This window comes from Pogona vitticeps, chromosome 1 (assembly GCF_051106095.1).
Source record: "Pogona vitticeps strain Pit_001003342236 chromosome 1, PviZW2.1, whole genome shotgun sequence".
Taxonomy (NCBI): domain Eukaryota; kingdom Metazoa; phylum Chordata; class Lepidosauria; order Squamata; family Agamidae; genus Pogona; species Pogona vitticeps.
The window spans coordinates 248,908,489-248,977,940 of NC_135783.1; the positions used below are offsets into that span (position 1 = coordinate 248,908,489).

General features: G+C 43.1%; 3 protein-coding genes across 5 annotated transcripts; 1 reads left to right on the forward strand and 2 right to left on the reverse strand.

Moving 5' to 3' along the window:
• Positions 1-3,569: 3,569 nt before the first annotated feature.
• On the reverse strand, positions 3,570-8,288 carry TMEM258 (transmembrane protein 258). Its single transcript, XM_020806965.3, has 4 exons — positions 8,121-8,288; positions 7,547-7,656; positions 6,331-6,459; positions 3,570-3,714 (listed from the first exon to the last, which is right to left on the reverse strand). The coding sequence occupies exons 1-3, from the start codon at positions 8,271-8,273 to the stop codon at positions 6,333-6,335; spliced, it is 390 nt and encodes a 129-aa protein (XP_020662624.3). The 5' UTR covers positions 8,274-8,288; the 3' UTR covers positions 3,570-3,714; positions 6,331-6,332.
• A 64-nt stretch (positions 8,289-8,352) lies between these two features.
• FEN1 (flap structure-specific endonuclease 1) lies at positions 8,353-12,829 on the forward strand. The gene is made up of 2 exons (XM_020806964.3): positions 8,353-8,508; positions 10,520-12,829. Exon 2 carries the CDS (start codon positions 10,578-10,580, stop codon positions 11,724-11,726), a length of 1,149 nt encoding a protein of 382 aa, XP_020662623.2. The 5' UTR covers positions 8,353-8,508; positions 10,520-10,577; the 3' UTR covers positions 11,727-12,829.
• A 2,389-nt stretch (positions 12,830-15,218) lies between these two features.
• On the reverse strand, positions 15,219-57,201 carry LOC110086173 (acyl-CoA (8-3)-desaturase). 3 transcript variants are annotated; one of them, XM_072985536.2, is made up of 12 exons: positions 56,852-57,201; positions 27,518-27,628; positions 26,446-26,643; positions 25,775-25,876; positions 25,040-25,168; positions 23,013-23,073; positions 21,297-21,373; positions 19,103-19,200; positions 17,228-17,324; positions 16,187-16,266; positions 15,868-15,993; positions 15,219-15,375 (listed from the first exon to the last, which is right to left on the reverse strand). In XM_072985536.2, exons 1-12 carry the CDS (start codon positions 57,074-57,076, stop codon positions 15,324-15,326), a joined length of 1,356 nt encoding a protein of 451 aa, XP_072841637.2. In that variant the 5' UTR covers positions 57,077-57,201; the 3' UTR covers positions 15,219-15,323. The 3 variants fall into 3 exon arrangements, with proteins under 3 accessions (XP_072841637.2, XP_078239709.1, XP_072841638.2); XM_078383583.1 differs by lacking the exon at positions 25,775-25,876; XM_072985537.2 differs by lacking the exons at positions 15,868-15,993; positions 16,187-16,266.
• Positions 57,202-69,452: the final 12,251 nt, after the last annotated feature.

A 69,452-nucleotide genomic window follows, 5' to 3' on the forward strand; every position in this document is an offset into this window, starting at 1 on the left:
AACCCCTGATTGGGAGACAGAATGCGGCGGAACCCTCACCCTGAACAAGGGGGTAGATACCCGAGACCTAGAGGAGGCTGTGAAAGGGTTAAAATTCACCCGCGAACCGGGGCAGGTTCAGGCGGGAAAAAGAGGGGAGGAGATAGAGGCAGGGATGGGGGATATAAGAGGGAGGGCCAGGGATATTCCAGGCGGTTGGGAGTGGGTTTGGATGGAAGATCCCTGGACCCACAAATGGGAGCAAGTCCGGATCCCTCATGAAGAGGCCGAGAAGCGTCGGCAGCTGGGGTTGAAGCCTCGCCCTTCCTATTGGGGGGAAACGGAGGCTAAAGAGTGGCGAAGGAAGCTGAGGGAGGAACGAGAGGCGGTAGCCCGGGAATTAGAGCGCAAACGGCAATGGCATATCGCCGAGTTGAAGAAGCTGGGGGGTTACCCGGCCCATGGGGCGTCGACGGAGGAGAAGGATCCTCCTGGGACGGATGGAGCGGCGATGAGGAGACACTACCGTTGATCTCACTGGAGGAAGAGTTGAACCCTGGACTAGGACCTGTGCCGCCTTCAACAGGTCCTTGGAATCCAGAGAACACCAACCCCTTTGTACATAGTTTGTGGACTCCCTCCAAGCCTAACCTTGGTCTCCAGACCTCCCTTAACCCTTTCATGGGGGTAGTTCCTGATGATGTTAATGTCGAAATAAATACTGTTCCGTTTGATGTTACTTCTGCGCCTCGCCTGTTTATTGAAGAGAAGACAGCTCACACCAGCGAACCCTCACAGAATCCTTCTTGTGAAGTGTTCTTGTACTTCACAGGTCTTTTTATCTAGCTTAAGGGTAGACTTGCAAACTACAGTGGTGCCTCACTTAACGATTGCCTCGTTTAGCGATGAAGTCGCATAACGATGTGTTTTTTTAGAAAATAATATGCCCCGTATAACGATGTTTCCTATGGGCGATTTTCGCTTAGCGAAGTTTGGGACCATGCTTCGCATAACGAATGCGATTTTAGGTCCCCTGCTTCACTTAACGATGTTTCTTTTTTCATTTAAAAAAGTGTCTTAGAAGGGTCAAAAATGGTTCTAAATGCTTGGATTCGTTAGAGGACCCCCTAAGCCATGTGCAAACCTGATTTGGCTTTGATCTGACTTTTCGTTAATTTATGGTTAATTTTTTTTTTCCGGCCCATAGGAATCAATGGACCTGTCAAAATCTGACAGCTCCATGTTTTCCTATGGGGGAGAAAACAATTCGCCATAAATTAACGAAAGTTCAGATCAAAGCCAAATCAGGTTTGCACATGACTTAGGGGGTCCTCTAACGAATCCAAGCATTTAGAACAGTTGCTGAGTCTTCATTAATTTTTTGTGAATTTTTTCTTCCCCCATAGGAAATAATGGAGCTGTCAGATTTTGACAGCTGTCAAAAGTTGGGGGGAAAAATTCACCATTAATTAACGAAAAGTCAGATCAAAGCCAAATTAACTTTTGCATCCGTTTTAGAGGGTGCAGAAGCTAATCCAAGCATTTAAAACCATTTTTTATCCTTTTATGACACACTTAATTTTGCAAAAATTGACTTCGCAAAGCCATTGGAATGTATTGAGTCAGCTACAATACATTCCAATGGAGGAAACATTGTATCATATAACGATGTTTCCTATGGGTTTTTTCGCTTAAGGACGGCAATCCGTGCCTATTGGAACGGATTAACCGGTTTCCAATGCATTCCTATGGAAAATGGCGTTTTGCATAACGATGTTTCGCATAACGTTTTTTTTGAACCAATTAAAATCGTTATGCGAGGCACCACTGTACACCTTTGTTGCATATTTAAATTTCTGCTTCAAATTACTACTGCAGGAAAAGATCAAACGTGCAATAAATACCAGATGTGTGCACAGATCATAGACTTGAGGATGAGGATGATGATTTGGCTTATTTCAAAATATATTTCGACGTGGCAGTGATTTCATTCTGGTCACATTCCATGCTGCCTTGCCTTGGCCAATCCAACTTATGCTGGTGTTTCCTACCTAGTAGATTTCTCCACAAACTACCTTGTGCAGAAAGACTTTTACTAACAGTTATTACAGTTGACCAGGAGAGAATATACACGTGGACTGCTCCTTATATTACACTTCTGGTATAACTTTTTAAAATGTAAAAATTAAAATTAAAAAAAAAAGAGTATGGCAAGAACCATAACCAAAGGCCTCACTATGGTGCACCAGACTTTCAAGTACACTTCAAGAATCTGTGAAGATTCTCAGTCATCCAGGTGATGTTATCTGGAAGTTGACTCCTGGCAACCACTGTAGACTTCTTCCTTATTAAGTTGAAACGTTTCGCTACTTGTCCAAGTAACTTCAGTCTAGTTTATGTTGCAATGGGTGATGAGAGTCAAACAGCATTGCAACACAAACTAGGGGTCATCAGGACCCTAAACCACAGAGAAAGAAACATCCTCACCTCCACAAAATCCAAGAAGAAGGAAGATGGACATCTGAAGACAGCCCTGAAGGTCTATGGATATCCAAAATGCGCCTTTAACAAAGCAATGTCCCAACCCAGGAGGACAGTGGAACAGTCTGAGACCCAGAGCTGATGGAAGAATCTAATCATTCGTTACATGGTGGGTTTGTCTGAAAAGCTCAAAAGGGATTTTGGTAAACACCACATACCCATGCACTTCAAACCCACAAACACACCAAGGCAGAGAGTCATCAACCCAAAAGACTGGACACCAAAACACAGCAGGAGCAATATACCATATACGATCCAATGCAAAGAGGAGTGTTCTACATTGGAGTAACCAGCCACTAAACAGGAGAATGGCCCAACACAGGAGGAGCAATGGCTCAGGACCACAATCAGCATTGTTCCTTCATTTGAAGGACAAAGGACACTCATTGGATGACCAAGATGTACTCATTTTGGATCGAGAAGATAGGTAGTTAGAGAGAGGGGTCAGGGAGGCCATACATGTGCATATAGAAAATCCCTCACTCAACAGGTGGAGAAGGACTGCAGAGGTGGGAATTTCACTCACACCCCCATCCACTGTCCATCTACCAAGCCTATTCAGACCAGGGGGAAGTGAAACCAATGGGGAGGATCTATCAGGAGTCTCCTACCAACTTACTGAGACTGAAGAAGATACTTGGATGAATAGCGAAACATTTTCAACCTAACAAGAAAGAAGACCAGTTGCCATGACTCAACTTCCAGATACATTTCAAGAACATCTGTAGTCTTTTAAAACAATGTCAATGAGAAATTTATATGAATCTCTTTGCTCTACACATAATTCCAGAACAACTGTACAGAATGAACTGTTTCAGAAGGAGACTAAGGAATCAAAATCTCTGAGATTCTTTTGTAATAGTTTGTAGCATAATGCCAGGCATACATTTTGGGATAACAAATATAGTAATGTCCATTTAAATTTCTATTGTATTCTGTCCTTTTATAATGGAGTATAGGCACACCCCAGAGGCAGTAATAATAAATAGGTTTGTAGGAGGAGAGTTGGCAATGTGTGGCAAAAAGAGAACACAAAGAACAGCATAAGCTTAGTTCATCACAGACTCAGATTTATTGATCTGATGTTATTGTACCCTGGGCTACCAGAATGTTAGGATTTGCTCAGTCTTCAAACATGATGAACCGTATTAAGTACAAAAATAAAAAAAGGTGCTTGAGCAAGTCTTCTGGAATCTGCAAGGAAGAAAAAATGGGTTATAGCTTTCAATGTTATGGCTGCAAATGGGCAAGAACATGGAGTAAAAGTCCGACAATGGTTTGACAAACACTGCAAGCAACAATAAAGAGGTTTCAAGATTTGGCACAACTGTGCCAAGCTTCCCTAATACCCACACATTCTCCTCTTCACTTTTCTATTTAGATATATGCAGCCTCACCCTCTGGTTTAGGACAGGAGACAACAACTGAATGTTCCCATCTTCCTAATCCAGAATGTCAAACTCTGCTCAAGCCCAACCTGGCAGTCATAGTTGTGCATAATAATAAATCCCACCACTAGAGAAAGGGGGAAATTTTGATGAATGAGAATGTGAACTGAGTCCTTTCACAATAACCAATAACTGAGTCCTTTCACAATAACCAATACCAGCAACCTCCATTTTGTCAAAACAATCTCTTTTTTAATTTTTGTTTTAATATTGGAAGCTACATATTGCAATTTACTATGCTAATCCTGTTGTTTAGTGCAATAAATTGCACTAGAATAAGCCCACTGAATCAACTGGATTTAGTGAGTCAACTCCTCTGTAAGTTCCACTGATTCAAATGGGCCTATTCTTAACTGTGACATATTATGGCAAAGTATGTCATAGTTAAGAGGAGACCCATTTGAATCAACAGAGCTTATGGAGGAATTGACCATGCAAATCCCCATGGATTCAACAGGCCCACTCTAGTGTGTTTTACTACAATAAGCAAAAGAATTTCAGGCAATTACAGCTTTACCATTTCATCTCTCAGTGGAGATGCTAACTAGCACATATATGCTCATATGATGTCACACTGATTCAAGTAATACTTGGCAGCTAACTAGAAATTCTTGGGTTAGGAATATAGTGCTTTTGTTCTGAAGTATTTATCTGAATGACATAAATGGGCCAAGAGCAGAGAATCAAGACTGAGCAAGCTCAACACAATGGAAAAGCGGTTTCTACACTTGGAAGTTTCTCCTGGCACTTAAAATATGCTCAGTCTTCCTTTTGAAATGGGGTGAGGTTTGGAAATTGATAGTTAGTGATTCAGTCAGAAGACAGCATGTCAGTGGAATAGTTCTTTCCAGAAAAGAAGGGTCCATAATTGTCTAATGGGCTCAAAAATGGGAGCTTTTGATATTACGCAAACACATCCAGACCCTTTGATGGGCAGATCTGCAAGCTTCTGAACAAAAGTATGCCACTTACACCATTCTCTTTATTGATGCAAGTCTTTGTACTGTCCATAGTCATATTCACATGTAAAATATGAAGGGGGCCAATGTGCAGGGAGAAGCATCTGTCTATAGACATCAGTTGATAAGCAAATGCTTTTCTCAAAGCTATTAAATACATATCAAACAGTTTCAATCATACATCATGCTCAATAATGGAGGGGGAGCATTTTTTTCTGTAGTTGACTGCTAATTTTTCCATAATAATTTTCCATTTTGAAAATCCAGTTGTTTCACATGATTAGTACCAGGATGGATGCAATACCAATCTGAGGCAGTATTTTAACAACTGTAAGTATGTTTTTCAGGAGACTATTGCTGGGATGTTGCATACAGTGGTGCCTCACTTGACGAGGATAATCTGTTCCAGCGAAATCGCTGTAGAGCGAAATCCTCGTCAAGCAAAATAAAAAAGCCCATTGAAATGCACTGAAAACCGTTCAATGCGTTCCAATGGGCGAAATACCTACTCGTCCAGCAAAGATGCTCCATAGGGCAGCCACTTTTGGGTGCCTGTGCAGCGAAAAATGCCTCCTAAAAAAAGCAGGGAGCCATTTTGAGCAGCTGGCGGCCATTTTGAAAACTCGACGATCAACTGTTTTGATCGTCGTAATGTGAAGAATCGGTTCCCGAAGCAGGGAACCAATCGTCGGGAAGTGAAAAAAGCCCTTTAAAACATTGTTTTGCGATCGCAATTGCAATTGCAAAAACATCACTGTGGACCGGATTCGTCATCAAGCAGGGTAATCATTAAGGGGGGCACCACTGTATATAAAACAAATCCATAAGAGCTCTTCAGGTATGCTAGAATGTTAATGTTAGCAGTATTTGTTTTAATTTTCCCCTCAAAATTAAATAATGAAAGGAAGTGTGTGATGTTGTTACATATTAAAATGTTTAAATAAAGTTAATTTCCAATTACACATTTGAATTTATATTAATATAAAATTAAAATCACATAATCACTACAATTCTATGTACATCTATTTAAAAGAACAATGGAACATATTCCTAGGTAAGCACATTCAGTATTGCATTAGCATGATTGCACATCTATGGATCACAGTGGGACTTAAACTTTTTCGCAAACATGTCCAGGATCGCATTGCACTTAAGGATCCTCCCCCCAAATATTGTCCTGCCCCCAAATATTTCATTACAAATACCTGCAGCTACTAGAGATGTTTAAATTTCCAAGGTTAACATACCAGATTGTTCAGTATTGTTTTCAAAATATGTCCAATATGCTAAATCAGATCCTATCAATACGGCACCTCAGAATTTTTTGTGGACATTTTCCCATTCCAAACAGTCCCACCATGAACCTGAATTAAAGGTACTCCCTGAAACTACCCATGGCTTACCGTCACACATAGATTCCAACCCACAGCAGTAAGAACAGCACTCCAAAGCCCATAAAGAGTGAAGCCACCAGGGAGATTAGCAGTTCCTTGTAAATATCCCGAGTATACTTGGTAGAGGTTACTTCATAGCTAACATATAAATTAAAGATATAACCAGACAGAGAAGACTGTAGAAGGTCAACGCACAGTGAAAAACTGATACTAGTAAAATACCATGATGTTCTTCCTCAATAGTATTAACACCCTCTATATTACTTCCCTTCCTTTACTTCTCTTTTTAGCTTCTGTGCTTTTTACAGCAGCCTGACATCCACAACTTCAGGAGGGGAAGCTTTTCCCAACAAAAATAGTAGAAATCCTCAAATTTTAATTTCTGTGTAATAGAATGGGGTTCAGAAGCATAAAAGGAATGTAAAGATCCAGGGTAGCTCTAAAAGCAGGAAGTAACTGTTTCTCAGTACCAAATTATCAATAATACATCCGAAGCAACACTTGTAGACTATAAACATGAACAAAGTTTAAAAAAATTATCTCAAAATTTCTAACTATGTGTAAGTAAGACCATTTTACAGAAGCTGCACAGAGAAGGGGCAGGTAGGTGATCACTCAGTAATATTTTATATTGTCAAAATTAAAACGGGAAAAAGCAGGGGAGAGGGTGAAATCCCATTGTGCAATTACACAAATGGCATAGCTTTTAGGCATGACTTGCCCTAAGTAAATAGATCTCCATAAACTCTGGCCAGCATCTCGTGTGCGTCACTGTAACTAATGTGAAGTTATGGTAAATGTGCCAGGCATTACTCCTGGCAAAAAAAGGAATTGTGCAATTGGTCACATGTCCCCTGCATGACCAACTGCTCGATATGCCAGCAGAAGCGCTTTAGGAATAGCACTTCCACCTCGATTATAGGTCAACTACTGCATGTGCATCCTTAAGTTGAGCATAATAGGATTTTCACCATCATGTTCTATATGGAGTTGTGCCACTCAGTGTGTTACAGATAATGCATAAAAAGATTTCTTAACTTACAACAATTTGCATCTAAAAGTCAGCTGTTTGCTCGACTGTGCAACAGGATTCCAGCTATTGTGGCACTTTGGTGACTAACAGATTTGCTTCAGAACAAGCAAGCGTCTATGGATAAAAACCCACATGCATCTGGGATTGCCCTCTTGTCACTCGATGGGGCTCCTTTTGGCAGAAAGAGGATACACGAAGAACCAGGCGGTGAAGAACATGCCGATGGCAAGCAACACCACCGTCAGGTGCGGAAAGACGGCCGGGTTCACTGGGCTGGTATATCTGCTCATCGTCTCAAGCTCCTGAAGTTGGGGAAGAAGAAGTGAAAAAGGGTCCACTGAACATTCAAACTTTTTTTTAAAGTCTCAGTCGCCGAATACCCAGTATGGTGCGGTGGGCAGAACGACACACGAGGGCTCAAGGGACCTGGATTCGAATCCCCCACTTGGCCATGGAAACTCAGGCGGGGGGGGGTGGTACTGGTAAAGCCACTCCTTCACTATCTCACTGAAAACCCCATCTGGGTCTCTCTAAGTCGGTTCCGTCTTCAGGGCAGAGAACACCCCCCCCCCCGATTCAGAGAGTGGCGAAGGGAGGACCAACATCTCCCCCCCTCCGTCCCCCCCAACCTGGCCAATAAAAGGCAATCCGGGTCCTCGAACTGCGAAAGTTCGCTTGCACTAGCCTCCCCCACCCCACCCCACCCAAAAGGGAACTGGGTATCGGGACAAACGAGTGCAACGGCTAAACGGCACACGTCGCTCACCATGACGCCCTCCCTGGTCGCTTCTTGCGGCTTCAGCTGCTTCGGCTCTGGCTCATTCCCCGCCCTTCCCCCTCCTGACAGGTACCGGAAGGACACGTACTTCCCTCGGACGCACGTTCCGCTCTTGGGGCGCCGGAAGTCCGTCCGTCCCATTTCTCCCCTCCGACAGGGCGTTCTCTCAAACCCTGCTGGGAAATGTAGTCCATTCCAGCCGTCTTGGCGGCAAGCAGGCGGAAACCGTGAGGGTGAGCGAACTACACCTCCCAGGCAATATATATCCCCCGCGCCCGCGTTCCTCCTCCCTGAGCGCGGGATTTAGAAGGCGCCAACGGGAAGGTGGGAGGCCGTGGACGAGGGCTCGGGTGAGTTCGGTGGACGGAGGGAGAAGGTAAGCTGAGTCCTGCGGGGACCGGGGGAGGAGGTGGATTCAGGCCGAAGGCGGGAAGTTAGAGCTCGCAAGTCGCCGCTTCTTCAAGGCTGAGGCGCGAAAGGAAAGTAGCCCCGGTGGCGCCTCGGCCCTGAAGGTGCTGCTGAGGTGGGTTGGCAGCTTTTAAGAGCTCGAACAGTAGGGGTTAATGTCGGTCGTACCGGTTTATTAAAACTTTCAGCGTAGGGTCCTCATAAATTACAGACGTACGATAAAACAGGTGCTCAGTCTTGGCTAAGCGGAGGCCACGAAGTGTAGTTGTTTATGGCCGTTCCCGCCCCCCAGCTCTATACAGTACTGTGTCCTGAGGACGTGTTAAACTGCACAGAGGTGGTGGCTGCCATGCTGACCCGTTACATCCCAAGGACACACACACACACACACACACACACACACACACACACACACACACACACACACACACACACACACACACACACACACACACACACACACACACACACACACACACACACACACACACACACACACACACACACACACACACACACACACCAGTTACATCCCAAGGAGGGAGACAGACACACACACGCGCGCGCTGGGGACGACTGACGAAGTATCACAGAAAATACTCCAAACACAGGTATCAAATACAGGTTTGCTCCGCGATATAATCCCCTCTGATATATATATAGGAAAAAAGGAGAGCTGGATCCTGGTGGCAGCTCTCAACGCACTTTTCTACCTCTGGCAGAAATTACTTTTCTATCCTACCTCTGATCAAATTTCATAGCACACCAAGGATCACTGGGTTGCTATTGCCCATTCACATTATTTCAAATTTACTATTTAAGACAACCACTTTGTACTGTCTCACAGTAGGAGTGGCCATTTTGTTCCCAAGATTTCCCCATGTTTAGTTTCTACCTAGGAACATACTTGCCTTGGAAATTAACTCCTTTCAATTGGGAGTATGATTCCTTCTGACTGGCTGTGCTCAGAACTCAATGGCTTCTTTCACAAGCCGTTCAGCTGTTGATTGGCTGCAGTTAGGAAAGGAGCAATACTCAAAAGTATTGGTTTCTGACTAGAAATAGGGGTATTCATATTTGTATAGGAACATGAATACCCACACACAGCTGGAGGTAATGAGGGTCTGGCCCCCTGGAAGGAGGGAAGGCCAGTCTCCTTGCCAGGCGGACCAGGAGCTCTGAAGCGATGGGAAGGGAGAGTGGAGCTGCTGGTGGTGGCAGACCCTTGTTACCTCCAGCTGTGCAGGGGTATTCATATACAAATAGGAATTCCCCCATCTCTATTTCTGACAGATTACCATTCCTGTATTGCCAAGAAGCAAGAATAAGCAGAATCTGGGTCTCATTTTTTTGTGGTGGACTACGGCCCCATCAAATAAGGCAGTTGAGAATCGTAGCCCGACAAATCTAGAAGACAGTAGATTGTAGAAGACTGCTTTTGAAATATTTCATGCATTTAGTAAGAGTTATGTACAAATCCATTGTAAATATGGGCATTTAATGCTCATCAGTTGGTTTTAGTCTTTCTCCAAACTAATGCTCAGTTACATTGGAAAGAAGGCAGAGAGAATTCCATAATGGATATGGATGAAATGATGAGGAAATGAACTGCCTTTCTATTATGCCTTCCCTTTTGGATGACATCTTCTTATAATGAAATTATAAGGTATTTCATAATCAAAAGTCATTAAACTATGTTATAAATTTGAATGCTGGCAATATTCAACTATCTGGTAATCTAAGTAGGTTATAGGTGCTTTTGTCATTCTACCTGTCTCGTGAGCATCTGTATTTTCTTGGAAGAGAAATTTTCTACAGTACTGTGTTTTTTCCTTCCATTTCTTTAGAACTCATTTAATCTAATTTTTATTAATTAATTGATTTAATTGAACAAAGGTCATTAATTTTCTGATATAATGGTTTACTTACTTGCTGGTTATTGTTAACCTTTCATTCATACCTGTGATTTTGCTTCCTAGGTTTCTCCTGTGTTGTATCACCTCAGAATTAGATTTCGACTTTGTTTTTGTTACAAAGATGGGAATCCATGGTTTGGCCAAGCTGATTGCTGATTTAGCTCCTGCTGCTATTCGCGAAAATGACATTAAGAGTTACTTTGGTCGGAAGGTGGCCATTGATGCATCTATGAGCATTTACCAGTTCCTGATTGCTGTACGGCAGGGAACTGATATGTTGCAAAATGAAGAAGGTGAGATCACAAGTCATTTGATGGGCATGTTTTACCGCACTATCCGCATGGTGGAAAATGGCATCAAGCCTGTCTATGTATTTGATGGCAAACCACCACAGTTGAAATCAGGTGAATTGGCTAAGCGTGTTGAGCGTAGAACTGAAGCAGAGAGGCAGCTGCAAGAAGCCAAAGAAGCAGGGGAGGAGGAAAATGTAGAAAAATTCAGCAAGAGGTTGGTTAAGGTGACCAAGCAGCACAATGATGAGTGCAAGAAACTTCTGGCCTTGATGGGCATTCCTTATGTTGATGCACCTGGTGAGGCTGAAGCTAGCTGTGCTGCGCTGGTGAAAGCTAACAAAGTTTATGCAGCTGCTACAGAGGATATGGACTGCTTGACTTTTGGTAGCCCTGTGCTTATGCGACATCTTACAGCCAGTGAGGCAAAGAAACTGCCCATTCAGGAATTCCATCTGAACCGTATCCTTCAGGATTTGAGCCTAACTCAGAAGGAGTTTGTAGATCTCTGCATATTGCTTGGTTGTGACTACTGTGAGAGTATCCGTGGTATTGGGCCCAAGCGTGCTGTGGAGCTCATCAAACAGTACAAGAGCATAGAAAAGATAGTCCAGCAAATAGATGCCAAGAAGTATACCGTGCCTGAGAACTGGCTGCACAAAGAGGCCCAGGGGCTCTTCTTGGAGCCTGAAGTTGTAGATCCAGAGGCTGTGGAGCTGAAGTGGAGTGAGCCAGATGAAGAAGAACTTGTTGCTTTTTTGTGTGGGGAAAAGCAGTTCAATGAAGAAAGAATCCGGAATGGGATCAAAAGGCTAAATAAAAGTCGTCACGGTAGCACTCAGGGCCGGCTAGATGATTTTTTTAAGGTCACTGGCTCCATCACTTCAGCCAAGCGGAAAGAGCCAGAACCCAAGGGATCTGCTAAGAAGAAAACAAAAGGCAGTGGTGCAGCTACATCAAAGTTCAAACGAGGAAAATAAAAATTATCCCCTGCCACTTGAGATCCTCTACGAATACAGTTGTAGGATTCAGCTGTAGCATTCTATAGTTCTGTGATATTCAAAAAAGCATCATCGCTATTGCCTGGCCTTCTGCTTAGCTGAAACAAAAGTGTGTGAGATTAAATGTTTGGACACTGCTAATTAATAGCTGGAGAACCAACCAGGCGAAGACAGATAATAGTGCTGCTGGAACTATCTGAAGTGCAACACAGAGTGTTAAAAGAAATGCAATGAACAAACAAGAACATCTGAGCAAAATGTATTACAATCATCAACCTATACTTTTTAGAGGCATCTGCAGATAGTTGTGCACATAGCTTCCTACTATGGTTTTGTTATCTGGTGGCCAAAATCCTGTTGTATAACTTATACCTGGGAAATGATGATGTCACCAGCAGAATTTTTTGTGATAAAAGATTTCCTCCTCCTGTTCCTCAGATTGTCCAACTTGTAAATAATCCATTTCATTGTGTGGAAGCGGTGGGAGTTATGGGATGGGAAGGGAAGTCTTTAATTACCAAAAGTGTCCTGCTGATAGTCATCCAGTGGTGGAGATTTTTTAATTATTTCTCCCTTCAGTTTCATGGCTCATATAGCTTCTGTGCAATGAAACAGATTACTTGTGAGTCCAGACAAGTCGTACCACAGAAGAAGGAAGCCTTAACTTAATTAAATTCTCCCCTTGCCAGTGACATCATCACCCTTTTACAGGCATAACATATGTTGAGAGGATTCTGGCTAGTATGTCATGCCAACTAAAAAGTTACTTTGTACAGTGATCACTTTGGCTAAAATATTGTTGTGTTCATTGTGTGAATAAAAAAAACAAGAATAGAAGCAGTTTTAATGTGGACCTGTGCAAGAAATTAAGTTTTGGATTTCTTATTTTGATGGGTACTATATATGCTTGGTTTACATAAGAAATTCACATTTTGATCTTGTGGCATTTCTATTTGACCTTTAGAAATAAGGAAACAAGACTGTAGATTTCAGTTGCAGAAACTCCTATCCTATCCTTTCCCCTCATTTCTGTTTTTGTTTTGTTTTAACTATTGTAATATAATAAAGCCCCTTTTCAATTATCGTGTCTTCTTTTATATCACACAATATAAAGTAAATGTTTATAATATCAGGGTTAAACTAACTGAGCCAAAATCTTGAAACACATAACCAGGTTCTATAACTTTGTAAAAGTACTGATGCCTTTGTAAACACGACTAATTATTTCACAGCATCACTGTAGAGCAGTGGTTCCCAATCTTGAGTAATCAGATATTTTTGGACTACATCTCCCAGAAATTCTGGCCACCACAGTTAGTGAGTTCTAGGAGTTTTAATCCAAAAGACCTGAGGACCAAAGCTTAGGTACCACTGTTGTAGAGGAAGAGAAAGTGGGAACTCTTCATTAACTGTGCTATGGATCTTTAGCTTGTGATTTAAGTATTGTGTAGTCTGGTCACCTATAAAAAGCAGTTTTATCAGAATAAGCTAATTATATGTGCAAAAGGTATACCTCTAGAATGGTGAATTAAGAGTACTGTAGTATTTCTGTTTCAGATGGTGTTTGTGCGCCATCCTCTTAATGTGAAAACCCAACTTTTGCTTGCAATCTAGGGCTAATTATTACTGAGGTGGTAAAAGTTATTTATAGCCTCTATCACTTCCAAGCTATGACTGGGAATTTGCATGACTGAGTGATCCTTACTGTGAAAGATTCCTCACAGAAAATAAGATTTTGGGATTGACACCAAGGTGGAGACTGAAATTATAGTTCAGTCACAGATTTTCCATCCCCAAAGACCTGTTTCCCTTAAGAATCAATGTTCCTGTAATGAAAGTCTCCTCTTGCTCTAGCAGCTGCTAGAGGCAAGCACAGTTGGAGAACACACCTGAAGATGAGCTTCCCTCTTGTTCCAGCTTGACGGAGTTTCTTTATTGGCCAGTGGCATCTTTCCATCCTTGCAGAAACTAGTACATATTCAAATAATAGAAAAAAGGTCTGTTCTTTTCTGAAAGCTAAAAAACTGCTGGTGTAGTATACTTGCAGGAAGATAATTCCACCAGCATGGAGAGATTTTTTGTGATAAAATATTCCCACTTCTTTTCTATGCCTTTTTTGACTTACAAATGATCCCTTTCACTGCATGGAAGCCATGGGAGGAAAGGAGGAAGTCTTTCATTAATGAAAACCACTACTGCTGCATTATATTACTAGTGGAGAAGACTTTTGGTAATGAAAGACTTCCTCCCATCGTACTGCTTCCACACAAAGGGTTTATTTGTAAGTCAGAAAAACCATGGGAGAGAAGGGAGATGTCTTTCATCACTAAAAATGTTCCCTCGGTGCTGTCATCTTTTCACAAGTGTAAGTGTGCCAACAGCATTTCATCCAGTAAGGACAAATTCCTAATCATATAGGTAGGTGTTTTTTTTTTAAACTGGAGAAATGTTACTTTTTAATACATTTTTGCAGTCAAGAGATATGTTTCTGTGTCTTGAAGTCAAGACAAATGTTCAATAAATATATAAAATGGATGAGGTGAGGGCTTGAACTGCTGGATAGCTCAGTTTACATGTCTTGCTGCGGAGCTAGAGGCTGGGACTTTGATTCCCCACTGTGCCTTGTCATGGGGCTGGACTTGATGATCCATAGCGTCCCTTCCAGCTCTGCAGTTTTAAGATACCGAGAAATTAGCTTTTATATGCTAACTGAAAGCCTTTCCAGTTTAGTGAGGACAAGAATTGCTGTCTATTTTTTCACCTGTCATCATCTCCCCACACTGATGAATTAGATTTATTTTTTATGTTTTATTCTTAAAATGTCAATAGAGAAGGATTACATTTTAAGAACAGGATTGAAGCAGATTTCGTTTTGTGGTGAAACATTTGTTTTTTTATAGTCTGGGCTTTGTCATGGATGTGTGACTTTGCTAATGATTGCATTGCATCCTTGTTTTGTATCCTAAACGCTTCTGTTGCTATTAAATGAAGCCCTAACCAGCTTGACCTGGCTAGATCTTAACTGCCAGGTGGGTTCATATGGAAGGAGGCGGTCCTTCAGGTTTCCAGGGCCCAAGCCGTTTAGGGCTTTATATGTCAAAACAAGTACTTTGAATTGGGCCTGGGCAGCAACTGGTAACCAATGTAACTTAAACAGAATCATCTTGATGTGTTCCTTAGCGGCCCCACCACTCACCAGCCGCGCAGCTCGATTCTGGACCAGTTGCAACTGCTGGACCGTCTTCAAAGGCAGCCCCACGTAGAGCGCATTGCAGTAATCTATGTGGGATGTTACCAGTGCGTGTGTAACTGAGTAGATATGAAGGTGCTGGGCATTTTCAATCTAATGACAGTAACCATGTTTTTTTCCAAAGCAAAAAAAAAAAAAAAATGCCTGGGTGCTGATTTAAGTCATCTGAAAATCTTGACTGCTAGGATCAGTGGATCATAAAAAATGAGAAACAAAAGATGTACAAGGAAATAGTTTATTATATAAACAGAAGAATTCAGGCATCAAGGAAATGGTAAAAGCCCTCAGTTTCTCAGTGGGCCTGTTCTCTGAAAAGTCAATACTGCTTATTTATGCAGATAGGCATCCAACCAGAGTTCTCCTGAGTCCTTCAGGGAGCTGCAATAACCAAGAGGAGGGGGAAGGAAAATTAAATACATCCTAGGAAAAAAGAATCAGAAGTAATCCTATGAAGTCAAATTAGAGAAATAAGTCTGCTCAGCATCAAGAAAACAGACACCTGTTTTGTAAGTGGGGAACCTCCAATCTACAGGTGTTTCCCATCAGTCCTAGAGCTGCGTCTACTATCTCCGATTAGTGATGCATATAAATAAGAGGCTTATATAAACTTGAAATACATTCCGTAGAAATGAGCTGCACTTTGCAGCCAGAGGAGTTGTTGCATTGCAGTTTTAAGGACACATGCACAGCCTTGAGCTGCGTTTGGTCCACATGGGAAAGGAAAACATTTAATCCCCTGCCAGAATCCAGTCCTCATATCATTTCCAAATTGGAGTTCGTCCTCAAGCTCAAAAAGGTTCCTGCCCACTAGCAGTCTAATCTGTATCTGCTTCATTATCCTTATGCTTGATTGTTCTCTTTGGTACGTACTGTATAATATCTGCCAAAGCTCTCAGCAGAGGCTTGCATTGGTACTCGATACCGTATTTTGCACAGAAAGATTTCACCAGAGGGGCTGCCTTCCACAAGTTGTGACGTGGCATCCGGGGGAAAAGACTAAACAAATAAAATAACAATCTCTGTTCAGCAATGGTATTCATAGGTATTTTGTATAGATAGTGTGGAAATTAAGTAACCTGTGCCCAGACAGCTGATGCTGTAATAGGTACTACAAATGTAAGTTCCTTTTTTTCTTACAAAAGAAACCTCAGTGCAGAAGAGTAAACACTGCCTTGAGCTCCATACTTACTGATGTTCAATCTGAAAATTCAAGTGCCCAGAAAACCAGTCATTGAACAAAGACTGCTCAACATTACAAGTTGCCTGGAGCTGAAAGAAAAAGTAGGGTTGGCATTTCAGAACTGAAATAGTTGTCTTTACTCCTAGATCAGAACTGTGTTTGCATGAAGTCCTGTCTCTCCTGCATCTTTCACACACACCCCCACCCCAGGTCCTTTTTCCTTATTCTTCTGCCAGATCCTGATGAAAATCCAGGGGAGGGAGACAAGCAATCAGACCCTACTCTGGCCTATATAAGTGCGGCTCTTGGGGCAAAAGTGTTTGCTAACCACTGCCTCCTGCTGAGCACTTGATGGCCTCGCCTGCTCCCCACTCCCCATTTACAAATTTGCTCCCTCTCTAATCCTTGGGATTCTTGGGCCCATTGAGTCCTCATGGTCTAAAGCAAATCTCTTCCTTTTCTTCCTGTTCAAATATTTTAATCATATATACAGTGGTGCCTCGCATCACGACGTTAATTCGTTCCAGCGAAATCGCTGTAGAACGAAAATGTCGTTATGCGATTTTTAAAAGCCCATATAAACACATTAAAACCAGATTAATGTGTTCCTAGGGGCTTCAAACTCACCATCCAGCAAAGATCCTCCATAGCGCAGCCATTTTTGCTGCCTGTGCAGCGAGGAATTTGTGCGAAAACACAATGGGTGGCCATTTTGTTTACCCGGTGGCCATTTTGAAACAGCTGATCAGCTGTTAAAAAATCATTGCTTTGCAATGATAGATTCCCGAAGCAGGGAACCGATCATCGCAAAGCGAAATTCTCCCATAGGGAACATCGTTTTGCGATCGCTTTTGCAATTGCAAAAAGTTTGTCATGATGCGATTTCGTCATCGAACGGAGCGCCCGTCTTGCGGGGCACCACTGTACAATCAAATCAGCCTCTCATTCTGTTTCAGCCTGAGCTAACTCCAGAATGCTAATAAACTCCTAGATGGATAGTAAAGTCCTATTGTACATAGTTATACAGTTGCCAGATACGAAAGACCTCACCTGTGTAGAGACCCAGTCCAAGTTCTCATCATAATCAACTTTCATGGGTATATGGTTCATCTGGGACACCCAGACAAACCATGAGCTCTCCATCATCCTACACAAGTAAAGACAAGTATTTACTTTCAGAAAGCACAAGCATAGCCATTAGTGCAGCCATTCTAGACCACAGATCTGTGGCCAAGTTTCTTGCATTAACAGTGCACAAGCATCTATGGGTAATGTGGTATCTTGTAAACACTTAAAATCTCTAAAAGCTTCAAACGTTCTCCAAATGTTCAAATTTCTGTATAGGCTGAAAAACAAGTCTATCTCAAAAAAAGTAGCTTGCACTTGTTTTATTCACATATCAACAAGCTGCAACCACGAAAAATGAGCTGGAAGTTCTATAGCCTAGTCCTGTATAGATTCCCCAAAACAAGCCCCTGCGCCCTAATATGCTTTCAGTAGCCAGCTCAGAATTCTCCACACCCATTCTACTCAAGTCTTAAGCTGAACTTCTCTCTCTTTCCTTCCTGTTAGTCTAATTAAAAGATAAAACCTGAGAAAATAAAGCAGTTAGTACAACCCATAAAGCACAGTAAAGAACCATTAGCAGTAGAACAAGATTCAGTCAGCAAACAGTAAAGGAAATGCAACCTACTGCTCAGACTCCTCTAAATGTCCCCTGTGAGGCTGCTTGTATGCATTTTGGGTCCCAAAGTTGCACCTATGAGCCCACAGACCAGTTCTTTCTCATGTGTTAAAAGCTCCTGAGTTGCTGCCACGTGTGAATGAAGACAGATATTACAGCACTATTGCAAGGGATTCCATCATGACTGAGCACAACATTCCCTCTAATTTTCATTCCCGCTATGTGGGAGCCTCAACCCGTCCGTGCATGGAGAGGCAAACAATTAATCTGAAACGGGAAGTAAACTGGCTGCCTGTGAGCAGTCCCAATGGAGCTCTGTGCATATGCATACCTTAGAGGGAACACTGACTAAGAGCAATCCCAATAACGCACTGTAGTAAAGGACTCTGATTTGTATATTTGATTAAGTGTCACAGGAGACAATCCATCTAACATTAGGAATTTGATATGCACATACAGTGGTGCCTTGCATAGCGATCGCTCTGTATAGCGACGAAATCGCTTTGCGATGGACTTTTTGCCATTGCAAAAGTGATCGCTTTGCGATGGTCTCTATGGGGGAAATTCGCTTTGCAATGATTGCAGGGAAGCGATCATCGCAAAGCCCCCATTTTTGGCCAGCTGATCAGCAGTTTCAAAATGGCTGCCTGCTGTTTTCAGGCTCAGATACCTCGCTTCAGAGGCACTGAAAATGGCGGCGCTGTGGAGGATCTTCGCTTAAAGATGAGTTTTTAGCCCATAGGAATGCATTAACCGCGTTTTAATGCGTTTCTATGGGTTTTTTATTTTTGCTTAGCGATGTTATCGCTTAGCAGCGATTTTTTCTGCACGGATTAACATCGCCAAGCAAGGCACCACTGTATTGCTATTTGGGAAGAATCATTGTTACAACAATGCATTTATGAATATAATGTGGATGAAGAAATAGTATTTGGTATAATTGATTATTTTAAAAATTGTACACATTCCGAAAAGCACAAGTGATAATGCAGACCTTGTTTTATCCTACAAAGGTTGTATTGTTGCTGTAATACTCTGATAAAATATAATTAGAAAGAAGTAGCATGGGATTTGGAGAAAGAGATGGCACCATATGATTGACATCAGCTGATGTTTGCCATGGCTAAGTTCCAAATGAAACGAATCGGCCAATGTTAGCGACTACTTACTTGACAGCCAATACTTTCAGTGAAACAGCCATGACTAACATTAGCTCCATCAGAATCTGTGTTGTGTAGTACCTGAATAAAAAGTAGTATAGCAGAAAAGCCTTTGGTCCTAGTATGTATGCTTGGACCAAGAATAACCGGGCAAAATGGGAGAACTGCCAGATCAGATCCTAGGAAAAGGGAACAAAACTCAGAAAGAAGCTTGAAGCAGGTACATTAGACATTTCCCTCATACATTTATTGTGAAGCAAGCCCCCGCTAAAATAGCATCCCTCGGTATATTCTCCTATTGTTATCCAAAACTGAATGGCTATCCACATTCCAGGGTAGAAATGACAAGCCCAGGAAGGTAGGTGGCAAAGGCAGCAAGATCTGCTCTTCATTCTGGTTCGCTGGGCCTCCCCTGACAGGAACTGTATGGAGGACTGCAGGTGTCCCCACTTTGGTCAAGATCCTTTACAATGTTCGACCTTGTCCCACAATAGGTGGGACCTATTGCAATAGGGATACCCACTGCTCTTAAGGCCACAGGCCATGATACCAATGGGCATCCTCTCAAGTCCGCTCCTTGTGGAATTCTTTCCCAGGGGAGGCCCACTAGCCTAGTTCACTGAGAAGGTTTCTGAAGGTCGCAAGGCCTTTCTCCCAACACAGTGACACTTCCCTGCTGGTGGTTTAATTTAATCATAAGTCTTTTCTGCTGTCCTGATAGTGGGCTTTTGCTTTGTTTGAATTTAGAGAACTTTTTTAACCTTGAGACCCTTTTAAAGGATAAAAGATAATACAGTGGTGCCTCGCAAGACGATGTTAATTCGTTCAGCGAAAAACGCTGTCTTGTGAAAACATCGTCTTGCAAAATGCGGTTCCCCATTGGAATGCACTGAAATCTATTTAATGCGTTCCAATGGAAAAATTGTCATTTTGTGAAAATCGTCCATAGAAAACATTGTCTTGCGGAACGCGGTTCCCCATTGGAATGCACTGAAATCTATTTAATGCATTCTAATGGGGAAAAATCATTGTCTTGCAAAAATCGTCCATAGAAAACATCATATTGCGAAGCGCAACAGCGATCGCAAAAAACAATCGTCTTGCGGATTAATCGTCCTGTGAGGCAATCGTCTTGTGAGGCACCACTGTAATGTGAACAAGAGTGTTTCCTAATGTAACATTTTAAAGTTTGTGTCAAGAAATGTATCTACACTACACAGGAGTTTGATAACACAAAAGTTTCATGATTTTCTAATTTTAATAGGGTCCTTAATGGCTCTCTGTGACAGAGCTTTAGCGTCCTCCTGTGAACTACAGGGGACACTTCTAGGTACTTGACTAAACTATGAACCCCAGGATTGCGGAAGATGGAATTACAGGGATATGAAGTTACAATAGGATCTCTGTATCCATGGGGGATCAGTTCCAAGTCCCCCTCCACAGATGCCCAAAACAACAGATAATAGCAAACCCAATACATCAGTGGGTCTCAACCTTTTTGACACCAGGGACTGGTTTAGTTGAATACCCAAGGAACGGGGTGTGTGTGTGTGTGTGTGTGTGAGTGTCCATGTGGGCATGGGGTGTGGGGGCATCTGCATGCGTGCGGGGGACTGCGTGCATGCATGTGAGAGGCCGGTGAGGTGTGTGTGCATGCAAGAGGCAAGGAGGCATCCGTGCATGGGTGTGTGTGTGTGTGCTGGAGCATGTGTGGGCGGGAGTGTGTATAAGCACATGTTCCTTCAGCCCTCGAAAATCTGTCTCAGTGGCTGGGTCCTTCCAAGGCCATGGACTGGTACCGGTCTGTGGCCTGGGGGTTGGGGAACCCTGTGATACATAGCATGGTATCTTGCCCCCTCTAGTGGCCAGTTCTGGTATCTTCATTTTGGAAATGTGTATAATGGTTGTTGTGGGTTTTTCGGGCTCTTAGGCTGTGTTCTGAAGGTTGTTCTTCCTAATGTTTCACCAGTCTCTGTGGCCGGCATCTTCAGAGGACAGCACTCTGTGCTCTGGTGCAGTTTGTTTGGGAGTTGAGTATTTATGGCTGTGAGATCAGCTTTTGTCCTTTTCAGGAGATGGGTAATTATGGTGATCAGTGTGTTTTTGTTGTGGGTGTATTGTTGTGATAAGGAGGACAGATAATCTGTGAAGCTTGCTCAAGGCCATGCAGGGTGGCTCTTTTGGAATGCACAGTGGGGAATCGAACTCTTGGCCTCTAGCTCTGCATCCAGAAATCTAACTCTTTGAGCTATCCGGCCAGCAAGGCAATACTTACCGCCCAGAATTTCTTCTTGAAAGCAACATAGAAGGTGTGATAGTGGAAGAAGACAGGAAACAGCAGTGGTGGCATAGCTTACAGGGACCATAAAAGAAAGAGGTCATTTTCAGCCAGAGTAAATGTATTTACCACACACGGAAGTAATGTTAGCTGTTATCAGGGAGGTCAGTGATACTAGCTGATGGTTTAGGTGGCACATGAAAGAGACACTGACAGTGAATAATGGGCAGAAGGTTTCAGCAAAGTGAAATGTAAGAATGCTCAGGAAGTCTATAAAGATCACTGCATTCAGAGCTGCAGTTCCAACAGTTGGAGAAAGGGTGGAACCCTTTCCCTTGCCCTAGCATAGCGAGTCAAAGGGTGCTTTGCTGGTCCCTGTTCCAAGCCTACCCCTCTGTGGCCCAATTGTGGGTTTTCAGGAGTGGGGCTGCCAGAATCTCCACGGAAAGCATCCAAATGCATATTCAGGGATCCTTAATTCCATGGCAACGAGGCACCATTGTTCTAGCAAGAAATTCAGGTTGCCTCCAGCGATGTCTTGCTTCCCAAGAACCACAACACTTCAACCATGTGTTGGAGGTCCAGTTTCATCCCTGCTCAAGTGCCAAATCTATTCCTTTGGATTTTGCTTATGCTAGCACACCATAAGCCTGTTGCACAAGCTTTTCACACCTTGTCACTGCATTATGCTAGGCTGTATTATGCTTAGTACCAGCTTCATTACGCTAAGGTAAAGGTAAAGGTTCCCCTTGACAATTTTTTTGTCCAGTTGTGTTCAACTCTAGGGGGCGGTGCTCATCCCCGTTTCCAAGATGTAGAGCCAGCGTTTGTCCGAAGACAATCTTTCTGTGGTCACATGGCCAGTGCGACTTAAGACATGGAACGCTGTTACCTTCCCACCGAGGTGGTCCCTATTTATCTACTCGCATTTGCATGCTTTTGAACCGCTAGGTTGGCGGGAGCTGGGACAAGCGACGGGCGCTCACTCTGTCGCGTGGATTCGATCTTATGACTGCTGGTCTTCTGACCCTGCAGCACAGGCTTCTGCGGTTTAGCCCGCAGCGCCACCACGTCCCAGGTTCATTACGCTAAGAGGGTCCAGCAATTTTTGTGGTTCCAGGAGCCCCTGCAACAGTTTTTAAAAAAATAAGTTTCATGACAGAACTAGAAACATGATTCTCCTCTACAACAAGGTGAACCTTGTGAAAAGAGAAAATGCTTGGGAAACTGGAAGTGGACTATTATCTACTTCCAGTTGCCACCCTGCCACAGTATTTTGGTGGCACGTGGCAGTAACACCAAAGGGCTGAAAGTGGCTCCTGGACCCACTGAGATTTCCCATCCCAGCACTAAATGTTGCTTCTGATAGCTTTGATGGTAATTCCGCTGTCCCTTGCCCAACTGCTAACAGAAAAAGTAACTATGAAGGGAACACCAGCTCCTCATCCTATTAGCATTACAATGTGTCTACTCCCAATTGGGAACTGGGGGCGGGGAGAGGTGCAAAGGGTTGTGTACAGTCAGATGTCAATGAACAATGAACTTGAAGCCCTGTTCACCTGGCTGACAAACAGCATTGTTTGGGCTGCTACATTGTCAGGTCTCCTTGACCACACTATGGCCAGCTGAAATGGTAGGATAGGAATTCCCTATACTGTATAGCATGTGATTCCACTAACTCTTGTGTTCTTTCAGGAGACTGGAGATACTTACTGAAGAAGAAATATTTTTGTTGATGATTGTAAGGCATATACTTTATTTTCTTCCGCCCCAGCTGTGAAATGAAAACAGACCACTCTTTCTTGAATATGGCTAAAGAGTCAACAATGAAATCATACTGCATAATTTTTCTACCACATGATGGACATCAGGCTCTTTTCCACACCACTGCAGTACGCAATGGTCTAGCACATTCTCTCAGGTACATTAAGTGCCCTTCTAATAAAAATTTTAGAGATTAAGCGCTGATGAGCTCCTTCTCATTTGGCAGCATTTAGCTCTGATTGGGACCTGCAACTTAGTGGATACAAAATGATCATTCACAGTTTGGTGTTCCCCAGAGGTAAATACTGTGCTTCCATCTCAAATGCAACACGCCTTCTGCCCCAGGAAATCTATGAGCTGTGGCAGACAATAAGAAAACTCTTGCTTTGTCCACACCCACTCCTGAGAAGAAATCTAAGATAAAAATCAAAACCTTCTGAGGTTAAAGAGGATTTACAATAAATGAAGAAGGCACTAAGTGCTTCATGTTCTCTCAGAGGCTTTTATGACTTACATAAGAGGTCAATGGGATAACTTGTTGCATTACTCGGCCTGTATCCTGTTACAGTATACCTGCTTGCATACACAATTATAAATGTCTGACAATCAGTTCCAAGTGTTCAGAAACTTCAGCTGGTTCAGGATGCTGCAGCCAAACTGCTGAGCAGTGTGGGTTACAGGGAGCATGTAACTCCCTTATTACGACAGACTGCCGATCTGTTTCTGGGCCCAGTTCACAGTGCTGGGTATTACCTATAAAGCCGTATATGTCTTGGTTCCAGACTATTTAGAGGATTGTTTCATTCCATATAAGCCTATTTGGCTTTTAAGATCTTCTGGGGAGGCCCTTCTCTCAGTTCCAACACCTTCCCAAGCTCATGAGGACACAAGAGAGGGCCTTCTCGGTGGCTGCTCCCAGCCTTTAGAACACATTGCCCTGAGAGGCCAGATTAGCTCCCTCCTATGTCCTTCCTTTTCAGGCAGGCTTTTAAGCAAAATGTGTTTAGGGAACACCATTTAAAAAATATTTATATAGTTTAAATTTTTTTTTAAAAAAAAGTTAATTTTTTAAAATATTCTAAAACATTTTTTTAAATTGTTTTTAATCCTGGCCAACGTTTAATATATAGTTTTGTATGGTATTTTAAACTTGTTATTATTGTGTGATTTTAATTGTTGTGAGCCACCTTGGGTCCCCTGTGGGGAGAAAGGCGGCATATATAACTGAGGAGAGTTATATTCCTTTTGACCAACCAGAAGTACATTACTAGGAAAACTATCATCATTTTCACATCCTATGAGCAAGCACTGTTCAGGAGGAATAGCAACATAGCAAAGTGTAGCCAGATCTGAAGGTGCTTTCTAGAATCTTGCCCTACTGAAGGCCATTCCAGGTCCAGACTACAACAGCTACTATAGGTGAGAGTGCGGGGGAAGTGAGTGAATATTGCAGGGAACAAAAAAAAAAATGCCACAGGTGGTTGGATGGTGTCATTTATGTCATCATTGTGACATGCTTGAATAAAAATGCAACCTTGGGTCCTTTTTAAGGAGAAAGGTGGGGTAAAAATATTTTAAGTAAATAATAAACAAAAGTAAAACTGTTTCACATACTAAGCCCCTTCTTTACCAGTCTCCTCTTTAACAACTATGGCAGTATTCACCACTATGAAATGTGGGGGTGGGGGAAGAATATTACAATTAAGTCCGCTCTCCTGTAATGATTAAAAACGAGACTGGACAGAACTGGCACTTTTTAAGGAGTGTGCCACCTCAAGCTACTGCTTCACGGTCTTTCAAGCTGACCCAAAATTTACTTTGAGAGTATCCAGTTTACAAGTGAACCCACATGTCTAATCAGCCACAGAATTATGCCAGGGTGCACAGATAGTACTTAAGAAATATGACTAAGCAAAGTACAGGGGGAAATACAAAGCTTTCATTATAAAAGGGCACGTGAGCAACTTGACACTCACTTCCACAGAGAGGGACTTCCCCAGTGTAAACAAGAAAGGGTGAATGTCCACATCTGGATCCTTGGAGAAGCAATTGGGCTTTGCATGATGTTGAGAATGCAGAAGGTTCCACCACTTGGCCGAGGCCCCCTGTTGAAAGGAGAATCAGAGGCACTGTCAATACAGCGAAGAAGGATGAAGAAGAAACAGGGCAAGATAAGGTTTGATAGGGCTGGATGCAGACCCCAGCGTAAATCCATTTGGCCTGCCGGGCTCTCTGGATGCTGTGGCTGGTGGCGCATGCCTGTGTGTGTGTGTTTCTGCCGCATATGTCTGTGTGCCTATCAGTCGGTTTGTCCGAGAAGGGGCAGAGAGGAAGATTAGCTAGCAGTGCTCAAATAATAAGAGCCAGAGAAGGAAAGACCAAAAAGGCCCTCAGGAGTTATTTCCTTGCTCATTCAGCAAAGATCAGATCAGGGCCATTTGTGCACATCCTCCAGGGAAGCCCAGCATGGTGTGCTGTTGCTGCTCCCCTCCCTGGATGATATGCACAAGTGGAAAGAATTAAAGTGCTCTTAAACCAGGAGGTTTGTACTGCATACTTAAGCAGCAATGGCTTTTTCTTTATGCATCCCTGAAAGAAAAAGTTACTGAACTTCCTTCCTTCCTGCATTATGGATGCTGCTCAAGTAAGTTATTTCAGTTTAGTAATCCACATGTATCACTCAGAAAAGTTCTCAGAAAACGATCACTTACAATAAGATGACACATCACAAATCTGTGCAAAGCTTGGTTCCACTTGGTCTTCTCGAAAACAGAAAGATGCCCCAGATCATGCTGGAGCCATGCAGACTGGACCTGGAAGGCAAACATGACTGCTTCAAGAAGAAACAAAACTCGGAGTGTTTACAAAACTAGCGTCACTTGAATGGCCTTTACAACCTTTTCCACCTGCTTTAATGAGTAAGAAACCATGGTGACACTTTTCCAACTGCTCCATATAGCAGCTACTCCTTGGGTTAAGTCTAGACAGGAATTTCAGAGGAATATCCATATCTACTTTAAATTATTACCTATAGACAAAATGAGGAAAAGTTAATGTTTAGGATCACAACTTCCTCAGCTGCCCAGTCAGAAGTGGTGCTGGCTGGAGGACACTGTGAGTTGTAATAAAGAAAACCCCAAATTTTCCCAAGCTCACCAACTCTCATAAGGTACTGATATGCAGAACTCTCACAGTGATGGTCTATGGTGGAATTCATATAACAGTGGAAGCAAAGGACATGCTAAATATAATAATAATTCAAAACAAAAAAAAAACTTTAATCGATCTGGCAAGCAGAAGGGAGAAAACTAGTTCGCCAACATTTTCAAGGTTGGAATGGCAGGTTTGCCCATGGCTTTCTCTTCTGACCACAGCAACTTACCTGGGCTATAGTAAGCAAAATCAAAGACAAAAGAAAGGGTAGTAAAGATGTCCCAAAGTAGATGAGGATGAGCCAAGATGCAATATCTAGTACTAGGATGTGACAGAGGAGGGCCAAGAAGAAGAAGACATTGGGTTTCATGAGTCCCATCTTCTCTACTGTGCTGCGCAGTTCCCGGAAGTCCATGATGAGTGTTTCCTATGGGGATATCCAAAATTACACCAGCTCCCTAATCAAGAAGGGGACGACAGTGCTATCGAGGTAGTCTTACAAAACAAGAGAAGTACATGGACAGGTGAGTTGAAGCATCAAGCTGAGCAATTCTGAACGCACTCGAGATTATGTCTCAACTTCCTCATACACAAGTGCATAGGACTGCTGCAAATCTCCCCTTGTACCTGTCACTTTCTCACTGGCAAGACTATTTTAACATCATCATTTCAGAATGCACGTAACATGACTGCTTGTTTGAAAGCATCTCTCACTTCAAAATGTCCCAGCATGTAGAAAGCTAATATGTTGGGAAACACAGGGCAAAGAGGGGTTAGACCCAGATCACTGTTAGATGCTTTCTACTCAGGAACCTGCAGCAAATGTTGGTTTATTAGGATTCTAGTAAAAACTAGGGGGCATCCAAAGCTGTAAGTAGCCACTCCACTCCAAACCACCTTATGATGGCTTGAAAGGTCTAAATAGAGTGTGTTTGTGTGTTTAGCTGAATGCAGTTATGTTGTTCTGCACTACATGCCTGCTTGGACAGAAAGTCAATGTAACTGTGGTCCATCAAAAACAGTGCCAGACCCCTTTTAGACCTACCGATTCTGTACAAGCACGATGGGTGTGTGGATCGAAACAGCAGACATGTGCAAGCAGTTCCAGAAACCCTCCACTCATAAATTTTCCAGGTGAGCCATGAGGCTGACCTCTAAAGTCACTGTGTCACAACTCTTCTATGCCCAAAAAATAATAAAGGGCCCCCAAACGGCATCACCACAAAGCAAGTGGCAAAAACCCTTCCCTTCTTCTCTGTTCACATTCCCAGACCTGTGTCCAGTTTTCAGGAGGAACTTACATTTTTGCTGGGCTCAAAAGTAGGTTGATCTGATGCCAACTCTCCAATCAATAGTGAGTTCAGAAACTTGTTCACCAGTGACTTGTCAGCATGAAATGCTTCAAAGGCATCCTGCAGAGTAATGTGAGGATGGAGGAAGTCAGACAGCAGAAGATACCGCGGCAATACTGATTTTCCTCACCCATGGCTCTTCTTGCTCTTCTTTCGCAGCTGAAAGCTGTTGCTCTGGTACAAATTGGTAAGATGCACATCTGGATTTACACAGATGTGAGGCTCTGCCCCATACCCTTAACCCACACACCCCGAGGTGCACACCCTGCAGGAATGTAATCTCTAACACTAATCTCACACAGAAATTCAGCCCTTAGAGTGGAAGGTTCCTCCATCCCTAAATTAGATTATTAGACTGGGACTTGGGAGACCTACGTTCTACTGCTCACTAAATTGGGCAACTCTCTGGATTGGACTGGATTGGATTAGACCAATCATACTCCCTCAACCTAACATAATTCACCAAGTTGCTGTGTGTGATAAATTGGGAGGAAACCATGTACACTACCATGAATTCACTAGAGGAAAGCTGGGATACAAATATAATGAACTAATAAATGGTGTTTATGGAAACAGCAGGCATGCTTCATTGCCCATGCATGAACAGCCATGTGTTCATATCACCAGAAATGTCATGGGATCCGTCTAAATTGTAAAAAATAATTGCTTTTCAAGCATGTGATGTTCCTTTAATTTGTATTTAGACATACCTATTGCAAGTAAGAGGTGCGGGCAATATAGTAATCACACCTGCAACCAGTTCAGATGGAGAAAAGTTGACTCAGCCTTTGTGTTGTGTGTGACACTGAGCATGGAGAAAAGAATGAAGTGTAAAGAGTTGTCTGTGGATTTGAGAGAAAAAATTGTGGAAAAACATCAACAATCTCAAGGCTACAAGTCCATCTCCAGAGATCTTAATGTTCCTTTGTCCACTGTGCGCAATATCATCAAGAGGTTACAGCCCATGGCACTGTAACTAACCTCCCTGCATGTGGACGGAGGAGCAAAATTACTGAAAAATTACAATGAAGGGTTGTTCGAATGGTAGATACAGAACCCAGATTAACTTCCAAACAAATTCAAGCTGATCTGCAGACACTGGGTACAACAGTGTCAGCTCTCACTGTCCGTCACCATCTGAATGAAAAGAGACGCTATGGAAGGAGACCCAGGAGGACAGCACTGGTGACACAAAGGCATAAAAAAGCAAGACTGGAGTATGCCAAAACCTATGTGACAAAGCCACAATCCTTTGGGAAGAAAGTAGTACGGACAGATGAGACAAAAGTAGAGCTTTTTGGTAAAGGATCATCATGGCACTGTTTACAGAAAAAGAAATGAGGCATTCAAAGAAAAGAACACAGTCCCTACAGTCAAACATGGTGGAGGTTCAAAGATGTTTTGGGGTTGCTTTGCTGCTTCTGGCACTGGATGCCTTGACTGCGTGAACGGTATCATGAAATCTGATGATTACCAAAGAATTTTGGGGTGCAACGTAGTGGCTAGTGTCAGAAAGCTCATGGGTCATGGGTCTTCCAGAAGGACAATGACCCAAAAGACACTTCAAAAAGCACTCAGAAACAGTTACAAACAAAGCACTGGAGAGTTCTGAAATGGCCAACAATGAGTCCAGATCCGAATCCCATCGAACACTTGTAGAGAGATCTCAAAACAGCAGTTGGGAGAAGGCATCTGTGAGCGAAGGAATGAAAGTGAGCCGTCCTCACAGACATCTAAAGAAGAAGGAAGTGAGGGATGTGCTGTGGGCGAATTAATCAAACTGGATGATGAAGAGGGGGGTACTAATAGAGCAATAGAGGTGTTCCTAGCAGAGAGGACAAAAGACTGGGGGGAGGAGTCGGGAGAGTGGAGATGGGACGAGGTTATAAAGGAGGAGAGGAGAGAGAAGGGGGCAGAAGAGGGAAAGGAAGAAAAGAGTACGCAAACAAGGGAGAAAGGAGCAGAGAGAGAGAAGATTGCAACATTGGTAAAGAATTTTCCGAACTTGATGAAAGAAGATGGCTTGTTGCCTCTACCGAAAGAGATAAGCAAGGTTGAAGCATGTGAGTTTCCAAGGGGATGGAGACCGGGAGTGGGTTCGGCTTCTCGCCCAATGATGGACAGAGAAACCCCTGGTGGAGCCAGCCCTTTCCTACCCAGGCTGGAGGGATCTGTAGTGGTCCATCCCTGTTGCAGGACTACCTGCTCAGTTCTGACTGTGTTGGCCGCGAGTCAGAGCGCAATCGCTCGTTTTGGGGGGAAGAAACAGTAAAAACAAAAGATGTGGTGCCTGGGGTAAAACCCAAGAAATATAACTTGTTAACAAACGAAGAGTTGCCGGACCCGTTTGGTCCAGAGTTACTTGATGAAAAAACTAATAAAACTAATCCTTTTTTGACCGTTACATCGACTCCGGCTGTCATTCCCGCCGAATCTCTTGGCCGGCCATCATAGAGAAAGGACCCAATCACAGCATCCTTCAAATCTGAAGGCCCTGGAGCAGTTTGCAAAAGAAGAGTGGTCCAAAATTCCAGTAGAGAGGTGTAAGAAACTCATTCATAGTTATAGGAAGTGATTTATTTCCGTTATTTTTTCTAAAGGGGGTGCTACCAAATATTAAGTTAAGGGCGCCAATAGTTTTGGCCATGACTATATGTATAGAGTTGCCTTGGATACTGACTGCTTTCACACTTCTCATATTTAACCAAACTAGCGGGAAAGTCTGATTGCTTCATGGGTGACCTTTCTGTAACGTTCTTAAGAATTTGTCACTTCAAACCTTAGGCAACCTTAAAAGGTCACCTTCATAGTTATATGTTCTACCCCTCCTGTAGCAGTAGAACTCTCAGGGCTTCAACTATACATGCACAACATATTGAGCAAACTATCTCAAGATAAAACAAATCCTTTATCAGTATGAAAATATTACCTTGTGTTGCAAAATGGCATTTCAATATACCACTTAAGAACGTACACCAAAATCTGTCTTCCAGTGAGTCAGACCACTGCTTCATCTTGCACAGGATTGCCAACCCAGACTGGTAGCATCCTCCACTGTTGGGAGCAGATCTCTGCTATTCCCTGAGGGTCTCCTACCTAAGTACCGCCCAGGCTTAATGCTGCTGAGCTTCCAAAAGCAGGATCAACCTGTTCATGGTGACAAGATGATGCTTCAGAGTACATCTAGAGATGCACAAAGCATAGTTGTTAAAATATTATTATAATGTAGGCTTTTAGATATGCATTTTTAAAATGCATTTCTAACCCTAACCATGCCTACCTGAGAGTAAGCCACAGGATGAAACATACCGCTGTGATTGTGCACATAGAATCATAGAATAGTGAAGTTGGAAGGGGCCTATAAGCCTGCTCAATGTAGGAATACAAATCAAAGGATATCTTCCAGGTGGTTGTCTAAGTTTCTCTGGAATGCCTCCAGTGTTCGCGTGCAAGGCAATTGATTCCATCGCTATACTGCTCTAACAGTTAGGAAGTTTTTTTTCCTGATATTCAATCGAAATCTGGCTTCCATTAACTTGAGCCCATAGTTACGTGTCCTGCACTCTGGGATGATCGAGAACAGATCTTGCCCCTCCTCTGTATGACAGGCTTTCAAATACTGTATTTGAAAAGTGCTATCATATCTCCCTTCATCTTCTTTTCTCAAGGCTAAATATGCCCAATTCTTTCAGCTTTTCCTTGTAAGGCTTGGTTTCCAGGTGAACTTGTTCCAATTTGTCAGCATCCTTCTTGAAGTGTGGTATCCAGAACTGGACACAATACTCAAGGTGAGGCCTAACCAGTGCTGAATAGAGGGGAACTATGTAGTACCTCACAGGATTTGGAGACTATACTTCTGTTAATGTAGCCTAAAATAGCATTTGCCTTTTTTGTAGCCAGATCACACTGCTGACTCACATTCAGCTTGTGATCTATGACAATTCCAAGATCCTTTTCGCTTGTAGCACTGCTGAGCCAGGTATCCCACATCTTGTAACTAACTCTAATTTATTGTTACAGTTTAACCACTACACATGATTGTAGTCATATCAGATTACCAAGGCTTGAAAAATGCACTCGTCCACTCATCTGTGATGAGTGAAAAATGCTGCTCAATGAGTCACAGCTCCCTGCCTGCCTGCCTCCTTCCCTTCTGCCTGTCTCTCTCTCTCTCTAATCCTGCAGTCCTCTGCTCCCATTGCAAAAGGAAAACTGCCTTCTTCTCGAGAGAAGAGAGTTCCAGTGGCACATAGAGATATAGCTCTGCAGGAGAATGTAGAGTAGTCCCATGCTGGAGAATATGGAGATTCCCTGCTCCCAATTTCAACCAAATGAGGACATATTCTGGGACGGGAGGGAACCATGGCTCCTTAAGAGGCCAAGTGCTTTTGCTTCCAGTTGTATTTTTGCTGTAGACATTCAAAAGAAAAGAATTCAAAATACAAGCTTCATGACCCCACAGGCACGCAGTTAATAAACAACCCAAGTCTGAGGGTATAAATCAGTGATTCCCAATTTCAATAAAGTTCAAGACTATAGTCTGGTCATGCTGACTGGTGAATTTTTTGACTGACTGGTAGGCGGAGTTTGGTCACAGTGAAGCCAGCTGCTGCCCGGAACAGCTCCCGGGAAAAGTTGGAACTGCCCGGTCTGGGGTCCCTCTAGAAATGGGGGGACTGAAGGGGAGACCAGGAGAGGTCTCTGCAGTTGGTGGGCTCCAGAAGGTAGACGATTGGGCAGCAACCTGATTTTTCTTCCCTCTGAAAATTCACCCGAGCACAGATCGGAGATGGGAAGCCATTTTCTGGCAGAATAGCTGTGAGTAACTCCATCCCCATTCCCCGAGGAGAGGAGAACAAAAACACGGCTGAAAATATACAATAACAAAGTAACCCTTTGATTTATGAATAACCTCATTAAGATGCAAAAGAAACTAGAGTGAAAATATTTGACTGAAAGAAGAGAAAGGAGCGGCAAGCTGTGCTTGCCAGCCTGCTTCTTTACAGCAAAACTGACTCTTAAACAGCACACTGGCTCAAGGTCACACAGAGAGACAGTGAGATGGAAAAATTTTGTGTTTCTGGGGGAAAAAATCCCAGAGAAAATACTACTGAACAGGGTTTAAGGGACTGAAATCTTATGAATGTTGTTTAGTCTGAATCTTTCTCCCTAGATTGTATGGGACTCTGAAAATAAAATCTTGCTTTTGGGGAAGGAGGAATAAGCTTTTGGAAATAAGAAAACAGACTGTGAATCATCAGTGTGATGACACAATTGGCTAGATTAAAGAGCTGGGGAAACCAGGACTGGAGTCTGATGAATGGGGCTTTGATGACAGAAGCTTGCTCTGTTTTAGAAGGAGGAATAAATCTTTGGGCAAGAAAACAGACAGTGAATTATCAGCGAGACGAATGTAACTGAATAGACTGAGGAGCTAGGAAAACCAGGACTAGAGTTTTGACGGATTACAACAATATCTATTGGAGAGATTGCCCCTCTGTGTTCGCTGTTTAGTTTTGACTTTTCTTGGTTGGATTGTGTGGATTCTGATAATACTGTCACAGTTGTAATTCATATTGTTGGGCTAAATGTTGAGCTATATGTTTTAATATCTGGGCAAGGAGGGGAGGACATATTCAGGGGAGGTATATGATGATGGGTTTGGTTTGTTGATAAAATAGTGGAAACTAAAAAAAATTATTTATACAAACCATACGCATTGGAAAGATGGAAATGGCCTCCAAAAATTTTAAACATCAACTGTTGGGAATTTTGCCAGATAAAGAATGGCAGGTTACCATGCAAATGACAATAATAACAGGATTTCAACAGGTAAATAAGTGTCTCAACCAGGTGGAAGACCTGATGAAAGAGAAACCATCAGATGTTAAACAACAGTTAAAGGAAACTGTACTAACTCCAGAACTGTTTTTATTGAGTGTGATGCCAGGTACCATAGATGAGATTAAGAGTTACCCTGTGAGCTATTTAGCTACATTAGTCAGAAAATGTGGTGTTAAAAATCAGATTACTGTCCTGGATTCAACCCTATATCCCCAAAACTGGAAGAAAAGAGAGTCACGGAAACAAGAGAAGTGTACTGAGAAAATATGGGAAGTGATAGAAATGGATATCTTTTCAGGCATGTTGAACGTACGTCCAAGACAGAAGGAAATTGAAAGAGAGGATGTATTTTACAATTGGTCTTGGTTTCCTGATAGTGTTGGAGTAACTTAGATTTAAACTAAAAGATAAATGTAAGCTGATAGTTAGAGGGTAATCGAACAGTTTTTAAAAAGTAGAAAGTTGATTTTTTTTTATTGAAAAATGAATAGATTGGATGCTTGTATACTTAATATGAATAGATTGGATGCTTGTATATTCTGTGCTCTCCTACCCTTAAAACCCTTTTCCCATCTATTCCACTTCCTTTTACCTTTTGTATTCCCTACCCTGTTCCTAGTAGTTTAAAAATAAAATATTTTTAAAAATTGTTTTTGACTGACTGGTGAGATATTCTAAAAATTTTCAAAGCCTACAGATTACCCTTCTCCTTTGATGGCAGACTTGCTTAATTGGAAAACACCAACAGCTTGCCTGTATTTGATGTTTGTATTTGATGCCTCTCATTGTTATGCAATAGAATTTCTTTTCCTATTGTGTCTCCAGCTCCTATGGGTTATTTCTTTTCCCTTACTGTTAAGAGTTCTACAGAGGCTAACCATTGGTATCTCTGCTGCTCTTCCCAGTACAAAATGAAAACTTATTTCACAATTTTTCCTTTCCATGGTGTGGACATCAGTTCTTGTTGTCCTCACTGACTTTATCTGAAGAACAGATTTCCTGCCCAGTCTTGTCTTTGCTGTATTTCCAACAATGCCACCCCACAAGCTTAACCTTCTGCCCAAGTTTGTAGACACCCATTGTTCTCACCTAAGTAATATGATAACACAAGCACTTGCCTGCCATATCAGCAAATGTGCAAACGATGTTAAAAGCAGATGATTTTCCTATGTAAATTTTACATTTCATCAGCTGCTCATGTGGAGATGTGACACTGCAGGAACATGCTGCAGCAAAGAAACACTTCATGAGCTTAAAAAAAACAACATTGCAAGCCCTGCCCAGGAGCTGCTCTTGAACTCACTCTAGTGTGGTCTTTGTTATTACATTTCACCAGCGGCCTTGGGAAATGTTTGCGTGCTGCAGCGTCTCTCTCTGCTGTACTAGCAGAAAATCAAAATCTTTTCAGAAGATCTGTATATGCGTGTTAGATTGTGATTCCTTATCTAACATGGAGACAAATGTAACAATCACAAAAGGTGGAGAGAGATAAGCCAAGAAATATCACCCAGAAAGAAATGCAAAAAGGTTAAGGCAAAACCATCACCGTCTATCCGCATATATCAGTGTTCGACTGTATTCACCGAATCAGGAGACACAGAAAGGTGCAAGAGTGGCTGAAGGCCTTTGAGAAAGGTAGATTAAGGCAGGCAAGCGAAAAGAGCAGGGCACAGCCTCCCTCAAGAACACACTGCCTAGTAAGAGAAACCAGCTGCCATTTAAATGGCAAGAGGAGCTTGTGAGCCTGAGAATCACGGCGCTTTTTTTGCATTACAACAAATCATGGCTTATTACTATGTTTGAAGTGAGCTACTGGGTGCATCCTCCTTTTACTGAAGCCATAATAAAAATCAGGTACAGTCATGCCCGCTGGACGATTACCCCGTTTAACAACGAATCCGTTTAACATTGAAGTTTTTGCAATCGCAAAAGCGATCGCAGAACGATGTTTCGATTGGGTTTTTCCACTTCACGTTGATCGGTTCCCTGCTTCGGGAACTGGTTTTTCGTTTTACGATGATCAGCAAACAGCTGATCGTCGGGTTTCAAAATGGCCGCCGGCTTTCAAAATAGCCCCCTGCTGTTTTCTAGGACGGATTCCTCGCTATACAGGCACTGAAAATGGCTGCCGTAGGGAGGATCTTCGCTGGATGAGCAGGTATTCAGCCCATTGGAACGCACTGAACCAGGTTTCAATGCGTTTCAATGGGTTTTCTTATTTCGCTTGACAATGTTTTCGCTCTACAGCGTTTTCGCCAGAACGAATTAACATCATCAAGCGAGGCACCACTGTACTTCCAGGGGGAATTTGAGAAGTAGAAGCAGTTTTTAAAATTTATCTTAACATTCACACACTTATCAGGAATCTCTGGATAAATGCCATTTATGCTACATGTTGTATTTTTACAGACATACAGTATCCCACTCCTATGGATTTCTAATCACAACAGATTGTGGAGGGGGGAGTCTCTCACACTCCCAAAGGAGCAGAGCTAAAGGTGGAGTGTAGCCAAACAGCCTAGCTTGCGTATTTAATTGATTTCATTGCTTGTTTTATTGATGTTTTTAATTTTATTGCTTTTTGGACTGTAAACCGCTCAGAGTAGATTCATCTAGATGGGCAGTATAAAAGCCGAATAAAAAAATAATAATCTTAATTTTTAAATTTTAATACAGTAGTTTGGTATGGTAAAGTTTCCTACAATGGGTTTTTGCTAACCTTAAAGTCAATCTAATGGAAAGGTTCGCATCTAGGAGTTTTTACTAGGACAATGAAATCCAAAACATCCCATCACTTGTTCTTCTCCATCCCCTTCTTCTAGCCAAATGTACTTTAAGGCCCAAAGAATATATTCCCAGTGATGTGGGATACAAAATTGTCCAGTAAATTTTCCAGTGCTTAATTCTCCTACAAAAAAAAATCACCCGTTTCTTTAAAAAACAAATAAACTTATTTATCAGTAATACAATGCTACAATACAATATTGCACAAGTCTAAGTTTCAAAATTGTCTTAGTCAGATAACTTCATTATTTAGATGAGTTGCTCTCTAGCTGTTATTAGATTAACATTATTAAGAGATTATCCCTAGGAAATACGTTTGTACATGCTACCAATTCGTAAACAGGGCACAAATTACTAATATGCATAGTAATACACCCCTGTCAGGTTAAGACTTCACGTTTCAGCCATACAGATTACATCAAAGGCATAGCTAATATGATTAAAGTTTATTCCAGCAAAGACATACAGCATTGTTTCACCTCTTTTCTTGAGTTTGTCTAGTTTGATCTTCACAGCTCTGTGAATCTCTGACTACTACACCCCAGTAGCCCTCCAGTTAAACATCTGTGGCCTCCACCGATGTGTTTCAGATTTCCACACCAGGCATGCTGAAGATGTCTCTGAGGGAGTAAGAGACCACAAGCAGAATCCTATTGGGTAACTTTGTGCCAGCTTAAACTGGACTGGGGTGCCAGAAATAATGTAAACTAATTTAAAGCTTTAAGTCCCCCCCCCCTTTCAGGTTCTGATGCTTCCTAGGACTCGTCTTGCCCTGGGGAAGCCTTCAGATGGGGAGGGGTTTGCCACAAGAGTGGTCCAAGTCACACAGTAAGACTCACAGTTGTTGAGCTTCATTCCCAGGTTTCCCCAGTTCTAGTTCGACTATACGTATTCAATTTTAGCTTACCACAATATTAGTTATTTCAGTTCCAGTATTTGTTGGCTATTGGGACATTTAAAAGCTTTGTTAGTAAATGTAAGTCAAATACATGTGCTAAATCAAATCACACCCTATTTAAGGCAATTCAGAATTTTCTGGAAAACTCACTGCACTTCAGATTCCATGGCAGGCATTATCCTAATTATACTTCTGTTAATCCCTTAGGAAGAGATAAACCTGTAGCTCACCTATCCACATTCTAAACAGCAATCTAAAAAAAGTAAGAGGGAGAAGAAAAATGAGAATGAAAAGGGAAAAAAAGAAGTTTCTTTCGGGGTCTTAAAATTAGATTGTTTCTTGTGAGAAGCATATAGTCCCATATTTTACCACAAAGAAACATAGTATTAACAAGACTATGCCTAGAATCCCCCAATTCCTTCTGGACACTAATCTGGGTCTCTGGTCTATATCTGGAACAATCTGTACCCCATCTAATTCACTAGGTGCCCCTTAGAAAGTAAATGTGCAAACCCACAGATATGTATTAGAAAACCAAAATGGCTAAACTTTTCGTTTTTCCACGAAGGAATATGAAACTTGGAGATATAATAGATCATAAACAGGAGAGTAAACCAGGCAAATTTCAGACAGCGACCTCAAGGGGCATGCATGCCAGACAATGTTTTGTTTCAAAAATAGAAAAGAAAAGAAAAAGGCTGAAATACTTTGTTCCCCCTCTGTGGTCCTGATTACAATGGTAAAAGAACTGATACATGAACCATGTTTAGCTGCAATTGCATCAATGTGAAAAAGGCTGATCACACAACACACACAGTGGATCTTGTTAAGGAAGAGAGCAAGGCAGGAGAGGAGGCCTGTTGGGCTGTTGTTGTGGACTGGGAGGTGTCTGAGGCCCAGGAGATGCTGCCGTTGCCACAGCTGTTGACAGCCTGCTAAGAGACCATCTGTTGCCATGATCCCAACAATGGATGCTGGGTCAAACGACTGGTTGTCACCCAAGAAGGCTGCCTGTGTTTGCTGAGATGAGGCCAGGCTCGGGGACGTGAAAACCAGAGATGGGCTCACTATTGGCAAAGAAAGCAGCAGGGGCTAGCAGCCCCACAGCAGAGGTATCCCAGTCATCTTTCCCATAACCAGCCAGAGGATCCTCCTCCTGCATTGCCCCCTTCTGCATGACAATACTCAGAGGAGCCCAGCCAGGTCCAAGTGGAGTTTGACGGTGCCACTCAAGAGGATGATTGCACCTACAGAGCAGCTGTCACCGGCAAAGATTGTGGAAGTGTAGCAGGGGAAGGAGCCTTTGCTATCTTCCAGGGACAGCTGACTGACTGTATTCGGCATCCATGTTGTGGCACTCTATGTCTGGTGCACCTGAGAGGTGTCCTGGAACTGGTAGAAAAGGTGGGACTCCACTCTTCCCAGTAAGAGACTAGTGAGGGGCTCAGCGCCAAAGACTTTGGGAGGCTTTCCTGGTGCCCTAATGTTTCTAACGTTTATTATTTGGCCCTACTGGCCCTTGAAGAAATCCCATTGGGGTCTAATAAATAACCTGTTTCTGCAGCTGCTCATTGTTTCATTATGGGGGTGGGGGTGGGGGTTGTGTGCAGAGGCCACTCACAGAAAAGTACATAGAACTCTTCAACAGCAGCAGCCAAGAGAGGCACTGGAGTGGAAGAACAGCAAGACAAAATACAGGAGGTGAATGCTGAGCAGAGAACAAACATAGTGGACGAAGCGCCATGGAAAAGAGTCATAGTTGGGAGAAAATTAATAAGACACTTTTCACCAATGGAACTGCAAACCCCCTTTCAGATTCTTGTAGAGGAGTCTGGCAGACAGCATGCCGAGGAAGACATACGGGAGTCCCTGTGGAAGGACATGAGAGAGGCTGAAGCTCAGCCAAGCAGAGTCACTGAACCCACACCCTACAAAAGAAGAAGCAAAGAGTATTTGCAATAGGAGAACTCCCTACTGTGTGGGATTGGAACTGATATACTGTATGCTGGGAAGATGCATGAAATTGCCAGGTATGCTGTCTCCCCAGAGGACAGATTTAGGGATGTGACAGAAGGATTGCCATCACTCATGAAACCCACAGATGCATGTCCTTTTCTTCTCATCTGCATGATAAAAAAAACCACAAATACAAGAGGAACTATGAAGAAATCATGTCAGGGCTTGAAGCTCTGGGAGGAAAACTCAAGGACCTTTGGGGCTCAGATAGGAATTCTCATCCATCTTCTCTGTGCTCAGAAAAAGAATAGAAAGGAGGGGAAATAATCTAGGGTGAACTGTCAACATGTGAAATTTTTAATAATAATAATAATAATAATAATAATAATAATAATAATAATAATAATAATAATAATAATAATGATGATGATGATGATGATGATGATGATGATGATGATGATGATGATGATGATGATCATCATCATCATCATCATCATCATCATCATCATCATCATCATGATCTGCTGTCAAATCAATTCTGACTTAGGATGACCCTTTTCATGGTTTTCCAAGTACAAAGTACTCAGAAGTGATTTACGATTCCTTCTAAATCTATTTACCGTGTTAAAATAATTAAAATGGAGTACAAAAAAGCAGCCCCGAAAGTATCCATTGTGCTTTAAACATGAGGTTTGAACAGCAGTTTATTAAAAGCCACTGCAAAGCAATCAGCCACAAAGGTCACTGTGTGACAACATAACCTCACAAAGGAATTGCTCTCATGGATGACAGTTCAGCTGTGGAAGGATCCGAAGGAGAGAAATGAAAGTGTCTTGAAATCACCTGAGAGGTTGTTGCGGTCCTCTGATCCTATGATTTGCTCTGGTATATTTGACTAGATCTCTGTATTTTACATCCATTGAAATCTAGACTCTGTAAATTTTAGTCAAAATAATAGTGCTTATCATCACAGTGGCAGTTTGTCAGATTTTGATTTACAGGAACTGTATTATCAGAAATTGTGAAAACAATAGAAATTTCTATTATTATTTATATTATTTTCACAATTGTTTTCAACTGTGAAATTGCTATTGTTTTCACAATTAACAGTTACTCCAAGCCTCTAAAGCTTCCTTCCAATCAATCTAGAAGGCAGCATGTTATGTTGTAAACTCCAACATTATTAACAACAGATGCACTGACATGTACTTCAACACTTTGAAATTATTTGATGAGCTTAATACATATGAGCTTATAAATTTCACATGTGTATCTCAAGTAGTGAAAGCCTCAGTAATTGAAAGGAAAAGGTATTACAAGATTAAACTGTTTACAGCCAGATGATGACACTGTATGTCTAACAAATAAAGATTCTTTGTACTGTATGCTCCAAAACGGCTGAAAAGTCTATTTTCTACGTATGTCTGAAGCAACAAAGAAAGGCTTTACGGTATAATTTGAAGGAAGTAGCGACTAGATCTGATGAGAGTGGAGGCAGGCTCCTACAAGGCATAGAGAATGAATGTGGTTTGTTTGAAATTCTGTTGTGTAATCCTGAAATAATTTTTAAAATGATGCAAACAAATGATAAATGTTTCCACAGCAATTGCTTTACATTAATGCATAGGACATATGTTTGAGTACAAACCCAAAGTTTTATGTACAGATAATGGTTCAGAACATGTGAACAGTGAACTTGAATATATCTGTGAAGCGACAGAGATGGAGGGGAAAGTAGGGTGTTCACGGTACCCACAGAACTAGGTTGAGACAAAGATAAAGTGGAAAAGGAGAGAAAGAGAGAAGGGGATGCTTATGGTAAAGTGTGCAAACTACTGGAGGACTTCCCAAACTTGAGAGTAGGAGGACTATTGCCTGACCCACAAAAAATGAAGTGAGGGGAAACAACTCTTGACCCCTTAGAATGGACAGTTGTGGTTTTCCCATGGGGACAAGTTCACTCAAAGAAGGTGTTATTCACAACAGACCTTGCCCAGAGGGGGATTGGGCACAACACCCTTGCTGTGGAACTATTTCCGAGGTCCGGAGTGCTCCTTTGAGGAAACCCAGCGACAGAGAACTGTTTGGGCCAGCCTCAACATAAATCAAGAGGGACTACAGCAAGAGTTAACATTTTCAAAAAGTGAGCACTTGCAAGATGTTAATTTGTTTGAACCTATAGAGGTAGTTGTTGATTCTCGTAATGATAATACCAATAAAAAATTAAATGTTCATGAAGAGACTCTATTGTCATTTCCCGCCAAAAAGGAGGAACTGCTGCAGATATTTAACAAACCCAATCACAATGGTGCCCAACGTGGGGCAGTTTCGACAGCGGGAAATACTGAACTGTCAAAACTACAACAAATGATAGAGAGGCGAAAGAGACTGATCGAGACACTGACTGAACGACAAGCTTTGCTGAAGAGACAAATGTTTAAAAAGGAAAAAGAAACTGAGCAAGAGAAGGGACAAAAATGGAGAGGACATTCGAGGAATACATGGGTGGCGGGACCCACACCAATCAGAGTTCAAAGATGGGACCGACCGATGATCCTGAAGCATATCTACATACTTTTGAAAGAGTAGAAGTCGCAGCAGGATGGCCTAAAGAACAATGGACCCCCTGCCTCATGGGGATATTACAAAAGATGGTGGATACTTTATCACCAGAAGAAGCAACATGTTATAAAACAGTGAAAATGGCCATATTGCACACACTTAATTTAACAGAAGAGGCATATCGGAAGAGGTTTCGGGAATTGAAAATGAAGCCAGGGGCACATCCCCACCCGTTGACCCAAAGGATGAAGGCTATTTTAATCAGATGGCTATGTCCATCTGAAATTAAAAGGCGCCTTCTTCTTGGGAGGAAAGCGATGACAAATCTTGACAGCATCTTGAAAAGCAGAGACATCACCTTGCCAACAAAAGTCCGAATAGTCGAAGCTATGGTTTTTCCTGTCGTGATGTATGGAAGTGAGAGCTGGACCATAAAGAAAGCAGACCGCCGAAGAATTGATGCCTTTGAATTGTGGTGCTGGAGGAGGCTCTTGAGAATCCCCTGGACTGCAAGGAGAACAAACCTATCAGTTCTAAAGGAAATCAACCCTGAATGCTCACTTGAAGGACAGATCCTGAAGCTGAGGCTCCAGTACTTTGGCCATCTAATGAGAAGAAAAGAGTCCTTGGAAAAAACCTTGATGTTAGGAAGGTGTGATGGCAAGAGGAGAAGGGGACGACCGAGGATGAGATGGCTGGACAGTGTCTGCGAAGCAACCAACATGAACCTGACCCAACTCCGGGAGGCAGTAGAAGACAGGAGGGCCTGGCGTGCTCTGGTCCATGGGGTCACGAAGAGTCGGACACGACTAAACGACTAAACACACACACACATGTCCAGAAGAAAAATCTAAATAATAGTTATTAGAAGTGCTAGTTATGGAGCAGTTGGTGATGACATTGAGAGGTAGTCTGCGGAGCTGGGTGCAAAAGATCCACCCTAAGACATTGGAGGAGGCAATCCACCTAGTAGAGGATTTCGGTAACACAGAAGAATATGGGCACGATAGCCGCTCCCTTCCTCCTGATCAGAATAGATGGCAACGAACAACTTTCCCAGTGCGGTCCCATGCAAAATATTCAACCCCAACTCGACGACCAGAGGAAGAGCGTGCGGATTTGAAGGTGGAGGACTGAAGCTGGTGCAACCTGTTACGGTGGACCTGAGAATATTTGAAAAGCAACACGGATGGAGAGGAAGGAAGGACAGCAGAGGGTCATCTTTGATGTGAATGCCCAGGGACGGATTGTTCCTGGGTAGGACAGAATCACACCACGATGCAGGTTCAAGGCTCCAAACAGACTGGATGGGAAGTGGTAGTGTGTGTGAATGGGGAAAGAAAAAGGTCTTTGGTAAACACAGGATATGGCAAGACTTTGGTGCAGACTCTAAAGGAAGCAACACTGGGAGAAAGTACTGTATATCAGTGAAATGTATTCATGGTGACATGAAACCGCAGAATATGGCTTGGGCTCACATTGAGATAGAGGGAGAATGTCAAAGGTTGAAAATGGGGCTAGTATCTGGGGTTGCTAGGGAAATGTTGTTAGGGCATGATTGGGTGGGAACACATAAACTCTTACAATTAAAAGAAGGCTTACAAGGGGAGTGTGAAGAGCAAAAGAAAGGGAATGATTTTTTAGAGAAAACCTCATGAGAAGAGATGTGATTATGGCAACAAGATGATCCCTCTTTACAGGAGACCTTAAGTAAGGCACAGGTGAAAGGGGCAGTAAAAGGGGTGACACAGGTTTAGACATGCATGAAGGATTGTTATACCATGTAGTAGGCATCCTTCAGCCTCGAGAGATTATGGTAACGTGCTCTGTATGGAGGTCTTGGAACAGTGTCTAGTGTGGCTGAGAAGGGCAATTCGAGAGTGACAATACCTTTCACACTGAAGACAACTGCAATCTGTCCCCTGTCCAGCTCCCTGATTTTGCTGCTTCCGGGACTGCCTCTTTGCCTCGGCCTGCTGGACAAGGGTCTCCTCAAATTGGGAGAGGCCATGATGCACCACCTGCCTCCAGGCTGAACGCTCAGACGTCAGGGTTTCCCATCTGTTGAGGTCTATTCCTAAGGCCTTCAGATCCTGCTTGCAGATATCCTTGTATCGCAGCTGTGGTCTCCTTCTAGGGTGATTTCCCTGCACTAATTCTCCATATAGATCTTTTGGAATCCAACCATCTCACGACATGCCCAAGCCAACATAGACGTTGCTGTTTTAGTAATGTATACATGCTAAAAATTCCAGCTCATTCTAGGACTACTCTATTTGGAACTTTGCGCTGCCAGGTGATACCAAAAATGTGTTGGAGACAACGCATATGGAATGTGTTCAGCTTCCTCTCCTGCCATGCACAAAGGGTCCAGGACTCACTGCAGTACAGGAGTGTGCTCGGAACACAGGCTCTATAGACCTGGATTTTGGTGTATGCCGTCAGCTTCTTATTAAGCCATACTCTCTTTGTGAGTCTAGAGAACTTGGTATCTGCTTTGCCAATACGTTTATCCAGCTCGACATCTAGGGAGAGAGTGTCAGAGATTGTTGAGCCAAGGTATACAAAGTCACGAACAAATTCCAATTCTTGCGTGGAGATAGTAATAGAGGGAGGTGAGTCCACACCCTAGCCCATGACTTGTGTTTTCTTCAGGCTGATTGTTAGTCCAAAGTCTTGGTAGGCCTTGCTAAAATGATTCATGTGTTGTTGGAGGTCTTCAGCAGAGTGGGCAACAATGGCTGCAACATCGGCAAAGAGGATGTCTACTGTGTAGACAAAGAAGGAAACAAACAACTAGTACATAGTTCCCCAAAAATGGAGGAGATAATTGTTACAATTAGCTCATGATGTACCCATGGCTGGCCATCTGGACACACAAAAAATGGTATCTCACATAACACAATGATTCTGGTGGCCTAGTATAGGCAAAGAGATAGAAAAACATTGTAAAACCACGACCAGGGGCTCCTTTAATTCCTATGCCGTTAGTAGATTGTCCCTTTGAGAGAATAGGGCTAGATATCGTGGGCCCTTTAATTTGGTCCTCAGGAGGACATACCCATATCTTAGTCTTAATAGATTACGCTATGAGGTACCCAGAAGCTATTCCATTAAGATCCACTACTGCAAAAGTATTAGCTAGGGAATTAATACAAGTATTTTCAATGTTAGGCTTCCCTAAAGAAATTTTAACTGACCAAGGGACTAACTTTATGAGTCAGACCTTCAGAGAATTGTGGTGGTAGTTAGAGGTTAAGCTTGTTAATATGTCAATTTACCACCCACAGACCAATGGACTGGTAGAGAGGTTTAATAAGACATTAAAGGGGATGCTGAGGAAACTAGTTTTAGAGAAGCCAAGCAGATGGCATTTGCTGATAGTCCCCTTGATGTTTGCGATCAGAGAAGTACCCCAAGCCTCTACAGGATGTTCACCTTTCGAAGTGATGCATGGGTGGAAACCCAGAGGAGTGTTGGACATAGTGAGAGAGAAATGGGAACGTGGGAAGGATGAAGCTCAGATAGTAGTCCAACAAGTGATAGAAATGAGAGATCACCTAAATAAGGTGGCAGTGATGGCCAAGACACAATTACAAAAGGCACAACAAGGTCTGGAAGCCTTAGCTTGCCTTCAAACAACACAAGAACTGTATTTAGAGGAAGAGTTAGACGGAGAATATATCAGTCAAGTGTGAAACCTGGAAATTAAATTCAGAGATGTTTTTTTTCAACAAACCACGGTTAACCACAGTGGCTGAACATCAGATCAATACACCCCCTCAGGTAGTTGTTAGGTCAGGTGGGAGGAATTGGCCTCATCATCTCAAGGAGACGATCAATAGAGAGGTAGAAGAAATGTTAAGATTAGGAACAATAGAACCCTTCTACAGTCCCTGGAGAAGTTATCCCGTAGTGGTCCTGAAACCAGATGAGAGTGTGAGGTTATGTATCGATTTAAGAAAATTAAATGAGGTATCTAAATTTGATGCATACCCTATGCCGAAAGTAGAAGACTTGTCTTTTTTTTCTTTCTTAAAACCTTTATTGGCATTAAAAGGGGATAAAACAGCAGTAACAATTTATGTCATAGTGTTACAAACCAAGAAGGACGGGCGTGAAGGTAAGAACTGGGAGGGTGATGCGGGGGGAGGATGGGGCAGGGGTTTTGACTTGGAGACCGCTAAAAGAAAATCCGCTACCACGCTAGTGATGGTCGCCGAGTAATCGCTTAAAAGGGTGGGGAGGGGGTCAGCTAGGGAAACAAAAAGGGACGACAGAAGGGGTTCAAGGATGTTGTTTCTTAAATGTTGATGAGTCGGGCAGCGGAATAATATGTGGTCTAGGGTATCGGGCTCAGATGAGCAAAAGAGACAGAGTCTATTGTTGCGTGGTATGTTTGCAAATCTTCCAAAGTGAACAGCTGATGGGAAAATGTTTAGTCTTGCTAGCATAAAAGCCCTCCTTTTACTTGGATTAATTAATTTACTAAAATAGTTTGAGGGTCTACCGAGTGAAGGGGAAAGGCCGAAGAAGTGAGGGGAACAAATAGGATTTAAATTGGGGAGTAATAAATTGAGTTCCTGTTGCCAGAGTTTAGATTTGATGATTTGATGGGCTCTGTGAAGGGTGGTGTCTGAAAGAGATTCGGGGGAGAGGTCCAAGGATGCGAGCTTAGCATCAAGAATATTGAACCACTTGGATGAAAAAGGATCTTTTAGTAGGTCATTGAGTATGGAATCTGGTTGGGTATTGAGGTGTAGTCTAAGCCAGAACTTGAAGGTTAGGGACCAAGCGATAGTAGAGGGAAGGTGCATGCCTAATTCGAGTATCAATGTGGACAATCTAATTAGGTTTGGGACTCCAAGAATCCTTCTGAGAAAGGAGGCAGCGACTTTATCAAGGTCTTGATTAGCAGCCTCGATCCAGATTGGGGCTCCATATAGCAGCTGGGAGAGGATTTTGATTTGAAATATATGGAGAGCAGCCGGAATGTACTGGTTGCCACTGTTGAAGTGGAAACGGGCGACTGCATTTAAATGTGGCATGGCAGACGAAATGGCAGCTTTACAATGGTGAGTCCAGCTGAGTCGGGAGTGGAAGGTGATCCCCAGATATTTGAAAGTCTGGACTTGCTGGAATGATAGATTACCAATCTTCCAGGCTGTCGGGGCCCAGGATTTCGAGAAAACCAGGATTTTTGTTTTCTCGGGATTGATTGATAATTCATTGGAGAAGCAGTATTCTTGGAAAGAGGATAGCAGAAGTCGGAGGCCAGGTTTAGTGACAGACAGCAGTACTGCGTCGTCTGCATAAAGAAGAATAGGTACAGGGACACCATTGAGAGAGGGAGGGGAGGTTCCAGAGCTAGGAAGAGCGGGAGGCAGATCTGCAAGGAATAGATTGAAAAGTGAAGGGGCAAGTATACACCCTTGGCGGACTCCTTTGTTGATAGGGATTTCGTCGGTCATGGAGCCTGCGCCATCGAGGCGAATCCGGCACGAGTTGGAAGAGTGAAGGCGTTGGATCAGGAAGAGAAGGCGGGGGTCGATCCCCCAATTGGACAGTTTCTTCCACAGTATGTCCCTATTAATTGAGTCAAACGCTCCTCTAAGATCAATAAAGGCCGTGTACAATCTGGCTCCATAATGAACGGAGTATTTTTCTGCGAGAAAGGATAGTGTGAAGGCGTGGTCAAGTGTGGAAGCACCTGGGCGGAAACCTATTTGTTCTCTGCCTGGGAGGGCTTTTGAAAGTGCCCAGGTTGTGAGTCTGTTGAGTAGTAGTTTGGAATAAAGCTTCCCAATGGATGAGAGGAGGCTTATTGGTCTGTAGTTATTCGGTGAGGCAGGGTCGCCCTTTTTGTAAATGGGTACAATAATTGAGGATAGCCAGGCGTGAGGGAAAAGACCTGAATGGTTGATTAATGTGAATAGGTTGGATAAAGGCCCCGACCACCATGAGGGGTTGCTTATGAGGATTTCGGATGGAATGTCATCAGGACCTGGCGCTTTCCCAGTTTTCAAAGTATTAATAAGTTCTTCCACCTCATTCGGGGTGACCGGTGGCCATTCCGGTAGGTCTGGGGGATGCAGGATCGGGTCGTTATGTGTAGTTGGAGCTGTAAAGATTCTAGAAAAGTGAGTGGTCCAAGTAGAGGCAGGAATGGGAGGTGAAACATTACGAGCTAAGGGGGAGTTAGTGCGGGAAACCAGGGACCAGAAAGCTTTATGGTTGTTGGAGTGGATTGCATCATGGAGTAAATTCCAGTTGTGTTGGGCAAATAAGTGCTTCTTTTCTTCTAGGAGGAGTCGGCAAGTTTTCCTCAGATGGAAGTATGATTTTAAAAGGGCCGGGGAAGGGTCACGGCGGACTAAGAGGAAAAACTGCCTGACACACTTCTTGGCATTCAAGCATTCTGTGTCAAACCAGGAAGGAGGGTGTTTATGGGAATTGGTAGAAGAGGATGCTCTAAGGGACTGGACGAGTGCCTTGGCAAGGGACTCGTAAGTCGCAATCGCTGTAAGGGGAGAGTTGGTCTCAGTCAGTTTCAGATTAGAATTAGTAGAGTCTATCGTACTCAGCCAAACGTTGAAAGCTTCCTCCATCTTAGGGGACCATTTGAGACGAGGTATAGGTTTTGGTCGAGGGTCCTTTGATCTCATGTTGAGGATTTGAAAACTTAAAACGAGATGAATGGGTAAATGGTCACTTTCAGAACGAGAGTCAATAGTGAAGTCTGAAAGGTAAGGCAGGACGACTGAAGAGGTAAGTGCATAATCAAGAACGCTAGACCCCCTAGAAGAGAAGTGGGTTAATCTGCCTGGGATGTCGTTGGCGGTGGAGCCATTGAGTATGGTTAAATTGAATTCAAGGCATAAATCAACCAATTGTGAGGTGTAGTTATTGAATGCGGAGTCTAAAGAAAGTCTAGGGCCTTGGAACTCAGGTGGAATCAGCTCTTCTGAGTCCCAATTCATGTGTAGAGACAGGGCTGAGTTGTTGGAGCCCATTCTAGCGTTAAAGTCACCCAAGAAAAGAAGGGGGATGGATGGATCGGACACCAGGTATTCTGTTGTAAAGAACTTGACCTCGTCCCAGGGGGAGGGGGTATCTGTATAGGATGGGGGAATGTATATATTAAAAACTAATATCTTAAGGTCCTTGCATGCAAGCAAGAATGCTTGGAAGAACCTAGATTGGGAAACAATGGGAGTTAAAGAGTACCTAGAAAAGGGTCTATACAAACAGCAGAGGCCGGCACGAGGGCGGCCCATTTGTTTAGATTTGAAAGCTGGAAGATGATAGGGAGTGAACCCTGATATGTATGGAGGGGTTAGGGACCAGGTTTCTTGAAGAAAGATGATATCGAAGGACGAGAGATAACTGATGAGATCGGGATCCGTTGTTTTTTCCCCCCAACCCGCAATGTTCCAAGAAACTAACTTAAGACAGGCTGCTGGATTTAAAAAGGTCTGCGAGAGTGCAGATAGTCAACAGGGAAGGTTGGAGTTAGATGAGCAGGAAAGGGAATCGATATGGGTTGGGTAACTGGGGTCCCCATTGAGAACTTGATTGTTGGCTAAAGAGGGAGCTCTCATGTGTGTTCCGCCTGATAGGTGGGAGAGAGATTTGGCAACTAAGGCTGGCGAAGAGTCAGGAGGGGTTAGCGATATGGTCTCGGGCTCCTTGGTGCAGACCGAGTTATCCCCCTTAGGGTCGGGGTTTATAAGATTAAAGTTAAGAGGAGGGACAAGTTGTGTTGAGGCATCCACTGAGAGGAAGGAGCCATCAGGGGAGTGTCTATTCACAGTACAGGTAGGGAATAAGGAGGTGGGAAAACCGCTGTTATCAGGGAGCAGGGGAGGGATTGGGTTTTCACAGTCAGGGAGAGTCCTTGGGGGGCAATTGGGGATCCAAGGTTCAGGTGCGGGTTCCAGAGTGAGGGGGTGACAATTGGAGGTAATTCCAGTCAGCCGGTCGACTGGGTTCATCTGTAGCTTTGTCTTGCAGTCAGGGTTCACATTGGCAGAAATCGGAGGAGAAGGAAGGACAGTTGGAAAAGACAAGTCCAGAAGACAGTCCCTGGAAGCGGGAGAAGTATTGGGACCCAGGCCGGTATTTGAAGGAGGTTCTGGTGCAGGGGCCGGCGTCATGTTGTCTTGCAATTTAGGCTTGACCGGTAAAAGGCTCGCGATGGTAGTGTTCCTAAAATGTCTTTGGGGAAAGATGCCGGCTCTTCTCAGGATTCCTGCACGTGAGAACAGCAGACCCGGGATGTGCTTGGAGTTGAAAAACAGCAAGAGACGGTCCATAGAGTGAGCAGAAGGTAGTTTCTCAATTTTAAGCAGGTCGATAGAAGAGAAGGCTACTTTTAGTAGTATAGCCAGATGGGTTTTGGCCTGCTTTATTCTGGACCAGTCAGGTCGTATTCCGCCGCTCCAGAAAACAGAGATTGCTGCACAGTTAGGTGCATAGATTAGTTGATCATTTTTAGATTCGTGAGTAAAGTTAAAAGAGTTCTTACATGGGAGATTGGCAGCAGCCTGCTGGGATACACATCGGTTGGAGCCTGCAAGTGAGCTAGAGTTGATTGATTGCATCCGGTAGAGTCCTTTTAGAAGTTCAACCGCCATGTCTAAATGGGTAAATATCTGTTTTACCGTCTGAGCAGTTAGGAGGAAATGTTTCATTAGCATGTTATCTGGCTCCTGCTCCAGTAGTGATTCTTTGTCAGGCATGGGAGGTTGTATGTTCCCACAAGGGCTGTTGGGGGGAGTAACAGACTCCGAGTCAGCTGGATGGGCGGAGGGGAGGGCAAGGCCCGGTAGTAAATCCACAGACGCTGAAGGCTGGTGCAAAGGAAAAAAAGCCTCCAGCTTTGTCTGTTTGAAGTTTGGGGTAACATCCGCTCCTGAGTCCCCTGGGGATAATGCTCTTTTCTTTCCCATAGGAGTGGTGGTAAGAGCAAGGAATGTTGTTAGAATGCTCACTCACGGTTCAGTTGAATGGCGTCTGGTAGGAGCCGGTCAGCTGGTCCTGATAAGGCTCTTGTTTACCAAAAGAAACAGCAAGCTAGCAGCAACACATTTCCACAGGCTCGGGGAATGTTCAGTTCGAACGTGGAAAACACAGGAGAGGAATATTCAGTTCCAGACTTGGAAAGGATAGAAAGAGGGATAAAAAGGCAGCGGAGCTCCAACTCCTGCGTCCTTCCCCCCAGCCAGGTCCGTCAACAGGAACTCCTGAAGCTGATTTTTGTTCGAGAAGACTTGTTAGATATATATTTACATATAATTTAAACAATTTCATTAGCACCTCATATTCCATACAAAACCTCTTTACATGTTATTACGAGGGGATCAAAAGACATACCATGAATATTATAATTTTGTTAGTTCTGTTTAAAAAGACTTTTTGTTTATTAACTCTGAGTCCAGCTCCTTTTGAATAAGTAATATCAGGTTGTGTGAGATGAACAATTGTGTTATAAGGCCAGACTGGTATACAGTGGTGCCTTGCATAGCAATCATTCCGTTTAGCGACGAAATTGCTTTGCGACACGTTTTTGCGATTGCAAAAGTGATCGCTTTGCGATGTTCCCTATGGGGGAATTTCTCTTTGCGATGCTCAGTTCCCTGCTTCGGGAACTGAGCATCGCAAAGTGACGATTTTAAAACAGCTGATCGGCGGTTTCAAAATGGCCGCCGGGTAAACAAAATGGCTGCCCGCTGTGTTTAGGGACGGATTCCTTGCTTAAGAGGCAGCGAAAATGGCTGTGCTATGGCAGATCTTCGCTGAACGGTGAGTTTTAAGCCCATAGGAATGTATTGAAGGGGTTTCAATGTGTTTCTATGGGCTTTTCAATATCGCATAGCGACGTTTTCGTTCTGCAGCGATTTTTGCGGAACTATTTAACGTCACAATGCGAGGCACCACTGTACATGGTACTGCTGAATATCTGACTCCAGGAGTGTGGGGGAAGCAGCAGTGAGACTATAAGAGGGGAAGGAAATCTCTCTTCACTGAGGCCTCCAGGAACAAATGTATGCAACATTATTTTCCAATATATCTCTCTTCTAAGGCAACCTTAATACAGTGGTGCCTCGCTTAACGATTTTAATTGGTTCCAAAAAAACCATCGCTATGTGAAAACATCGTTAAGCGAAACACCATTTCCCATAGAGATGCATTGAAAACCGGATAATCCGTTCCAATTGGAACGGATTACCATCCTTAAGCAAAAATCCCCATAGGAAAAAACGTTAAGCGAAACCCACTGAAATGCATTGAAGCCTGTTTCAATGGGGGAAAAAATTCACAAAAAATTCAAAAAGACTCAGAACAAAGCCAAATTAAGTTAACGAAGGTTTTATTAGGTGCACTAATGATTCCAAGCATTTTAAACATTTTTTAAACATTTTAGAATATTTTAAAAATAGCAAAAACGGGTCTGTAAAAAAAAACGTTAAGCGAAACAAGGGGACCTAAAACTGTCATCGTTAAGTGAAGCATGGTCCCGAAATCATTAAGCGAAAATTGCTCATAGGGAAAATCGTTAAGTGAAGCACAAGATTGCTCCGAAAAAGCCACTGTTACATGAATTTTTCGTTGTACGAAGCAATCAAGTGAGGCACCACTGTATCCATATAGGGGAACACCTAAGTAACATCAGAATTTTTAAAAATGGAAACTCCCCTTTTCCCTCTCAACTTTGTTGAGCAGAATCATTCTGAAAAAAAAAACACCTAAAATTGTGAATCTTAGATGTTGTTCTAAGACTTTGCTTAGAAGGGAGATAGATTGGATTTCATGTGTACCTGGCCTTGTAACACAACTGTGCAATTATTTGTACAGTACATAAAAATGTTCCTCTCTTGCAATTTGGCATTACTTATTCAAAAGGACCTGGACTTAAGAGTTAATGAACAGAAAGTCTTTCTAAACAGAGCTAACAAAATTGCAATATTCATAGTATGTATTTTGATATCCTCGTGACAACATATACAGAAGTTTTATTCTTAATACGGAATGTGTGGTGGTAATGAAATTATTTATCATATTAAATTTTAATTAGAGGGCGAACAATATGATAATGCAACTGTATGACATGCTTAAAAATTGCCCCTAGAAAAAATGATGTAGTAAATGTTTCTTCTTTTCTATTTCATGTGGCACAACCTTTGAAGAAGGCTGAAAAGGCTAAGCTGAAACATGTCAGGCTTTTAATTTGGAATGAAGCGGATACTATAATTTTTAATCCTGGGACTACAATCTCTTCTTGCCTAAGAACTCAAGCATGACACATGCAGCAGCCTCCATGTTCAATATATGGGATTAAAAAACCATCTTGTATGCCCTGTGGGCTGAAACAAAGCAGTCTGTGGATAGAATGAGAAATTAAACAACTGCTCATTGAAATATTTACACAGGGAAAATCTGATCGAGTATACTCAAGATACAAAAACACAGATGGAGTTACAGTCTCACTTGTGTGGATAGCCTGATTGTGTGCTGTGAAGATAAAAGCAGCTGTAGTAAAATTGTAAGAAATCTGAACAAAGAAATTGAAGTAAAAGAACTTGGAGAGGTTTCATTTTTTCTTGGAATTCAAAAAGAAACAGAAGAATATGGAACGTAGCTACTCAATTGAATTTTCCTGTTTAGGACTGGCACAATCCACACCAGTGGCTACACCCATTACTTTCTACAAAAAGTGGGATGATGCGCCACTTTCTCACAAGTACAGTATAGTAATGTCGTTGGAAAACTGCTGTACAGTATATAGCAAAAGCAGCTAGACTGGTGTTGTCCTGTCCTGTATCATTTACATCCTCCAACATGCTTTCCCTTGAAGAATGATGTACACCAAAGTCATCTAATAAGACGGGTTTATTGTTTAACAAATCCTCTGTGCCATTTATGTTCATACTTTCTGTTTCTGGTTTCAACAATAACAATCTTAACCTTTGAAAATGTGACAAATCCCACAGAGTGCTGTCCTCTGAAGATGCCAGCCACAGAGACTGGCGAAACATTAGGAAGGACAACCTTCAGAACACGGCCAAAGAGCCCAAAAAACCCACAACAACCATTAGATCCCGGCCGTGAAAGCCTTTGCGAATACAGTGACAAATCCTCTTTGAACGATAAGAGTGAAGAACTCTCAACTCCTTGGTTCCACTTAGGTACGGTGCCCGATGCATCAGGTACATGGTCCAGTAGCATCATTGCTGAGGGGAGTAAACCCAGCCCACCTGTGGCTCCCAAACCGTCTTGCCCTTGTTCTGCCTCCATTGTGGTCGGAAAGGACTGGCCCCACAGGATCTCCCACGGTTCCGTATACATCTCCTCTTCTCCCTCCTCTGTGCTTCTCTTCCCTGCCAAGCTTTGCATTCTTTTCGTTGCTTCCTTTCTTCTCTTTCCCCCACAGTAAGGTGGCTTTCCATATACTTGTCTCTTCCACTCCCTTTCTGCATACTCTCTAGGAGCTCTAAACTCGACCCACTCCCCCGTCTAGGGGTCCTCTTGAATGATCTCTACCAAATCTTCTTCTTGTTCTACCTTCTCCTCCAGTGCCCAACAAGCTTCTTCCTCCTTTCTCTCTGAACTGCCCCCTCCCTTCCTGACATCTTCTTTTATATCTTCCTCTTTTCCTGCCCAATTGGTGCCCTCTGCTGTTTCTGTCTCTATCTTCAATTGCTCTAATGCCCCTACAATGGTCGCCACCTCATCCTCTGTCTTTCTCTTGGAGGAGAGGGATGGTACACAGTCTGTAGAGTACCCCTGAGGTTACTCTCGGCCTCACAACTGGACATAGCGGCACCTGTTGGAATACTTTCCAGAAGACAATGTTCACCTTCTCAAGGAGACTAGGTAGCAGTCAAAGGAATAGAAAGGTATCTAAAAGGCATGATAGATTTGGAATTCAGATTACCAGTGGACAGACAACTCAGGTTAATTATCTATGCAAATACTGACTGGAGTTAAGACCAAAAGGGTTGCAAGTCTATGGCTGGACACATACTCTTTGATGGAGACAGATCAATCAGTTACCACAGCCATAATAATAATAATTTATAATATACTGTAAAGATATTATAGATTATAATTTATTATTACTATACCAGAGTGCATGCAAATAAAATTAATTATATACAGACATGCAACATAGCATTTAACATAAACAGACAATTGCATCTTGGTGTATTTGTAGCATGGATGCCCTGTTGGCGAGCTGTCACTGTGCCAAGGAGCAGGCTGCTATGATCCCAGAGATGACCGAGTGTGTGGAGACACATGAGCATGAACCGTTGGCAGGGGGCACAGTCGTGACGTCTCCAACAAAGAATGCCGGGGCACAAATTAAGTTCTTGTCCTGGAAACCCTGGAAGATGGTCATGTGACCTATAGGGGGAAACCCTCAGGTATATCCCTGGTGGGTGGAGGATATCAAAGGAATCTTACCACAAGGCGAGGCAGGCCCACCCCCAGAGAGGACCTGGAGAAATCAGGCTTGTCGAACTGCTGAAAGTCATGAACCTCCTTTGACACTTGAAGGGACAGAAGGAAAAATACAAGAAAAAGAGGACTGGGAGATGCCGTAGAGAGGATTTCGCAGGGACCTGTTGAGCAGAGTACTTCCTGGAGCAAGATTTTGAGCCACTCAGAGAGTGGGAATACTGTACATTAATAAAGAGGATCCCTGGAAAGGGGCCCTAGTGCAATTTATGGTATCCAAGGGGGAGGGGGAGAAACACAAAACCCCCTGTCCCTCCACTAACCTTCCTATTGGGGAGAATGAGAGAAGAGGGATCAGCAGAAATAGAAAGCCAATCAGACGCATGGGGAACCCACCACCTTTCAACTCTGGTGCTGGTGGAGAGAGCATCAACCAGAGAACTAGCATCAGGAGAAAGAGGCGAATGCCGAGACCAGCTAGGGCCAAAGAGAGTCGCAACACCACTGTCGTCACTGCAGGTATATCAACCCTCATTGGTATGGGCTGGGCCACTGCCAAGCCCTTTCAGACTAGGAACCTGCACTCCAGCATCTACCTTAACCTCAGGGAGGAGAACTGAGGCCAGCATTGACAATCTTTATCCCTCAGTGAAAAGAACCAAGGGATCTCAGAATGTACCTGTGGATCCTATCCTGGTGGAAGGAAAGTGAGTTGTTCTATGTTAATCCCTCTTCTGTTATGGTGCAGTGTGTCCTTGATTAACTAACCAGATGAAACAGTCAATTTGACTACTGCCCAGCAGAAGAAATGATAGCTGATGTGCCGACAAGCTGACACCCAAACAGCAGTTCCAAAACCTACACCAAAAAAATGAGGATGGTCTGAATTGGTGCACAACTTTGGATCAGTGCACAAATCAATGAGAAGGGGATTGTTGGCCTGGAGTCCTCCAAGCACCATCTCTTTCCACTGCTTTGTCCCAAATACTAGAAAGGGTTGGGAGTAGATTTCACTAAAGTCTACTCTGTCCTTTTCCCCCTGTGACTGATATTCTTAGGGGCTAATTCTTATCTTTTTGCACTTTAACATCCTTTCTTGTTTCCTTCAACAATGTGCCCCCCCTTCTGCCTTAAATGTAGCTTACTAAATAAAGGTGATTTTTGTACTGTTGTTGTTGTTTTTAACTGCTTCATATATTTTTAAGGGTCTGTACTGGGACTTACTGCCCTAGTACCTGTTGTGGGCTAACTCTGTTCCCTGAATGCTCACTGGAAGGACAGATCCTGAAGCTGAGGCTCCAATACTTTGGCCATCTCATGAGAAGACTCCTTGGAAAAGACCTTGATGTTAGGAAAGTGTGAGGGCAAGAGGAGAAGGGGACGACAGAGGACGAGATGGCTGGACAGTGTCATCAAAGCTACCAACACGAATTTGACCAAACACCGGGAGGCAGTGGAAGACAGGACGGCCTGGCGTGCTCTGGTCCATGGGGTCACGAAGAGTCGGAGACGACTTAACGACTAAACAACAACAAATCATTATCATTTCTGGGCAGATGAGCTAGGGCGCAAACCCGTTTCCTCATAAAAACGGAGGGAAAAGGACGCTGAGTAGTTGGAGCGCTTCCTCTCTCCTCCAATCCTAACTTCTCCCAGGGAATCAACCATAGGGCTACTAAACCAGGGCCACGCATATCTGGCCGAGAAGCCTGCCACGACGGGGACACGCATTAACAGAGGACATGCCGTTCGCCCCTCTCTCTGGCCCAGGATCTCACCGTAACTTCCTCCCCGACGTGACTGTTCAAAATCCTGGAGCCCCCCGGGTGCCGCTCGCAGAAGCGCTTCACGTCGTACACTCTCCGGTCGATCACCAGCCACATCTCCCGATTCGGATCGCCTGGTTTCGTTCGGAGCCCGATTTCGTCCCAGGTGAAGAACCGCGGAGGGCAGGGCGAAGGGATCCCTGCTGGGTCGCCCTCGGGTTTCTGCTGCGGCGCCATCTCTCGAGCCTGCCGGGGGCTCCCCCGGGGAATCCCGTCCTCCACGCGCCCAGCACGCTCTTCGACCGCAGGGACGCCGGAGCATCCATCCCGTACTCTTTCCCGGCGGGTAGGTAGCCCGGAGCCCAGCCCCTCTGCCTTGGATTGGCTACCGCTCCGGCAGACGACGCCTCCGCGTGGGCTGATTGGCCAGTGAACGGGATCGCCGACCTGAACCCTCCGCCTCTCTTTCGCGGCCCTGCGAGGCGCGAAGCCCCTTTGGGAAGTCCCCGCCCGCCGAACTCAAGGGGCTTCCCCCCCCCCAAGGCTGCCCCTCTCCGCTTTCCCATCTGCCCTTCACCGCTTTTCCTTGGTGGGGCCGGTCTTCCCTGCCAGGCGGGCTGCAGTCTCCAGTCGGTGGGAGAAGTCCTGTGGGTGCTGGGGCGAATCCAGCGCCAGCCCATTGGCAGCTCTGCCCACCCCATTCGCTTGGCCTCTCGGGGGCCCTCCAGCTTCCCCCCTCTGGCGACTTCGCTTTCCTTCTCTGCCCCATCACCAGATGTGCTGGCCTTTCTTTCTTTCTTTGCCTCCCTTTTAAGAGGTACACTAGTTGGATGGATAGCCCAGTGAGTTAGGTACCTGGCTGCTGTGCCAGAGGTTGGGTTGGGCTGTCTGAGAGAGGCTTTGAAATGCAGTGTTGTGCCTTGTTGCTTTGAATGTCTTTTTGGTCTTGATTTTTTTTTATTGCGGTATTTGAGTCTTTTTAACTACATATTTGTATGCTTACTTTTTTAGCTTTTAAATGTTGTTTTTTAATTATGTAAGCCTACTCGGGTCTTTTTTAGGGAGAAAGGCAGGGTAAAATATTTGTTAGGTTTGGTTGGGCTTTCTCACATTTCTTTCCAAAATTTTAGAGCATCATCTTTACATGGGCCCAATTTATTTTGCTCTGCATTTTCTCCTAGTGATGTATAGCATAAATGTATTTGCGAAGGCGAATACATTTATTATAGCATAAATGTTGGTTATTTCAATGGGCAAATTCAATTCAGAAAATTATCATATCTATTATTGTGGGCAAGAATCCCATAGAAGTAATGGAGTAGCCCTCATAGTCAACAAAAGAGTGGGAAAAGCTGTACAATCTCAAAAATGATAGAATGATTTCAATACGAATCCAAGACAGACCTTTGAACATCACAGTAATCCAAGTTTATGCACCAACCATGGATGCTGGAGGCTGAAATTGACCAATTCTATGAAGACTTACAATACCTTCTAGAACTGGCACCAAAGAAAGAAGTTCTTCTCATTCTAGGGAATTGGAATGCTAAAGTAGGGAGTCAAGAGATAAAAGAAACAACAGGTAAGTTTGGCCATGGAGGTCAAAACGAAGCAGGGCAAAGGCTAATAGAGTTTTGTCAAGAGAACAAGCTGGTCATTACAAACACTCTTTTCCAACAACACAAGAAGCAACTCTACACATGGACATCACCAGATGGCCAATACCAAAATCAGATTGATTATGTTCTCTGCAGCCAAAGATGGAGAAGCTCTATACAGTCAGCAAAAACAAGACCTGGAGCTGATTGTGGCTCTGATCATCAGCTTCTCATAACAAAATTCAAGCTTAAACTGAAGAGAGTAGGAAAAACCATGGGGCTAGTCAGGTAAAATCTAAACCAAATCCCTTTTGAATATACAGTGGAAGTGAAGAACAGATTTAAGGAACTAGATTTGGTGGACAGAGTGCCTGAAGAACTATGGATGGAAGCGTGTAACATTGTACAAGAGGCAGCAACAAAAACTATCCTAAAGAAAAGGAAATGCAAGAAAGCAAAGTGGCTATCCAACGAGGCCTTAGAAATAGCAGAGAAGAGAAGGGAAACAAAATGCAAGGGAGATAAGGAAAGCTACAGAAAATTGAATGCTGACTTCCAGAGAATAGCAAGGAGAGACAAGAGGGCCTTCTTAAATGAACAGTACAAAGAAATAGAGGAAAATAATAGAAAAGGAAAAACCAGAGATCTGTTCAAGAAAATTGGAGATGTTAAACATGTTATGCAAAGATGGACATGATAAAAGACAAAAATGGTAGGTACCTCACAGAAGCAGAAGAAATCAAGGTGGCAAGAATACACAGAGGAATTATACTAGAAAGATCTGGATATCCCGGACAACCCAGACAATGTAGTTGCTGACCTTGAGCCAGACATCCTGGAGAGTGAAGTCAAGTGGGCCTTAGAAAGCCTGGCTAACAACTAGGCCAGTGGAGATGATGGCATTCCAGTTGAACTATTTAAAATCTTGAAAGATGATGCTGTTAAGGTGCTACACTCAATATGCCAGCAAGTTTGGAAAACTCAACAATGGCCAGAGGATTAGAAAAGATCAGTCTACATCCCAATCCCAAAGAAGGGCAGTGCCAAAGAATGCTCCAACTACCGTACAATTGCACTCATTTCATACGCTAGCAAGGTTATGCTCAGAATCCTACAAGGTAGGCTTCAGTGGTATGTGGACCAAGAATTTGCAGAACTACAAGCTGGATTTCGAAAAAGCAGAGGAACTCGAGACCAAATTGCCAACATGCGCTGGATTATGGAGAAAGCCAGAGAGTTCCAGAAAAACATCTACTTCTGCTTTATTGACTATGCAAAAGCCTTTGACTGTGTGAATCACAGAAAACTATGGCAAGTTCTTAAAGAAATGGGAGTACCTGACCACCTTATGTATCTCCTGAGAAATCTATATGTGGGACAGGAAGCAACAGTTAGAACTGGATATGGAACAACTGATTGGTTCAAAATTGGGAAAGGAGTATGACAAGGCTGTATACTGTTCCCCGGCTTATTTAACTTATATGCAGAATACATAATGCGAAAGGCCGGACTGGAGGAATCCCAAACCGGAATTAAGATTGCCGGAAGAAATACCAACAACCTCCGATATGCAGATGATACCACTCTGATGGCAGAAAGTGAGGAGGAATTAAAGAACCTCTTAATGAGAATGAAAGAGGAGAGCGCCAGAAATGGTCTGAAGCTCAACATAAAAACAACAACAACAACTAAAATCATGGCCACTGGTCCTATCACCTCCTGGCACTTCTTGGGCTCCATGATCACTGCAGATGGTGACAGCAGCCATGAAATTAAAAGACACCTGCTTCTTGGAAGGAAAGCGATGAGAAACCTAGACAGCATCTTAAAAAGCAGAAACATCACCTTGCCGACAAAGGTCCGCATAGTCAAAGCTATGGTTTTTCCAGTAGTGTTGTATGGAAGTGAGAGCTGGACCATAAAGAAGGCTGACTGCCAAAGAACTGATGCTTTTGAATTGTGGTGCTGGAGGAGACTCTTGAGAGTCCCCTGAACTGCAAGGAGATCAAACCTATCCATTCTGAAGGAAATCAACCCTGAGTGCTCATTAGATCCTGAAGCTGAGGTTTCATTACTTTGGCCATCTCATGAGAAGAAAAGACTTCCTGGAAAAGACCCTGATATTTGGAAAGTGTGAAGGCAAGAGGAGAAGGGGACGAGATGGTTGGACAGTGTCATTGAAGCTACCAACATGAATATGACCCAACTCCGGGAGGCATGGAAGACAGTAGGACCTGGCATGCTCTGGTCCATGGGGTCAACAAAGAGTCGGACATGACTTAACAACTAAACAACAACAACAACAATTTCAGAATTGCATGTTTTTTCTATATTGTTTCAAGCATCCATCATATCTTTCAGTTTTCTTTCCTGTACCTGTTACGTGCTGTTTTAATTCTTCCATAGTTTCAACAATTGTTTTCCTTTCTAGATCATATCTTTTGCATAGTCTGGCTTTCACTTTTTTGTTTTTATATTTTGAATCTTTCAAGTATTTTAAGTTGCTAATGTCTACACGTAATTTGTTTATTTTTGTTTATTTTTCTTTACAAATTTCCTATTTTGGGGTGCCACGGGTTTTCTAGGGTTATTGCAGTTTGTAACGAAGTCCCGTGGTTATTATGGTAGCTGTGCTCTACATTAGCTAGTTAATTTTCTTTATTATGTTGGTTTGGATTGTTCTGATGAGAACATTTGCATCATTCAGTAGATCTTTTACTGGTATAGTTTGTAACTGGTGTAAATTACACAGCCTTTGCCTTTCTGTGTTCTGGCTAATATGGGTTACTATTTACCCCTTAGTGATGTTTGCTTTTCTGTCAACTCATAATTTCTGGGTTGTTCCATATGTTGTTCCTCTATTGATACATTTTATTCCACTATTGTGTCTACCTTTACCCTCCATTTGCCTTCCATGTTATGATCATTGTTCTGTGTTGATTTTGCCACCTTTTCTAGTTCTTGCGATTCCAGTTCTGAAAACACTTTACTCCAGATGATAAAACGTCTCTGGTCCATTAATCGTTGTTCAATTATGTCACTACCTGGGTGTTTCCTTTTCCAAATTTCCATCATCCTTTTTAGAAAACCATAGGCTGTTGGGTTTGCCTCGTAATACCATTTCATAATTTCTTAATTTTCAGTGAGAATCCAAGTTTTGCATTTATGTTGTTCCAGTAGCTTTGCAGCAGCCTGTCTTGGTTCTTCAACAGGATCTGTTGAACCATGTAGCCCATTTGTCACCAGATACCGAGGGGCTATAGCATCTGACATGGTCCTTATTGACCTGGAAGACGACTAATCCTGTATGGACTTCTGTTTATTCCCGCTCATCATCATTGATGTTTGGTGGATGCAGTTGGTCTGGGTTCCCAGCTGAGACCTGTCTGGCTTGGGAGACCCTTCAGCATAGCTCTCACTGAAGTATGCAAGCCCCTCCACCTCAACAAGGTCTGTGCCAGTGAAGATGATGATAATAATTCAAACGCACCAGGCACAGTCAATCAGAATTATAAAAACATTAACTGGTATTCTACAACAGATAAAAGTTTTAATGAAAAACCTAAGTATCTGTTAAATATTGGCGGAGTATGTATGTGATTCCTAATATTGCCCTTTTTTGTAAGTCTGATGGTGTTATTTCTGAGATCTGCAACTGCTTATAATACAGTGGTGCCTCGCTTAGCAACGTTAATCCGTTCCGGAAAAACATTGCTAAGCGATTTCATAACTAAGTGAAATTAAAAAGCCCATAGAAATGCATTAAAACGTGATTAATGCGTTCCTATGGGCTTAAAAACTCACCTTAGAGTGAAAATCCTCCACAGCACCGCCATTTTCACTGCCTCTTAAGCGAGGAAAAACAGCAGGTGGCCATTTTGTTTTCCAGCAGCCATTTTGAAACCGCCGATCAACTGGCCGGAAATGGGGGCTTTGCGATGATCGCTTCCCCGCGATCATCGCAAAGCGAAATTTCCCCATAGGGATGTGAGGGTTCGTTTGGAAGGGCTGGCTTTTCCCCAATAAACGGACGCGGTACTGAAGGCAAATCAATAGGTTCTGTATTTATTTCTACATTAACATCAACAGGATTTCCCCCTATGAAGGGGTTCAGGGATTCTTGTAAAACATGGCTTGGCTTCAACGGTGTCCATAAACTATTTACAAAGGGGTTCGTAGTCTCTGGATTCCAGGGGCCTGTTGTAGGTGGCACAGACCCCAGTCCAGGGTCCAAAGCTTCTTCCAAGGAAATCAGAGGTAGTGCCTCATCACCGCTTCAACCGTCCCAGGAGGATCCCTCTCCTCCATCGGTACCCCAAGGGCCGGGTAACCCCCCAGCTTCCTCAGTTCGGGGATATGCCATTGTTTCTTTCTTTCAAGTTCTCTGGCCACGGCTTCTCTCTCTTCACGCAGTTTCCTCCTCCACTCTTTGGCCTCCGTTTCTCCCCAATAGGAGGGTCGGGGTTTCAATCCCAGCTGCCTACCCTTTTCCGCTTCCTCATGAGGAACCCGGACCTGTTCCCACTTATGGGTCCAGGGGTCCTCCATCCATACCCATTCCCAACCGCCCGGAATATCCCTGGGCTTTTCTCTTATATCCCCTACCCCGGCTTCAATCTCCTCCCCTCGGTTTCCCGCCCGAACTCGCCCCGAGTCTCGGGTGATTCTTAACTCTTTCATGACCTCCTCCAAGTCATGGGTGTCTACCCCCTTATTTAGGGTAAGGGATCCGACGCCTTCCTTCCCCCAATCAGGGGTCTCCACACCTCTCTCTTCCCGTCGCGGTGGGGATGGCGGGGGGGGATGTCTGCGTGTGATGGGTGCTCTTCGGGAGCGACGGCACTCCTATCATGGCCTCCATCTTGGGAGCCTCACAAGGGACCATCGCAAAGTGATCGCTTTTGTGATGGCAAAAAGTCTATTGCTAAGTAATTTCATCGCTCAATGGAGCAATCGCTAAGCGAGGCACCACTGTACTATGTGAAATTTCTTGCTATTGTTCCCAAAGCCCTTATGACAACAGGGATGACTGAAGTGTGTTTCATTCACAAGCGATATTTTGATTGCCAGGTATCTGTACATTGTTAGTTTTCCCAATTATTTATTTCAACTCGGGTATCCCCTGGAATTGCAATGTCAATGATCCAGACATTTCTTCATGCTATTACTACTATATCTGGTGTGCTATGTTCAAGGTGTCTTATCAGTTTGGATGCAGAAATCCCATGAGATCTGGACTTTGTTATTTTCTGACACCTTCTCTACCTGATGTTCCCATGGGTTTTCGGAAGCTGGCAAGTTATATTTTTGCATAATGACTAGTGCACTAACACATCATCATAAGCAATAATAATAATAATAATAATAATAATAATAATAATAATAATAATTATTATTATTATTATTATTATTATTATTATTACTACTACTACTACTACTACTACAGTGGTGCCTCGCTTAACGAGCACACCGCATAACGATGAAATTGCATAGCGATCCGTTTTTTCGGATCGCTAATGCGATCGCTTAACGTTTTTTGAATAGGGCTAAATTCGCTTTGCGAAGACCGGTAAGCGTTTTTTGGACGAAGACTGTCAGAACTCCACCTTGTTGGCATGGTCCACCCCCCCAGGGCATCCTAGGAACTGTAGCCCCCAAAACAGGTAATTCCAAATTTTGGGACCTGCATGAGTGAAGCAATTCAAGTAAGAGCTTTTATGACAGCTTTATTTAATTTAAATATTTAGACCCTGCCTTTCTCCTAAAAGGACTCCTGAATGTTTTCAAGTACGTAAAAAGATAAAGCACAACATCATGAAGCAACATCACATTTCATACCCAGGGGTCATCTTTTGCCGATACAGCTCATCCTTTCTCCATACAGCTCAAGGAACCCTATATGGAAATTGTCCCATTTTATCTTCCCAAACTATCAGGTGGTCTAAGAGGGAGTGATCCATCAAGGTGGGTCACTGAGTTACAGGGGTGAGGGGAGATTTCATGCCTAGCCTCCGTGTTTCAACTCCAATACTCCCTCTGTTACACTGCACTGTCTTTCATATGCAAATAATATACAAAGCTATAATAAATGTTTATTTAATTACTACATAATGCAATAATTAGATTGAGCAATTTTAAAAATTAATTTAGCACATTCAAAGCTCAGATTAAAAGCCATAAACATTCAGTGAGATTATCAGGGCTTGTTTGAACAGCCTGGCTGAACAGAAAGATCATAGTGTGTGGGAAGAAACACAAGCAAAGCCTCTCTGGGGAGACTATCCTAAGGCTAGAGTGTTGTTGTCGCAATATTCTCTTAGTAACCACCAAACTCACTTTGCTTGCAGGTGAAGCAGGACCTCCAGAGGAGAATTTAAGGCAATCCATGGGTAAGATCGAAGAAGTAAATAAGCAACGCCACCCCAATTCCCATGCTCCCTCTCCCTTCCCACCTTGCTTGGAAATTGGAGGAAAGGCTATAATCATGAAGATAATATTCTCCCAGTTTAGGTGAGAGGCACTTGCAAGAGGAAAGATTGTGATCAGTGTGATAATGCTAACTCCATTTTGGTACAGTGCTGTAGTGGAAGTTTTTTTCCCGCTTGCATGCCTTGGATTGTGATCTTGTCATGAAAAAAATAAAATGAAATACAAGTGTGGTCAGCAGTTGGGAGACCTCATGGTGGAATGCACTACATTTCCCAGCAATCAACGTAACTACATATAGAGGCTCATGACTACCACCACCCTCTTTTCTTTATGCGGAGTACGTGCCCACCCTGTGTCCCCAGTATGCAAGACAACTGCTACTGGATGTTCAGGAAGGGCAGATACATCACTTCTTTATTCTCATTTTGGTACCTCTTTTTCCACACAGCTGACGGGTTTCAATCTTTGGTTTCGGGGGAGTTTCAATCTTTAACCACTGAATTTCCACCTCTGCAGATATATTTGTGGTCTTACAGCCTTTGCTGGTTATAGGGAGGAACAGCACACCAACAGGGGAGGGCCAGCTGCCCTTTCCATCTGACACTTTACGTCATCTTAATTCCACCTGGGAGGCCAGCTTCCTAGCCTGTTTGCAGTCATATAGTGAGAGCCACAGCTGGTAACCCTGTCCACTGCTACCAAGTCAGGATCGCTAGGTGTACAAACAATGATTTTAAAGGCTAGCCGTCCTTCCTCATCTCAAGGTTTAAATTTGATAGCATCTTAGAATATTATATGTAGATCTGCAGTATAAAATAAACAATAAAAGAGTTCTGAATAGGTCACCAGTCTAAGAACCAGATGACTCATTACTGACTGTAATACCTGCATGGGCCTGCAAATAGGGGCTGGACTTACTTATGTTGAGCTTAATTAGCAGCCACATGCAGAGCAATCCTCTGTCACAATTTCTGTGGGATTTACTTTTAAGCAAAGAAGTATACAGGGACACTTTAAAAGATATGGAGTCCTGTGGAGAGGTTTTATAAATCAATATTATTACTTGAACATATTTACACTGCAATCCTATACAGTACTGGTTTACTCAGAAGTTAATTGTACTTCCACTGCTTATTCCATGGGAGTTAGTTAGCTGAATTCCTACTTCAAGGTCTGCCCCCCACCCCACCCCATACATATACCTGGCCTAAACATGGAATGCCCCTCCTCGGTTCCACATGTGAGAACAAGACATTGGCCAGAATCCTACTGGTGTGTGCCTAAATTCTGCATAATTTTCTGCAGCTAACTGCAGCTGATTGAAGAAATGCTAGGTTGCATCTTGGTCACATAACTGGCCATACACCCAACTCCTCACTCAGGCCCTCATAACAGCCTCCAGATAGCCAGCCTGCAGGTATTGAGTTCAGCAACACTCAGACAGAATGGAACAAATATCCTTTGATTTGTATTCCTGCACGCAGCAGGCCTTACAGGCCCCTTCCAACTTCATGATCCCATGCATCTATGAAATAAGGTTTTATTAACAAAACAGTGCCAAAAAGAGTTCAGAAGCAAGTGACAGTCCCAGAGAACCTAGGGAACACTGGAAAACAAGTTGCCAAATAGGAATCAACTTGATAGTGGATGCTTATTTTTATATTATACAGTAGTTGCAAGATTGTTTTTCTGAATTGAGAATATCCTCAGAACTTCCAGATTAGATGTGGGGGGTAGTGAGATGGTATAGTCAGAAATATTTAAAAATAAAGTTCATAAAGAATGGGATTTTTCTGAAAGGGGAGATACTGTGGATGTAGTGTATCTAGATTTCAGCAAAGCCTCCCGTGTCTTTCTTGTGGACAAACTGCTAAAACCTGGGATAAACACAGCTACTTTTAAATGGATCAGATGCTGATGGAGAAACTATACCCAAAGAATGCTCAGCAGTGCTTCTTCATCATGCTGAAGAAAAGTGAGAAGTGTGGTACTGTAGCATTTTGTTCTGGGTCTGGTGTTGCTTGACATTTTTATAAGTGATGTGGATGAAAGAACAGAGCAGACATTCATAAAATCTGTAGGAGAGAACTAAGTGAATGTAGCTGCTACACAGTAAACAGAATCAGGTTTGACAACGACCTTAGAAGAATGGAGAGTTACACCAAAACAAACTTACTTTATTTATTTATTTATTTATTTATTTATTTATTTATTTATACATACATACATACATACATACATACATACATACATACATACATACCCCGCCCATCTAGTCCAAAGGTCTACTCTGTCTTAAAGAATATCCAAAATAGCAACAGGCTTAGAAACCATGTTCTATGGAGATTAGTAGACAGAGTTGAGTATGTTTAGCTTGGAGAAGACTGACAGGTGAAATGAGAGCCATCTTCAAATATCTGACAGGTTGTCATTTGGCAGATGGAGAAAGCTTCTTTTCTGCTGCTCCACAAATGTCAGCCCACATCAACAAGTTCAAATTGAACAATAGACAAAGGTGGCCTGAAGGCAGATTGCTTTTAAGAGCTGCTTCTTTTCCTGCCAAACTTGAAAACTGGTTGACTTTGGTTCAGACATAGTGAGAGTTAACCCACTGAAATATAAATCTGGACCCAACTCACAGTAGTTTTGTCCAACAAATTTTACAGTAGTCTTGTCCCAAAGCAGACAAATCTAATTCCATTGATTATACCTTCTCTGGTTTGATTTGAAATTTAAATAAACTCAAGAAATTCATCATGTACAGATTATTCCCATATGTACATGTGGGTTTTGTTTTATTTATTAATTTTTAAAATGGCATATTATTCACTACTTCATTATCAGGTAACTTTATTTATTGGGTTTTCTGTTAAGAGACAAAAACACCATTCTATACCCAACTACTCAGAGTAAAGGTTTACTTCCAGTTAAATATGTATAGGGTTTGGCAAAGTAGGTAGAGTGACAGACTAGGACTCGGTATGCCTGGGTTCAAATCCCCACTCAGCTGGGGGTGTGGCACTAGTAAAGCCATTCCAGAGAGTGGGATGGGGGTGGGGTATCAGCGATATGAATCTCCAGAATTGTAACTGGTGTTTGTTCTTTGTATTCTGATTCAATTTTAAATAATAATAAATGCATGCTTTTTAAAGACTTGACCAGGCTTGCATTTGTATGTGGGGGAAAATAGTGTTGTATAAGAGACATCATTGTTCTGCTAAAGATTGCTTGAACATTAAGGAGGTCCAATGGGTTATATGACAGCTCCTCCAGAGTGGCTTGCATAAACAGGATCAAAGTATTGTATTTGCGAGTTGCACAAATAGGGAAACTTGTTTTTGCGAGTGACAGCAGCTTTGTGATTGCAGAATGACAGCAATGGGCACAGCCTTTAGTTTTCTAATGCTTGAAATATCCGATTTTAAATTTTAAAGAGCAGCCCCTTTTGATCCAGCTGGCTCTGTGACAAGCTCCTAGAACCCATTTCGTCATCTTCCACACTTCCTTTTCTTTAATCAACAAATACATTTCTCAGCCTTTCCCTCATCCCTGCTGTGCCTGAACCTGCCATCTATCTGCTCTTACCCTTCATATGCTTCCTGGCCTCAGTCAGCTTGGGACACAGCAACCTTTTCCCCTGCCCCGTTCAGAGTTACCAGCAAACCTATGGAGCCGGGCCTGGACTCACAAGTGGAAATTAAATTAAATTAAATTTTATGGAAGCATAGATGGTTCTCTTTTTCAGTACTTTCTCCTTGTGGAGTTGGCCAGGCTGAGGAAGTCTGACTGACCCAAGGTTGCCCAGTGAACTTCATGGCCAGGTGGGGAAGAACAGTACCTCCTGAGTCCTAGACACTCTAATCACTATATCATGCTAGATGTCTGTCATGCCAGGATTCCTCTCAGCTTCTGCATGAGGTGCTGGGAGTTACAGTTCTCCCGATATTAATAACCATCCTTCACCTGGAAATTCAAAGTGCAACAACATCTGGAGCGCCATGGGTTTGCCAGCTCTGGCCTACAGATGGAGCAGACAGAGGGGAGGACCACTGGCAGGGTTCAAGCTAGAAAGAAGTAAAATTGACATCTATAGTCCCACAGAGGAAGGTGTACAGTGGGGTCTCGACTTACGAACGACCCGACTTGCGAACAATTCGAGTTACAAACCTGCCCTATAGGGGAAGTAAGGACTCGACATGCGAACTTCCCTCGAGTTACGAACAGGGAAAAAAGTCCCCCCTCCCTCCCCTTAGAGGCTTCTGGAGGGGGGGAAAGGGTCAGAAACTTAAAAATAAATACTGTACTGTTAAATAAAGTCACTTACCAGGCCTTGGTAGCCCCCAAACCACAGGAAAAAGAGCAGGAAAGAGCTAAAAGCCGACACCCAGAAAGAGCCTGACAGCCATTTTGTGGTTTTCCCCGCTCCTCTCCCCGCCTAACAGCTGATCGGCTGGCTCTGAGCAGGCTTCTGGAGGCTTGCTCAGCACCTAAAAAGCCTGCCTGAGTGCCTTTGTGCTGAAAAAATCAGCACAACATGCTTTAAAACATTATTTAAAATTGGCTTCGTTTAAAAAAAAAAAGAGTTC

Bases quoted from the DNA above. Each gene is read 5' to 3' on its own strand.
- LOC110086173 (XM_072985536.2), bottom strand. From the start codon at position 57,076: ATGGCGCCGCAGCAGAAACCCGAGGGCGACCCAGCAGGGATCCCTTCG. The intron at 27,629-56,851 runs GTGAGATCCTGG...ATTACTCTGCAG, and splicing joins ACGTCGGGGAGGAAGTTACG to GATGCCTTTGAAGCATTTCA. The intron at 19,201-21,296 runs GTAAGTATTGCC...CCCTTTTCCTAG, and splicing joins TCAAGAAGAAATTCTGGGCG to GATCTGATCTGGCAGTTCTC.
- TMEM258 (XM_020806965.3), bottom strand. From the start codon at position 8,273: ATGGGACGGACGGACTTCCGGCGCCCCAAGAGCGGAACGTGCGTCCGA. The intron at 7,657-8,120 runs GTGAGCGACGTG...CCCCAACTTCAG, and splicing joins CGACCAGGGAGGGCGTCATG to GAGCTTGAGACGATGAGCAG. The intron at 6,460-7,546 runs GTATCCTCTTTC...TTTATATGTTAG, and splicing joins TTCACCGCCTGGTTCTTCGT to CTATGAAGTAACCTCTACCA.
- FEN1 (XM_020806964.3), top strand. From the start codon at position 10,578: ATGGGAATCCATGGTTTGGCCAAGCTGATTGCTGATTTAGCTCCTGCT.